Below are 72,089 nucleotides of genomic sequence, written 5' to 3'. Positions count from 1 at the left end.
ACTAAACGCCAGCTGAAACTTGTTTTACGCAAAGCGATTATTTATGTGCGCACGGCAAACTGGAAGCGATTTCGATGCGCACCGAGTAACGAACACACATTCCACCCGGACTCGCCGCCACCGTACGCATGTGAATGTGTAACAAATTCCTAAACCTTTTTGTAGGAACATTGCATTCAGTTGGCACAATAACTCATCACCTTCGTTTTCAGGATGTAATTTGACTCCGGTGTCTGGTGAGCTGATCGGACCGGAAAAATGGGTTATTAACTTTTGGTTTCGGTGTTTGGAATAACGAGGCTCAGTGAAGTCATGAATCACACACACACACACACACACATAGGTGAAAACAAAGTCGAGCAAAATTGTATTTGAGTCTTTTTTTTTTGCTTCTGCTTTCCGTTCGTTTTTTCATTTTCATTTGTGGCAATGGTTAATTGGTTCAAAACTTTCAGAATAAAACCGCTTACCGGCTCAGTAAATGCGATGGGTCGTGCTTTTTCGGATGTAGGTATTGTAATGAAATCGAAATTAAATCATTAAGACTTTGAGTTATGTATTTCTATTCTATAAAACTATGCACCCAACGACCAAATTCAAGAAGATTTCACAGTTGTCATACATCCCATAAAGAGGTTTAACGATTATAATCATTCTCATTATTTCCATTTTGATGTAAATAATATTATAAAGTTCTATAATAATAAAAGGAATGTTGTTACGTGTTGGGATTTTTCTCAACGGTTTTATAAATTGCACGTGTTGCCTGGTGAGATTACAAAAAGATTTCAGCTGTGCAGATTACTTACGTATTTTTAAATTATTCTTTATATCCAACCGGTCTTATCCGAAGTTTTCCGATTCTGATGGTAATGGGTCGGTTTTTACGAGTAACGTTATCACTTTAAACTAGTATAACGTTTATGTTATTATTACGTTATATTAAGAAATACGTTAGCTGTACGGTTCGATAAAATTTTTAATTGATTAAACTAGCTTTTAATTCTTTGTTTTTATTTTGGCTTGAGGCGGCATTCATTTAGTTATTAGTTATTCAATTTATTTATTTATTTGTTTACTTATTCATTTATATATTTAATTATTTACCTATATGCACACTTCCTTGATTTTTCCTTCATGATGACGGCATCAAACGTAAATTTTCAACCTAGTTACAATACAATTCATTTATCTTGTATGCTGTACGAAAATATTAAAAGTTGAAGATAATGAACATTTGAGAAATCGGAATTTTTAATTCTCAGGACTAAGTACTACTTTTAATATGTACAAAAACCTAAGTGTTGCAAATTTTTAATAGATTTTTAAATTTTGTTTAAATTTTGTCTCACACATCTAACAAAAAACTATATATTTTAATGTGATGTATTGTAACATAAGCCTTATGCGCCTTGCAAGTAATAATGTATAAAATTAATGTAGTAAGAATAATAATAAAAACACGCTCTTTGCTAACGATCTCAATCATAAAAAAGATCGTCCTGTTATCGTTAGCCACATCTAACGCAGAGGAGCTATCAAACGTTCAGCCGATAGCTCAATCAAGCAAATATTCATATTAATTGCAATTCTTCTCAGCCCTGCAAATTATAAGCATAATAAAATCCACCATTTTATCCATCCCACCGATGCAATGCCCACCAAGAATCCTCGACTTTTTTTTTGCTTTAACCCAACGCTCCGCTGGGCTCAAAACCGTTTCCAAACTACCAATGCAATTTCGTTCCCAATCAACGAATCGCCGCCATTTATCAGTCAATCGAAAATCTTTACGACATCATTCATCTTTTGCATCGCAATTGGTTTGGCCATCGGCCAGTTTTTCGAAAAGAAAGCTACAAAAGCACGATCCACCCCGGCGTACCACGGCGAACGACCGCGAGCCGACCGCGGCAAACTTCCTGCAATCAGTTGTAACGAATCGGGCGGGCACACACATGCCCGGTTGGTGGTATTTCGGTAGCTGGCTGAGAGGTTGCGCTGCGGTTTTGATGCGCCGGTGCGGATAACGAGGGGATCAGTCGCCGGTTTTTCTTCTGCTTATCCGACAAACGGCCTGGTGCTACCGGGTTGTCCGGGCTGCGCGCTTCCCCGAGATCGATCGATCGATGCCTGCCTGATTACGCATCAGCATAAGCCCTTTCCGCCGATGCTACCCCGCGCCGGCCCTTCGCACCCCCAAGCCGGTACGGAATTCGGTTGTGGTGACATGGAAGCCAAAAACATTCATCCAACTACATCCACCGACCGGCTACCGGAACGCTGTCGAGCGTCGGCTCAGGGTCGGCCAGTACGGTGGCACACATCGGATGATACGAACGTGGCGCAGGCAACCGGTCCGGGGGGAAAATTGATTTCATCTCGTTGTTTTTGTACGCTCCGGCTACCGGTGAGTGTGATTATCGATCTTTGTTCTTTCAGTGTTGTTTCGTGCATTTAAAGATTATGATTAATGTTACATTTAAAAGAAATGACTTCTGTGGATTTGCTTTAAATTGACGGTATAAGCCCGTGTTATTTTCGTCATTATCAGGGAGAGAAAAAAAAGGAACGGAGACATACGCAAGCTGAAGCTGAAGAATGCAGTTATGAAACTTTATTTTATGTTTTTCTTTTGTCACGTTGATTGAGCAGTCAGCTTCCAGCTCCGGTTTCCCCTCGTGCCAGCTGATTAATACCGACGGATGTAAAGCATTTCCGGTTCTTCCACCAAAACTCGGTCCGGCTCTTTGTTTCACTGTACGCGATTCATCTTCTTTGATCGGCATGTTTTCTCAACCGTACGGTCCTCTTGTACTTACTCCGTAACAACTTTATTGCTTCTGTGCGTATCAGAAAATGCCAATCGATTGTGCCGTAATGATTCATTTTATGTTTAATTGATTGCAATACTTCGCATTCTGAAGGTGTCGGCATTATGAGATGATTGATCGTAAGCGGATTACGCTTTATAATAAGGGTCACGTTTGGATCGCCTTATCCATGCGGGTTTTTGGTAAAAAAAAATGAAGCAAAAAGTGCAGAGACAAATGCGTGGAACTATTAATTGGTTAAATTAACACGTTTTTCGCAAAATTAATTAACCCTACAGATTTGTATTGTCAATTTGTATTGTAACTATCTTGACTTGAAATTTTAACACAATTTCTTTAATTCAGACTGTATCACAGCTAGATTGCTCATATAACTTGCTAAATTAAATTCAACTCACTACCTGCATGTCTTAAAAAACAGAAAAGCTTACCCAAAAACGTTCTCGCTATCTGAAAAAAGGAACCCCTTAGCGACTGCTATTCGGAGTTCCTCGCTACAGTGGGGCAATTAAGAGCAGCTAAATATCTTGTTTATAACTCATGGACGATTTAAAAACGACCACTTTAACGATTGCTGATGATGGCTCTAAATTAAAGCATCTAAATCAAGGAAGGGATCATAAAACTACGGCAACACGGACACGGTGGCACCCGTAAACGTTCAAACCGTGCGATATCTCGCACCAATTTACATAAGCAGGTGTGCACGGATAATCAAGCCGCGCAAAACTATGCCGATTTTTTTTTTTTTTGCTCCTTAAACTTCCCCTCGTGCAAGATCGGTCGAATGGGTCGAACGGAGGACAGACAGACACATAAAACCCGGCGGTAGGAGCCGCCAAATAACGAAAGGACACTGCAGCATAATTTTCTAATATTATCGCCAGTTTTATGGATCGCCCTCCATGGTCCCGCATTGCAGGACCATCGTTTACGTATGGGGACGTAAATTTTACGATTAGACTCGATCGATCCGATGCCGTCCATCGTTTCTGCAAGCAATTTGTCTGGTCACCAGTTTGCCCGGTTCGGGAACTGTTGCCATGATTGTAACCCCCCCCGGGGGTACTTTGGCTCAGAGATGATGTTGCTGCTGCTGATGATGATGATCCCGTTCGGAAGCTGGAGAATTATTTTAATGGCTTCGATGAGACCGAAACGAGCCTAGACAGAGTCGCGTCGCATTTTACGACACAACGGTAGCGCAATCGTACCGCGCTGGTTCGAACGATATCGACGACAGACAGCGGCAACGGGCTATAGCCCGCGGCTACCGGTGTGAGCTGCTGGACATGATCGATCGTTCTGCCACCGCCGGGGCGCTGGTGTGAAAAAGGACGGTCCGAGTTTCGTCCGAGTAGGACCAAATTGACAGGATGTGGTAACTAATTTTCAAACATTAGCTCGAACTGTGCCGTCTGCTTCTGCTCCACTTTAGATGGTGGTGTGCTGTCGTACGTTGCCTTCCTTCGGTTTGATAAATGGAACAATTTAAAAATAAAAGAGGCAGAATCTAAACTTTATTGCCATACGAAATCGAAAACCGTCCCGCATTAATAGCTTGCCGCGCGCGCGTGTTTTTTTTCCTCCGCTTCGTTTTATTTCATTTTTCGTCGCTCTTTGCTCTGAACCGTGCCGCAGGACATTTCGTTTTGGCTGGGACATTCCACAGCGTTGGAGCCTTCGCACCGGCACTACTCGCGCCGAAACGTGGCATCCCTTTTAAGGGCCATTGAGGATACAGTGAGCCGGTACACGCCCGGGCCAGGGATAATTTAATTCGGTCCGCCACCATCAGACACCATCCGGCAGATTCGGGATCAGGGAGGGCAATACCTGCACCACGCCGACAAAAAAAAAGTGTGAGAAAAAGGCTTTTGAAAATCGTGTGTGCAAAAGCAACAACAACAAAATAACCGACATGCACAACAAAGTGAATGCGATTCGCGAACAAATGAAAGCGAACCAACCGGCCCCAAAAAGGGCACATTGGGGGCACACGGGTTCGAAAGGATTTCGGAGACAGACAGTCGAAGCGCAAGCCGCAGGTGCAATTTCCGTTTACGGATCGGGGTCCGGTCGGGCCTCCGTTTACGGATCACAGCCGAAACCCAATGCCCCGTGTATCCCGATACTGCATCCCGATATCATTGCGCGGGCCTTCTACGGGCAACACCATTAATGCTCCCAAAAAAGCAGCGCCAAGGTAGATCGCGGATTCCCGAAATTTTGTATTCAGTACAAGCCCGTTTGCCCGTTTTGTATCCCATTTTATTTATTTATCTTCACATCCCACTCCGCCTTTGTTTCACCCTCGCGAACGTACCCTCGGTACAGACAGATATGCGACAAAAAGGTTTCACCGGTGTAGAAAACCCTTGACAAACAGTGCGCCGTATTGTTCGGTTCGCGCAAAGGGATGCATCTCTCCGACGCATTAATGCTTCGATGCAATGCGTCGCGGTGAAGGTGCATAATCGTTTACAGCTCGCCCAGTATATGTCACAATCGATGGGCCACTACGTTAATAGGCCGCTCTCGACCGTATCCGAACATGGTCACTAGTGCCGGTGACGTTTGCCGTATTAGGAATGGTCGTAGGGCAGATGTTTTTTCCGGGCTGGCCTCATTGACCCGAACTCGATGTACCATGGTGACTTAGTGGTTTGTGACACTCGGGACAAAATGATTGAAGTACTTTGGGCAGACGATTGTGTTACTTCAACCTGACCGTATCATGTAATGTCAGTAATGTTATACAGTACTAAAAATAAATATTTACAAGGCATATATACTCTTCATTTAAATGATAATTTCAGACGAAACGATATATAATCAATTAAGGAATTGATCTGTAGAAGGATTCAAGATTTATACTTTCTTGGTCTTCGTGGATAATATTTCTTGATGGAATATTTTTTGAAGTGCTATCAATTGAAATTGGAGAAATGGAAGGAGTGGAATTGATCTCCTATTAAACTGTACGTTCTGTCGAATTCTGAACACCTCATAGCTCCTCCGGTTTTATCATATTCAGCACTGGAAAAGAATAGAATAGATTTTTGATATATCATTCAATTATTATTTACATTAGTCATTAAATCCAAATTTGATAGCCGATTTTTTTCTATTTGAGACCAAGATCAAGCATTAGATATTTTTCTAAAATTGTTCATACATTCTTGGGCTTTTTAGTAAAATTTCGCAATAAAAATGAAAGCAAAGTTAAGATAACCATACTAAAAACGATCAACCATAATGTCCCAGTATGAAAGGCTCACTCAGGTTATCTAGTAGACGGTAGTTAAAAAGTGATCGTATATCGGTAAAATTGGATTTTATTAAATCCTTCTTTAATTTTTTTTTATTTGAGTATAACAGCCTTTGGCTGTTCACATAGAAGAATTCACAAGCATTCCTTCTTGTTTTAAGCCTTATGCCAAGCGTGCATAATTGCTTTTACGATTAACTGCTTGTAAAAATGATAAAGAGACCTTTTCATATCTCATTGGATTGGCACATCCTGTTTGATGGCAACCTCAAGTTTCTGGTCGGTGTTTTCCTTTGAGTCTTCTTTATACATCCCTTGAACTAATATTTCCCATACATAACATTATTTTTAGATATTTAAGTCTGATATCAATACCAGTTTATTTACCATGATAATAACGCTTCCGTTTATGTAAAGTCCGCAATATGAACCCACAATATGATCCAAAAATCATCTGCAATCATAACCTGGTTGGCCACATCATTGGGCATAAATAAGCTGGATAAAGTTTATACTAATACTAAATTCGAAAAAAATATAAACATAAATACCATAAAATACTATCCCAATAATAAATATTAATATAATACTACTAATACTTCTATTAATTTAAGAGGTTTATGAAGATGGCCATCCGCAGGCGACAGCACAGAAGCTAAAAGTAACCATCAGAAAGGATTTACTTTTCTCTTAAATCAAACTGTAATTATCAAATTATCATAAAATACCTGCAAACTTTTTTTGAAGCATCAAACCATAAAGGAAGACTTACTGTTGATTAAATAATAGTGTTTTCATCGACTCTGTATCTGTTGACAAGTAAATTTATTTAACCAAGTGACTTTTTTATCTAACTGATATTCCTGTTTTAAGTACAATAGAGAAGCAAAAAAGTTTTAACCTCCGCACTTTCAAAAGTATTGTTACATTGATTACAACCATTATCCTCCAATACCAACATCAACACTGCTAACATTACCTTGAACCGTCACCGCTCGCTGATGAGAATTCGATCGACTATGCGTAACCGTTCGCTTGCGTGCCACAGTTTCGCGAAATCCATCCCGTTAGCCCATGGAAAAAGTAATGACCCGCCGAAAGCGTTTTAAGTCACTCGGAACCATTTCGATCACCTGTCAAAACTCGTGGGTACCGCGGGCAATGTTTCGCTATGTTCCCCCTTATCTCGCTTATACCACCGACGCAACTAACGGGGTCGCACCGTAACGTTACGATCACCGGTGGACAGCTCCATTCATACTGCGATGGGTCGGGTGTGGATCGCAGCGGTAGCGGCTGCCGTTGGAGATGAAATGGGGGGAAAAAACCACCAATCGAAATCATAAAAATCGGCCAACGTAGCACGCGCGGATCGCGCACGTACTCACGCTACTGCGATGGTAATTAAATCGAGTGGCGCGACTCGCCGGCGACCATGACCGTCACCGTCGGGTGCGTTTTGGCGGTGGAAGCCCACCACCGCCTCCCGGTCAAACGCTTCGCTGTTTCGCTAGATGCAAACCGGAGATGGCACGGTTCCAAATCAGTGGTTGGAAATAATTCACCTGTCGTCTGCCGGGCGCGACATCACGCAACCGTTCGCCGGATGGAAATTGAACGCCGACGTAATCGGTAATTACGCGCCCGCGCCAGAACACTGAGTGTGCGGAAAGAATTAATGCCGAATCTTGATTGAAGCTTCCGATGTTGGTTCGAGCCGTTTTTGTGTTATTTTTCTCGTTACACGGAGCTCTTTTGCAAAGTTCCACGGAGCTAAAGTGTTATGAATTATTTTACAAATATTACAAATGATACATTGCTTAATATAAATTCCGTTTTACTACAACTCGCAATTGGATTAAATAGCGTCTCGCATTTAAATGATTTAGAAAACATTCGACGAATTTCCTTCGTAGTGTCTAAACGTATCTTCTGCCACCTACAACTCATTACTTCACGTGACCTCCACTGGCCGGCCATTTATCACGGAAGCGAAGGTGCTTTATTGACAAATAGGCGACACTAAAGGTGGAACGATGCGGAAGGAAACTTTACTGGTGGATCGTCATTCAAAAGCATCCTGCCGCGGGTAACGGTGACACATATTTGGTCAGTCTTTAACAGGGCGGTAAAGGATCAAAGTAAATGTGTGGCAAATAAAAATGAGGTCAATCGAAAATCGAACACTGGCTCATTCTCGAATCGATTATATTTCTAGGTTGTTTGCTACCGGCAACGTTTGCTGAAGCAGTACCGCATTTGAGGAAGAAATAAAACGACACAATCGAAAATATTGCTTCAACCTTGATCGATAGTCATCTTTTAATTGCATAACTATTGTACCGGTAACTTAACCATAAAAAAAAAGCATATTTTTAAGTAATCGTGCTGAACTAAACAAATCCCTACAAAAACCCTACCTTAGTCCCTTCCTTAGACACCGAAATTCCACAGATGGTGCCATCAAAACAGACACCGGTCGCACGCTACAAACAAGTTCGTTGTCAACAAACGAACAGACAAACCTTCGTTCTGCGGAACAAAACCACCAATGCTGGCGCGTTACGAATTACGCGCCCGTTAGTGCCTTCATTAGCAGCTTGATTTATTCAACACACAAGCCGCCACAAGTCAAACCGTATCGAATCAACGTCTACGGTAGTGAGTCGTCTATTTCCCGGCTAATGTGTAACCATTTGCTTGTGGAAACTTTCCGGTTTTCTCGCCGGCCTGCAAGGGGCCAGAGGGAATTTAAAATATCACTATCGATCCATCAGCCACCGAGCCTGCCGGCTCGAATGGGTTCGTCGCTTGATTTGCCACGCATTGAAGTCTTTCGTTGGATGGCAGGGCGGAATGTTCGTGTGACAACTTGTGGCAAGTCATTTATACAAACCATTTTATCCATCACTATCAGCTAACGTTAATCGCTCCTCCGCCGTGTGTTTGTATGAGCGAATGTGTTTGCTATCAGACTACCATCTGTCTAGCCACGTTGTGCGGTGGATGCACGAAGGAAGGGCTAACACCAGAAATGGAGTCGTGCCACCAGTTTGGTTTATCATTTAGCCAGCGGTTCGTAGATTTCAGAGTCATAGATTCTAGTGTCTTCTCTCGCAATATCATGTCTTTCGATTTACACACACACACACACACACTGAAACAAACCGCCGAACGTCGAAATCGTCGATCAACCTTCATCAATTCATTCCTTGATCGCTTCCACACTACGACAGATCGCCCTATCCCCTCTTCCCACATCGAACACGATACTTGTGTAAAACCTTCTCAACAGAACACGTGCTACCCCAAATCGTCCTCCCGCAGCAGCGTGTTAACTGAGCAAACCAAAACTAGAGGCTAAATATATCGTTTATTTATTTAAATGAACCCACCCTCGATCGGGACCCGGGGCCGTGCCTCACAGCGGCCCCGATGCTTCTTCTACCGTTAATTTTATTTCGGTGGAGCGTGTGAAAACCGAAGGAAATCGATGCGATTTGCATAATTAATTTCAGCTTCAGTCACACGCGCTTCTCGCGTCGTCGTTGTTGTTTATTCGACTGTTTCTTTCCGTGGGGAAAGTTTGGTTGAGACGGTTCCAAGCGATTGCTGGGGAAGGAAGGGAATGCTGATGTCAGGGTATGGTATCAACAGATTCGGCTATAATAATGGTACATTTTGCCTACTGACGTATATAGACCCGGATTTTAATGAGGAGTTAAAATCCCCATTATGTCTATTAGGATTTCTTAGAACAACCTCCGTACGGCTTGTGCATAAAAAATCGGTTAAATCAAACTCCTGCACATCTCTATTCAGTGAAATATTTCTAGAAATTTTCATGCTTATTAAACTTACCAAAATCATTAACAAATTTCATTCCAGAGGATTGATATCTTAGTCCAAATAGCAGGAAACTTTGTAATACTACTAAAAATGGTATAAAACGAGGGGCTAGGACAGTATTTTCGTTCAGCCTTTTTTTATTTTATTTCTCGTTAAATTTAAAGCAAAAACATATACGCATGCAGGTATATTGTCATTTATCATTTATTTAATTATAAAAGCTTTTTTAAAATGCGCATGACATCATTACCAAATTTAGTAACTCATTTAAAATAGTGTATTAAACATTTCAATTTAATTCTATTTTCTTTTGAAGGAAATTAAGAAAAATATAGACCTTCTGCGTGGATCATTACGAAGAATACATAAGGCTTTGATTGCCCTTGAACTTCGCCTTGATCCACAAACAAAACGAAGAGGTTCCAGCATTTTTCCACAAAAACAGATACAACGTACAGCATCCTGCGTCGTGATAGCTTAAATTGAATTCCATTCGCTCGCGGCGTCCGTACAGCTGCACCAACGGTCACTATCGCGTGGATCACATGCGCTGAACGTGCAGTTTGAAGTGCATCCACCACCCACACGCAAGACGGTCTCAGCAGCAGATCGAGCAACGCCAACGCAAACCCCGAATAACGACGCTCACGACAAAATGCAGATGCAGGCAGGTGCAGTGCCGTTTTCAATCGAACGAAATTTCATTCCGCTTCCTTCCCTTTTCGAATGGTGCTTTGTTTAATCTCATAATTCATTTTTTATGTTCTGTCCATGTACATTCGAACCATTTGGCGGGTGAGTGTATGTTTGTTAAGGCTCAAGGATTGCATCTCAATTGGCGCTGGCATGCCGTGGAACGGAATGATGGACCAACGGTACGAAACAAAAGCAAACAAGTGTTGAAGAGAATGCCACAAGGCTCCCCATATTCCCGTGGTGCTGGCGTTCGTGACCGATGGTCGTTCGCGTTCCGAAAAATTGCACTCCCGCTGGATCCCGTGGAACAGTCGTGTGACCGACAAGGCCAAATGCTTTCCTTTTCTTGCTTCGCCTGACACCGGCACCATGGCTGGAAGCCAAGTGGCAGGACTGGCAGGAGTGTAAACATTAAAAACGACTTAAAAACAATCAATTCCCCCGGCACGAGAACGATACGCTGAACGGGGTAACGAAAGGCTGCATTCACAGGCGATGCATTTTTAAGCCAGTTCCCTTACACACACAGCGCACACCTACGCAATCAATTTAAACTCACGAATTCTTGATTGGATGTGAAATAAAAGCAAACCCGGAGCGCAAACTTGGCGAAAGAGACTCTTTCGAACGAGTTCGCATTTTGGTTCCCTTGGTGTGCTGTCCTACAAACTGGCCAGGTGCATCGCTTTCGCTACGCTTTATGATACTCTGATACAAGTAATATCAAAACAAGCATCAAGCAGCAAGAGGAAAACATATCTTTCCTATGGGATTCTTCGAACAATGTAAGAAATTGTAAATTGGCCCCACAAAACTAAACCAAATCTTGGCGTAATCAGCGCAAAAAGCAAAACAACTCCGAACCGAACCGGGTTTTAATCTCGAACCAATTTAATCGAAACTGTGTAACTTTTGCGCTGCATACCATGCATTGCTTGGTCGAAGTTTATCTGCACAGATGCACTGTTGTTTTGGGTTACGGGTACGTTTAATGAAGCACTAAAGCGAATGGGGGAAAGCTTACGGCGAGCATGATAAGAAATATGCATTGGCATTTAATGATTAGCTCGTTTATTGATTTCGGCAATTGCTTTCGCGTATGTTTGATTGTGTTTTCTTCAGTTTTTGAGCATACACAAACACCATTACCCTGACAACATTCATTACAAACTCATAAAAAAATGTTTATTTGCCTCGTTTTTGGGGGTGAATTTGTGTAAAGTTTTAATGTCCTTGCGGAAATTAATAAAAAAATATTTAAAATAGCATTGTCTGTTGATTTAAGTCATAAATAGTAATAATAGCCTTCACAGCTATTTTTACCTTATTGAGATTGAGCGTATTTTATGACTTTATATAGCGAAAAAATTTTACAAAAACCTAAATAAAGGAGTTTTTGAAATGCTGTGAACGATTTATCGTAAACAAAAATACACAAATCACGCTACATTAATGTACAAAGGATAATCCTAGATACGTCGGTCACTTGGCGAATATAATGACCTGTTTTTGTAATTGCCTGCTATGCTGCCCGGGCAACCGTGCATCCTTCGTATCGTGCGATCCTTGAAACGATCTTCTCCCCGCTGCTTATCGTTAATCCATCACAAATAAATCTTGCAATTCTGATCCAGCCCGGGGCCCCGGGATCGCGACGGATTCCTGTCGCCGAAGGAAACACCATAAATCTCCCTCATTAGCATCATATTTACGATGACAGCTTTGGGGCCCACGAGGCGGTGGGTGCAGACAACGCACAATAAATCTCTGCCAGCACGATCTCACCCGACAGCGGTCGTCGATGCGCGAACGCGATACGCGAACAATTGAACAACGTGTTCCCTTTGTCGGGCTGCATAGTGGCCTCGCCTCCCTCTCCGTGAAAGGACACGACCATGGCCACCGTGTGTGGAGTGTGCAGAAGGAGAAAATCCGTAAACGGAAACAGACCGCACGGCAGGTTCGAACGAACTAGGCCAACACAGTTTCGGTCCTCGACGTACGAAAATACCCGACATGCCGTTGCCGTTTGCCGATATACGATGAGCATAAATTAATTAAGCATCAGCGCAAAATTCGTGTGCTTTAATTAACGACGGTCTTACTGGAGAGCATGGAGCTGAACTGTCACTGTCAATCCTGTGCCTTTCTTTCCCGCAAAGCGCATGGAAAGTATATTTTAATCGATGTCAACAAACCTGAAGGCCCTTCCCACGGAACACTCACCAGGCCGAACGCGGACCAGCTGGCCAGAAAGGACAATGAAGTTGCCGGTCGCCTTGCTGGCATCACAATCCACCGACGAACGGATGCCTCCGCGAAAGCGTGCCCATGTCGAAGCGATTCTGATCCGTTAAGCCAAAACCCATAAACAGGTAAACAAACAAGCCAATAAAATCAACTCCAAAATTGTGATCCACCACTGGAAAAGGCAAAAAACCACCGAAACAAAACCTGTCATCCGGCGCACCATATTCTCCCGGCGCAGGCAAACGTAGCAGCAGGTGCTATCACTCGGTAACGGACATTCCGCGGATTTCGACGCGGTTTAATGAACTGTAAGCTCACGTGCCATCATTTATCGTCGTCAACGGTGTCGGGTGGGTTTTGTGCAACAGCATTCACGGCCGCTTTCCTCGCTCGATGTGTCCTCCGCGGGTCCAGGTTTATTGCTCCGAACGGTTACAGCCCGAATGCGTTGAGTCGCACGTAAATTCATTCCCACTTTCACGCCCATTCCCGGGATTAATTTTCCGCAAGAATGAACAGAACGCGTTGGCAGTGGGCGGATAAGGTTCGGCACAACATACTTCCTGCCTTTTGAGGTTTGGATTTGATGATTTAATTGGTAGTTTTCGATGCGCTGACATGACACTGAATTAAGTTATGGTCGGAGCTTAGAACAAAATTGAAAGAAGGCTTACTTTGAGCTTTATTCAAATGCCCTCGGCTATTGAAATATCAAACAGGATTAAAGAATTGTAATGTAATGATACGTTTTTTTTTTAAGAAGATAAGAGTTTATAAGAAAACTGTAATGAGTTCTGAATTGGGAATAAAGAGTTGTAATAAAATGATACAGATTTTTTTTAAAGTAGATAAGGGTTTATAAGAAATCTGTTATGAGTTCTGAATTGGGTTGCATGTTAGTAGTTATAAGGCGATCTATATCTATACTTGTCCCGTCAGTAAGAAAAAAACCAGGTCTTAAGAGATATTTTATGAGTTCTGAGCTGAATTGTATGCTAGCATAAGGCGATCCATGTCAATTCGATCCATTTCAATATCCTCTTACTGATAAGCGATATTTCTGATAATTTGAGAAGATTGTTGGTGCTGTACCTAACCTGCAGGTTGAGAAATATTTAAAAGAACTTATTATGCACTCTTTAAACAATGAGCATATTTCCCTAGATACAGCGATCATTACGACCTTTTGTTAGGAACGAATGTGTTCTCTAATGTTAGTCCACCATTTCTTTTAATTTGAAAAATAAAAATACACCAGCGTTCATAAGTCTTCGATGTTATGTTTAAAACAGAATTTTCGATCTATCACTACGCTAAAGTATCGAACATGTGAGTACCATGTGATCGCATGGCCTTGCAGTTTAATGAACCTGACCTGCTGCTGCTGGTGGATAGCAACATATATTTTCGATAAGATAATACAATTGCATGCGTTTTTGCACAGTTTAAAACTATTTTACAGTAATGAGGTAGCTTACTTTTTAACAAAAAACGTTCTTTGATGTATTGTGCAGACACTACAGACTCATTCAGTGCACAGTGCTCATACTGCACTGTACAGACATATCATACTTTTGCGCTGATGTAAGACAACATAAAAAGAGAACTAAGTATTATTATCTAGTGAAGGAACAACCGTTGTATAGCAGTTGTTCGAGAGTGTTCCTATGATGCTGCCTTTTGGAGTGGATGTGCGTGGTTCACAGTGTTTCGAACCATGGAATAACGCTGAAGATGTTAAAGACACTCCAAGTTTGATTTAAATCTTGTTTTTTGTTTAAAAATTTTCATTTAAGTTAGACTGCCGATACACATTCCCATATAGGTCGTTGAAGATCAACAAAATTTATGCAAAATTTCGAAATATAAAAACAGGTTCTAACATGGGCTTGTCCACAATGTTATTCGCAATATGCCAATTGGTGGTACTAGAATTAAATGATATTTCTACCAACCAAGATTCATACGGAATCAACCAGAATGAATTCCTACCTATCTGCAACAAAATGTATTTCAAATGTTCTCATTTACATACGTTATTCCACTTATCCTGATTGTCCCTTGTTCAACAATAACTACCACCTTATTAACAATAGCCCTACCAGCCACAGGTGATTATAAAACCATGCAATGTCACACGTTTCTCGTGCCACCGCCTGGAGCCACCAGAACCGAAGCCAGATGTGATAATATTTTCACCTCAAGAAAAAAAAGGGCAGCAACAACAGCAGCGACATCCCCATGTCAATATTTTTGACGCGCGTTAAATCGAGATCAGAAAAACAAAACTTACCACCTTACGGTGTTGCACCCGGCGAAGGTGGCCACAAAGCCACCATCCAACCGGAAACCTCACAACTGGCCGCGATTGACGTCAATCGGCGATGGTGTTGCTGTTTGTCTAGCGCACACCAGCGCCGCCTGTCGGGACGGACAGCGCAAATTGTCAGTGTCAATATTTGGTTCCAAACCGACCTCGGCCCATCTCCATTCGGTGGGTATGCCCATACCGTTCGCGCTCGGTTTCGAAAAACGACGGAACTCTTTGTGCGTCCATGTACCACACCACTATCAGTGCTGTAACCAAACCGCTCACACTGCCTATTTGTAATCGGTCCCAATCTCGCCAGGCGAGCCGGACGAGCGGAAATTTTCCATCCACACGACAGCGACCGGTGGCGACCGCCCCGACCGCGATCGACAGCCATTCGGTAATTATATTTACACCTCGCACATATTTGCTACCCAATCTGAAAACAACCCAGCGGCCCGAGAGAACGTACCCTCGTGACGCCAGCGCCGATCGATTCGATGTCTGCTCCGCTGAACGCAACGAATGCCACACGCGTACGGACAGGTCCTTACGCGGGTGCCGAATTTGCCCAACATGTTAACGATCTTATTTAGCAGTCGTGGCAGTCGCACCTCTTTTTCACGGTTGGGCAAGACGCGAAATAGGATAATTTTCTCGAAAGGTGGGTTTTTCTACAGTTTTTTTTTCGGCTCGGCCTCATGATATTTGTTCTACCCCTTTCTAGCCATCGTTTAACACTCGGCACACTTAAGGCGTGTACATCTGTACCATGCGATCGTGTTACATGAATTATCGTAGCATATTTGTTTTATTTGCACAGATTTGGTTGTGCGTCACTGGTGGATTATTTCGGGGCAATCCTCAAAATCGACTATTTACCGACACGAAGTGAAGAATAATTTGAAAGTGTGGAACTCTAATCTAAGTATCACAAAGCTCACTAAAGTTCTGCACGTTAAAGTTACTACAAATTATACTTCATTTGATACTGGTTAAGTTTTATAAAATAGTGCTATCTAATACCAATTCTAGAGCTTCTTTTAAATCAATAATTATAAATTTTTAATATTCCAACATAGTGCTTGTGTAATTATTTTTATAATAAGTAAAACTACAACATTCACAAATATTTGAATATTCCAATATCAATGACAGAAAACCTCTTTAGTAAATGCATGTATCAAAGAATACTTAACGTAGACTAACAATTGCCACAAACTTCTAACAATGAAACGTTGGTTTAAATCTTAGTTCCCTCAAGTACTGAGCACTGAGATATTCAATTTCCAACTCAGTAACAGGTGGCTTCCAACTCCCTCCAACTCCCCAACTTCCCTCGTGTAATTACAAGTGTTCTCCCGAATACCATTGATTGGGAAACGGCTTACAACGCTTCGTGACACGCTATTTCATGGCCATGGTCAGGATCACAGACAACAATGTGATGTCTATGCATAAGAACGGAAAACTCTCAATACGGCTGTGGTTGATCGCGTACAATCATCAAAGCATCAATACCGCAGTGACCTTCATACAGATCTGCCCTGCCGACTGCACGGAGAGTTGGCTTCCGTTATGGAAACATAATTTACCACCGCTAGAAAAACAAGTTCTATTTAATGAAGTTCAAGGTTAAAAGAAATATAATAAATAAATATTTTTTTATTGCAATCAGTAATTAACTGCTAATAAAAACGCATATGTTACTAGCTAAAGACTCTAGCCGTTGTCAAGCGCCATGACTTTTTAGTAAGAACTGACGCAATGCTTGGTGATGTATGACCATAAACTTAATAATTACTATCAATTTAGGATCGATTGATGTCGAGTTGCTGTAAGATTTAAAGGCTTGAAATTTTCTTTCGTAATGTTTCCTAACTTCTTAGCTCTACGCCAAGCTTACTAAACCATTGGAGCTCTGAGTCCACCGCCGTCCGTTGCTTTAGGCTGTCCATTATGATTTTTTTTTTTCATTTCGAAGGCATTTATTATCTTTATCAGTTCGATTGTTGTTAATCAACACAGTTTAATTTGCTTGTACCTGCTTGACATAGGCCGTAAAATAAAAAAACATTTCGCGCAGCCAAAAAAAAAACAGAAACACAACAACCCAACACGCATAGTTCATAGATTCATATCGTTACCAGCAAAAAAAAACATTGAACCGGTTCCAGTGACAACACTGTTTGCATCGATAAAAGATTGTTTTCTTTTTTTGCTTTCAAATTTCAACACCCCATTATGCACTCACGCACGAGTTTTCGGGGCCAGTAGCAGCAGTAATTAAACTGTGCTTTTTATGACACTATCTGGCAAAACTTGAAAGCCTAATTTGCAACATAGTTCTCCACACCCTACGGGAGCACACACAACAACCGCTGTACGAGACCTTCAAATCGTCACCTTTCCGTCCTCCATACGAGCCGTCAACAGGATCGTTTGTTGTGCTCCTTTCACCACCACCAATGTTGCCACCAAAGCTACATGCAAACCGATGCATTCGCCAATTGGTCCTCCGTTTTCGATAAAGCGTCCGGTGGGACGGTAAATTATCGCGATAATCAAGCGGCAACGTGATAAATAATATTTTACGGCGTATGACAAGCGTTCGATAACTCGCCCATCGCAGGATAACGCAGCGTACGATGTGAAAGACAACAGGCAAAAGCGAGCCAGGAAGCAAAAGGATACCCACGCAAAAGGGAACGGGTCACGAGTACGGAGCACTGGAGTACATTCAAGTTCAGTAGCAACATCGGGCAACCAATTGGACATGCATTAGCTCGGTGCTGCCCGGACGACAACGGCAAAACCGAAGGTGCCTTAATTGTACGCACTTTTGTACGCAAACGTACGGATAAATTATGACCCTTCTGGATACGATCGACCCGCTAACGCGATTGAGACGCCTGTACACAGCGGGCTGCACACCCGGTTCCAGGATCATCAAAAGGAAAAACCCAGGCGAAAGTGTTACGCAATAAAGAGTAAAATTTATGAGACCCCCTATTAAATACTAATTTAATCTCACTTTTCTCATCACGCGGCACGGAAAAACTTGTGCCATGTGCCCATCCCTTTCGGGAGCTAGGGATGATGGTTAATGTTTTGATTTTGTATCACATTTTTTTTTTTCGTTGTTGCCGCCATTGCATTGCACGTTAGCAGGAAAAGCATGTCTCGCAAAATCGACATCAAGCACAAAGTGCCGGCAAAAAGTGTGATCTTTGCCTGATCTGTATCGTGTCGAGTGGTTTTTTTTGTTTTGCTCCATCTCGTTCCACGCAGGTCCTTCCGTTTTTTTTTTTTTTATAACCATTCCCCAAAGGCACCAATCACAAACATACGCACACGCGGGTCAGCTAATTATCATCATTACCGTCGCCGAATGTGATAAGAACGATGTAAAATAATCGACGAGCGCTTCGAAATCAAAGACGCGATTGCGCAGGTGGACTGCTACTTTCTTGTCCAAAATCGCCCGCCGGCGATCGTCGGATCGTCAGATCCGATCAACCTTTCCGCAAAATCCATGCAACCGCTTTTTAATGATTCTTCCTTTGGCATTTTTTTTTGTGTGTGCGCGTGTTATTGTCGGCTTCAACCAACACACGCAACAAGCGACGGTGAGGATGCGCTTGATAAGTGCATGATTTCGTTCTCCGCACTCGACGACGAGTGCCATCCGGATCGGGATACAGTGCGGTTTCGGTCAGTTCTGTTTTATTTTTATTTCATTTCAATTATGTTTCTGCTGCATTATTTTTTTTTGCCTTACCACCGGCTCGTTTTTATGAACGCATCGGGCGTTAAAGTGGGCGTTTGAGATATTCCCCAAAATGAGCCGACCGTCCATGGCGATGGCTTATGGTAATTAGCACAACCGTTCGTTTAATGCGATCTTGCTGCCAAACCGGTCATCCTGAAGCCATGCAAGTGGTGATACAACAGCAAAACAGCACAAACTATCCGGCACTGGGTGCCCATTCGCTTACGAGCAATGGTTGTTTTAATTAATTTTTAATTAAACTGCATAAACTTTGTGCTAAAAACACCACCGAACACACTCGCCAGCACGAACGGTTCCGATTTCGGATTCAGTGATCATGATGATTGTTCTTATCCCATCGATGGGATGTTCTTGTCACATTAAAAACCACCATCGGCAGATGGGGCTGGGATGGGTTCGGGGATCGGAAATGGGTGCGTGAGACGAATCAATTTTATGCACGAGCTAATTAAAAATCAGTGACAATGTTGCGGCTTCAATCGCTCGTTATGGTGAATCATAATTTTGTAGCAGCTTTCGAGCACGTTGCCACACGGACTGTCACATTGAAGGTGGAATAATTAATTTATCTGTATTAATATAATTATTTGAAACATACACATGCTACTTTACGGAGCTTCCATTTACTGCTTATCGTAAAATTATTTATCACGTTAATCTTTCAATTGCGCTCCGTAACTACTGAAGTCTTTAAAGTTTTATCACCTTTGGCGCCACTCCGGTTATTACTTAAATATGTCTTCGCGCAAGTGTGTCTCACAAATATCACAGTTTTCCACATTTTTACAATCACCATCGTTAACTTATCGGTAAAAATTGTACATTTTAGTTCGGTTTGTGCTAATAAGGCAATGTACGTTAACTGCCTGCAATTTATGGCCGCACACAGCCCGTTAATTATCAATTTGCAGCTCCTAACAAACACAAAACGGTGTTTTGCTAACTAGAATGTCAAAGTTAATTGAAATCCACTGGGCGAAATGTACTCAGTTGTACTCAGTGCAATGCTTAAACCGCTTCCACGTTGCCACGTCAAACGTCACCTTGAGTGTCAATTCCCTACTGGCACGCACCGCACCGAGGCAACTGCTACGCCACACCGAGATGCGCTAGTTTGTGCGTGGAAAGTGTAAAAATTAATTATTGAAACTCACGCAGCATGTGAGCCAGCCACTGTTCTCACCACAACAACCAGACGAAACATGGCTCGTAAATCTTGACACACATAATTACTACCGCATCGTTCGGTGAAATTGGCTTATCCCAAATTAGCATATTTGCCACCGTTACGCTCGTTCGCTGTAGCAGCTTCTCCGACTGCAGATCTTTTATTTTTATTATTATTATTTTGAATATTACATTCTATCCACATTCGAAACGGAAAAAGGGCCAAAGAAAGCTTGCGCACCTTCCCTGCACACGGTGCCATTACATCGGCCACACGTGGCATTCGGTCGGCGATGACCCATTGCACATGGTGGAACCGGTGGAAATAAACCATTTTCAACACTTCATTTCAAAAGCCGCGACCCTCAATTATCGATTTGCACGGCTGGTGCGTTTGGTGGCGCAAGGTGGTAAGCATAAGGAGACGAGCGAAACATTTACATATCGCAAGAACTGCTCGTATAGAGTACATAACATTCTTTTTGTAAGAATGTTTATGCACACGAATGCATTGGAAATCGATACATGCTGAGGTCGAGATGCTGTGAAATGCTATTTTGAAATTGCATTTTATGCAGAATAATTGCATGCTTGCAGCATTGATTCGGAAGCATTATGCAAAGTGTGGACAACATATTCAAAAAAAAGTAAGAAAGAAAAATGTTTAAAACATGTTAATACGCACACTAATATGTTGCTTGTCGATGTGTACCGTGTGGTTTGCACCACAAATTGATCGAACACAACTGAAAGCTTGAAGCTCGGATTTGAATTATGATTTTTTCCATTCATATTATTGCTTTTAAATATAAATTCGATGCTATAGCCTCAAGCAAGGGTCGAAATTTGAGACAGAGTATTTATTCCAGATAAATATTACTGCGTTGGATCACTCTCCCAATTGCTCAGATTTAAATCCAATCAAAGTCCCAAAGAATTTGATAAAAATAAATGTGGAGAAAAAAGGAAAAATAAAAAAAAAACTTTAGAAGCATAAAAAAGTCGATACATAAGATAGAAGCTGTAAGGAATCCTTATTTTCCAGAAACAATTCTAAATTTGGTCGAATCTATACGAGTTGCTTTGAATATTAGAGGCGAATGAAGCTACTCAGCTCAAAGTTTCTATAAAAATAAAGAAACAACGTTTGGAGGATGTTATGAAGCTCAAATAAAAATATAAACTTAACTAAAAATGTAAAAGCAAATAATTATTAACTAAATAAAATCTCTTCATATTATCCAACCATTTTCGCACCTTAAATATTCACATATTCAATGCATTGTATTTTTGTTTTTTAAAAAATTATTATAATGTTTTTTTTTTCTAAATTCTTATACAAAACAATCAAAATTAACTATGAAACTGTTGGCAATTTCTTAATTTAAATCCTAATTTACTAAAACCAAATAATTAAAAACTAATTATATTTATCAGATATAACTAAAGCAATGTCAAATAACTGACATAATCATATGTTATAAGCCTTCCAAAAAGCAATTTAATTTGAAAAGCAAGCAAAACACATATCTTATATCACGGTACACCCCATTTGCCCAGGAACACTTTCCAGTTTAGTATGGGTAGCCGAACATTTTCCTTCTTTTCTTACGCAAAACCTCCGCAATTCACCAAAATCTCCTCCACATCGTACCACGATCGTGCTGATCATGCGTCAATAAAATATCAAATAATTTCTCCCCAGCCCCGGTAATGATCAATAAAAAGATTACGGTAAGCTCCAGCGCCAGATGGAGCGGTTCGGCGTGGTTCGGATCCTTTCCGAAGCGAGCGATACGTCCTACTGGAAAGTAACGATGCGTGGTATCATCATGCACACAGCCGTACCGTACGAGAACGGTTAGGTAAACATTAAGACGTCATAAATTAATGACACTTAATTGATACCATTTGGGGCCGCGACCGGCGTTCTGTATTGTTTTTCTGCGCTGATTATCAAGCGCCCAAGACCAACAAACGCTTATGGCGATGGCGATTATTTGCACAAGTTCGTTTTTTTTCGGACCCGCTCAGCATCACAACTGAAAAGGATGGATCCTGCGGGTCGCATTTATCGACCAAGTCCAATATCAGCCCAAATTGGGTTCATAATTTGTTCCCTCCCTGTGATAGCGTTCTCTTCCGAAGATCCCGAACGTTCGGAAAGGATTCACAGTGATCCACCGGATCTGTATGAACATAAAATCGATTTTTTTTGCCTTCTTTCACATTTCAGAAGCATTCTCTTTTACGATCAGAGTAATCTCAAATCGTTCTTTTTCTTTCGCAAAAAAAATACACTTTTTCCTTTCCCAAAAGTATGGCCTCTTATTGGCTTTCACGTAACGATCGAAACAAAAGAGCATTATTAATCAAAATTAATAATAATAAATTGTTTGCACAAGTTAAACACACTTTCCAAAGCACCGCGATCAACCGAAGGGCTACCGATAGGGAGAGAAAGGATACGATTGTTAGTTAATTTGAAACATTCGCATCCTCTGCTCGACAAGGGCTCTGTGGGAAGTCGGAAGGGCTTAGTGTTTGGCATGATAAAACAGCCTTTGATAATTGAGAACAATTTCGTAACAATTACGTTTGATGAAATCAAATTAAAAATCTACAGCTAATATCCGTCTTTAGATCAGTCATTACACTCTTCCACTCTGCTCATGCAAACTTCCCTTCAAACGTAAACACGATCTCCACATACTGCATCTCTTCTGCTTGCCCGGTTTCTTATCACTGCCGATCATGTATGACGTTCCGAGGCGTGTAATTTAATATGCGAAACACCTAACATCTGTACACGTCACGCCACACCAAACCGACCCAAACTATCGTCGATCGATCTAGAACCGAGGGCGAAATAGCAGCAGTTGCTAACTTTACGGTGTGGTTGGGAATGATCGCCCTTTTTGTACAATCTAGAGCACGGAGCCCGATGAGGATGTTGCGTTCTGTGCCGTTGCTTGGCACCGATGGCTTCCACTGATACGCCTGTCGGACTGATGCTGCTTGAGGGTTTTTCGCTCAAGATATTCCAGGATGCATCCAAAAAGCTAGTAGCACCCCGTTTACGTACGCAATGCATCTTAATCTTAGCATCTTTCACTCGCTTTCGCTGTCTCGTCACACACTCTCCTACATCTTTCACGTACGATAGCCCCCCCGGGGAATGATACAGCAGCAGCAGCAGCAGCCTTACACCAATCATTATCTGATAGGGTTTAAGATATTACGCCACGCAGCACGATTTCCCATCCCTGCATAACACCAAAAACAGATCCTATCGGGACGATCCCCGAACCGGGCCAGGACGAGCTGCAGGACAGCTCCGATTTGATCTCCCGAGTACCAGGAACAAAAAAAAACAGACAAGTGATAAATCAGTCCCAAAGTCCAGTTAGCATGCAAACGCTCCAAGATTGCTGCATTATCCTTCGGCACACTTCGGTTCGGTCCGGCTTTGCATACCACTTTTTTTTTTTGTTGCGTGCCTTATCATTATACGCACACTTCACATCAGCTTCATTATGGTAACATCCTGCGGGGGACCCAACGCAGCAGGGCACACGCAACAACAGCGCTTATCTTCGCATCCAGTTTTTTTGCAAATTCACCCGCTGGTTGGCAACGTCCAAAACGCTGCACCAATTTTCGACAGATAAATAAACATACCGCACGATCACGCGTACGTGACAGCACGATCGGTGTGAATGTTGTATCCGTTCGTATTTGAAACGTTACGATAGATCGGTGTTGTTGTTGCTCGTTTTCCTTCTTCCTCGTCCAAAGCTCCAGAGGGAGAAGTGTTTTGGGCAAAATAACAAGAGATCTCCACTCACGCAGGACTCCACTGAAATACATACTCTTCAAGGCAACAGGCGAGTAATGGCAGGGTTTCGGTAAGGCTATCAGCTGCATGCAATCAAAGCGGGAGCACCAATCGCATCAACCCCGGACCGTACCACCTTTCAGCGAAGCAGAACGATAAATCACAATCGCACCATCACGACGCTGGGTTCCCGGTCGCCGAGGACAGTTTGCCGAGGACATTGGTCTCCCGGTCGGAACGTGCAACCGGTCTCGGTTTTCGCGCTGTCGCGGTTTGGTGATTTGCCGAAAACTGTCGAATGATCACGTTTTCACGAGCGTAGATTGAAATTGATCCACGACGCGGATTTTGCTTGCCCGTCCCGGGAAGCGAACGTAATGATTGATCCAATCAGTAAGATCGCTGGATATGATACGCTGAAGGTCAGGTGTGATGAAGTCTTTTTTTTTCTTCTGGTACAAATTTTGCACATTTTTGCTCAATACACTATTATCTTCTACCATTTGACATCTCTTGTTTCCTACAGTTTTTCCTTTTTACATTCTATAGTAATGTTTAAAAAATAGTTTAAAAAACTTTTAACAAATGGAACCTCATCCTCGTCGTTAGAAGAACACAAGACTGCTTAACCAATACCATGACGTACTCGTGCAGTGGTAACGACAACATTTTGGAATAATCATCCGACTACATCACAATCCACTTATCGCACTGAAGATCCCGGTGAAACACGCAATTCCAAAACCCATCACTACCGGAGCGACGAGCCGGATTTAATGCACTACTACGCCAACATCACACCGACAACCGGCATCTGTCCGTTCGATTTTCGGCGGCAATAAATTATCCGCCAGAGGTTCTGCTTATCGGTTAGGATCAAAGCATTGGCTGAGAATGCTACACAGCCCCCGTGAGCCATAGTTTCGGTGTTATCCCAAGAGTGCTGGTGAAAGGATCACTTGTCCGATTGCACCACCCATCATCGTCGAGCGGTAGCACTAAAAGCAATACGAACAGCAATCATGTCCTGCAGCGTTGCCCGGCAGTAGAAATCTGCCAGGATTTAATTGATGTAGAAAGTCTCCATCAATCGCCCGTGGTGGAAGAACGAAGGACCCGGGTGGAAGGTGTAATAAATCGTACTCATTACCAGCGGTGTCCATTTAAACTCCGGAATCGTTCGGCCACGGCCGATTGACCAGCAGATTTTGCTCACCCCAGTTTCGTAGAATGCCAAAAACGCTCCATTTCAGCTGTCTCTTGTGCCGTGGAATGCCGTGCCGAACTTGCCGTGCCTGGAAGTGCCGTGCCACCTCGCTCCCAGCCGTACAAAGTGGGCACAGCCAAACGCAAAGTGTCCTTTCTTTATGCTTGCTCCACCACTGTATCGGGACACCTCGTTGCGTGAAGGCATGGTTGCATTTTTCTGTGACACAAATTTTTATTACTGCACCGTAGTTGGGGGTTTCGGTTTTCGCCGAACTCATCACCATTAAGCAGCGAACGAAATGCGGATGCGCGTACGCACGCGGCTGAGAAACAAAAGAATTCAATCAGCGATATGGCGACGAACCCCTTGTTATCCCGCGGTGTGGATATGGGACGGTGCGATTGGGCGCAGGTTTGGGAGAGGACGCGTTGTTACCCGTTATGTGACGTTGTTATTGAGTAAATTAACTAAATTACCTCCCATTCGATGACGGTGATACTGAAGTGCGTGTAATGATACGGTAATGGGAAGAGAATGAATCCCTTGTCAAATAAGGATACGAAGAGGTGAGCAAAGCGAAGGAATCGATTTGTGACCGTTTACTAAAATGCTACCATTATATTGTTAGAACAATCGGAAGCAATTTTATCACATATTGTAGTGGATCAACACAATCAACGGGGAGAGAATTTGAATTGATCAAAAATAAAATATCGTTAATTGTTTCAACAGACTTTAAAAAAACCTTTTCTCAACATCTTCCTAAGGACAAATTAAATATTTGTAAGGAGTTATATGTTATATAACAGTTGTTATAAAAGAGTTTCAAACTCCTGATCTCTTAAATAAAGTACTTTATACGTACGTATCAACATTCCACGTAACACTGAGCAAAATACGATTAATAATTTACTTGTACGACAGACTTTAAAAGTAGTACCTTCATATTTGTACTGATTAATTTGTTACTGCAACAATAAATTGTAATATAATTAATATAAAAATAACATAAAAAATGAACAACATTTTTTTGTTATTTGAAACTAAGAAAAAATCCTATTTCATATTTCACCTTTAGACAAGCTTTTCAAATGCATTACATGCATTTGTTTAAAAAGGATTTAAAATTTTTAAAACGAGAATAAATTATTGGAAACCATTTCCCAAACACCAAAACCACCAAATCATTCAAAATCATCAAAATGATTCGTAAAGCGCTGTTTCACGACACTATCATCTGCCAATCAATGCCAAAGTAATCATTGCCGATTGGAATTCACCGCTGTGTCCGAGAGGACCATCCTCGTTCACGCGGTGTCTCTTTTTTGATTCCGCTTAACTGTTGCTTTGCTACGGCCAGGAAAGCAAAAACGGTATTTCGAACAACAAGCGACCGTTGCACAGGCTGATCGCACCTTTTGGTCGCACAAAAAACCGACTTTGTAGCAAAATTTACGGGCGTAAATGTACTTCACTGAAGCTGGAAAATACAATGCCTCTCCTCCCGTCTCATAAAAGGTGCCGCCCAAAAACGAATCGGTGGCGAGGTATAAACCTTCCACTCCGTAGAAAGCACTACCACGCAACTGCCGGTGAAATAAAGCTCACCGATACGCACCGGGCGCAAGATAAACGGGTAAGTTGACAGCTGAGAGGAGACAACAACGCAGCCAACCGCGAGCAATTTCAATCAGCAGCTCGCCGTAAGGGTTTCCTTTCGAAATAAATTCACACACCAAAAGAAGCAAAAAAAACAACCCATCCTTTTGAACAGGTTCGAAACGTCATTCGACCTACGTAAAGATCTTGCCAAACACTCACAGCACTTGCATCGCTAAAGGTGACCGATCTTTCACCTACGGTGTCGCGACCTGGGCGCGTGCCTTCCTCTCTCTCTCCATCTTTGCTGCCACAGATGAAATCCGATCGCCTATCGGGGCGCTATTGCGACAGCTCAAATCAACGCAGTCGCACGCAACCGCAGATTGATCAGATGCAGTGACAGGTTCGAAAATCCGATCGATTTGAACTGTTGATTGAGTCAAAACAATCACATAGCGAGAAGGGAGAGAAAAACCGCCAAACGTGTTGTTAATTATATAGGAAGGTTTGTGGGTTTGTACGATATCATCTCGTTGGCAGATGGTCTGGGATCTCTTTCCCTCCCATTGCCTATCCGGGTCACGGACGAACACATTAGGGTGTCATTCATCAATCGTCTCGCCTAAGACGGGTCATCTTCGGTGCGATGAGCTGCTAAGAAGCAGCGCTGAGAAAAAACGTCCACGCGCCCGCCTGGGTGGACAGTTTGGACGGCATCGGACAATCGGCAAGGGTCAACACGGAATGCACTTTACGACAAAACCCCATTCGCTGGCAAACACATCAAGGACGCTGCTTCGTTTGAGAGGTTTTAAGTTCACTCCACCACGCGCAGCCGATAATTCCATGGAAATCATTATCGGATTTGGCGATGCGCAAGGGTGAACGGATGGATGGATTTACTGTATCAAAGACGAGAAAAAAAAATAGTGAAACATTCCCTTACTACTGGACCACCAGCACATGTGTGTCCCAGTCTCCCGGGCGCACATGGTCACTATAAAAGCACGCCAATGTTGGCCCTGGCCGACCATTTGGTCCCCAAGCGGTAGATCGAGCGATCGTGCACAATGAAAGCGACAGTGATCGTAAGTTCCCTCCGCACGGAATGTGCCAACCCTGTTGCTATCGTTATCTTTCAAACCAAAAAAACAAAACAAAACAAAAACCCGTTCCCACAGACGCTGCTGCTGGTTATGGTTGCGTTCGGCACGTGCCGGATGGCACCGTTCAAGGGTACGCGCACTTACAACCTCGAAACGGACGCCGATCGGTACGGACGCTACGAGCGAGTGCTGCTCGGTATCAAAACATCCGAAGGACTGCGACTGGATCCGAGCCTGCTGGAAGAGATACGCCAGGTGCTGCTGGAGGAGGAGCGGCAGCATGCAGCATCCGGTCCGGAAGGCACACCGGTCAACGTGCATCTCTACAAACCACTGCAATCGCATCATATCGCGCAATTGCTTTACCGGGCGCGACACAACACATCACCGACATACCGGCGGACACGATAGCACGCAGCAACGTTGCATCAGTATGCACCGGGAATCGGAAAACGTCAACCGGTTAGAGTGCTTATTTGGAGCACCGTGCCTGGAATGATTTAAAATGAGCCAACTGGTGCTAAAGGTAGACAAAGTACAAAATAAATATTTTAGATCCTAAAGTGACAACAGAAAGGAAAACATATAATAACAATAGGTGAACAATGTTGTTCAACTAATCAGTAACGTTTAAATCTTTGTGAAATAAAATATTAGATTTAAAATTAAATTCATGTTTAGCAATGATTTATTTCACATGACCAACAGCATAAAAAACCCTGTAAATGTCTGAAGAACCCTGTTTAATGTATTCCTCCGCTCTTGCACTGACTAAATATTTTAAATAAAGGAACCACGACGAACCTCTTTAACCGTCATATATTCCCACCGAACACAAAAATAAAAAACAAACTTTTCGAAGCTGTCGCCCGAAGTCGCAGTCGAAAGCGCTGCAATCTGCGTCCGCGAAATCCCCGACCCAGTCGCTGCCACTCTTGCCACCGAAACGGGCAGTCTGAAATATGTCGATTGGAATGAAAATTTGCCGCTCCCTGATATCGGTTCTCGGGGGGTGGAGGTTTTCGGACGCGATGCCGATTGTTGCGCGTAATTTAATGATTACAATTACAAATAAATAACGGCAGCTGCTGCTACCCGCGAACGCTGCGAGTCCGTATCTGTGGCTGCTGCACGTGTGCTACCTTCTTTACATTTTATTCCACTGCTGCTGCTACATTTTGTTAGCTTTTATTGTATATCCTCGAGGGAGAGACACTGCGGCATGCCGGACGGTTAGGATGGTGCTGTCTTGCCATGGCAGTGCACCGCCACAGTTTGGCCACGGGCAGGCAGCACGCTATCGGAAACGCGAATTGAAGATCGGCCCCGTGGAAAGATATTGTGCGCATCGTTTATTTCACCCCGATACGCGCATTCTATTCACCAGCCTCCGTTTGGCTGCACTTGTATTTTATCGGTTCGGCGCGCTTTGTAATGGGTTGGCCGACTGCATCCGTACCGGGATAGGATTTCTGCTGGCAGTGGGCCGTTGGCTTCCGTCCTGCGCCCTGCCAGCGATAAAGGAAGCAGTGCGCGCGCATCAGAGAAAACAAATTTGTTGATCATTAATCAGATTCAAACAAGAGTTATTATCAAGACTGCTGTGGAGACGAAATGTGGTGTGTGTGTTTGTTTCGTGCAAATCGAATGCATAAAGTGATCATATGCAAATGTTGGGTTGATATCCTAACTGTGGTCTCGCAGGTTCTGGTAGGTGGGATCTGCGCACAATATCTGAGGCACTTGCAGAAATTTCAACATGAGAAGAAATTACAAAACTTTACTAATTTTGTTGAAAAACTATCAACTACGATAAATTTGTAACAAACCTTAAAATATTTATCCAAATATTTATCATCTATTTAAAATCATAAAATAACCTCAATATTCTTCAATTCACATATCCTAAATATTTAAATCAAATTTTAATTGTAAAGCATACTTCTTTATGTGATTTATTTTTTGTTCTAATAGTTTAATTTTTTTATCCAACGTTTATAATTATTTTTATCCAACGATTATTATTTGAGTACGGCCCTTGGCCGTCATAATGGAAATAAATAAATTTTTAAAAAATATATTATTATTTGAGTACTGCCATAAGCTTACACTTAGTTACGAGGAATATTATTTTATAAAAAGTTTTTAAATTTTCTAAGCTCAATTCCAAGTACAGTCCCAAGAAAAAAATTTATAGTGGACCGCTGTAATCCGCGGAAGATCTCAAATCTTTGCGTTTGTCAAATCCTTTACATGTCATACTTTATACTCAATTACATCATTTATACATAATAGTTTCAATGTGAGCTACCTGATTTTCTCGTAATATATTATGCAATCAGACTACTTTTTCGAAAAAGACATTTAAAAAACCTTAGAAGAAATAATTGCATCGATTTCGATGGCAAATACTTTGATATTTTTGCTTGACTTTTGAACTCAATTCATCCAAATCCACGTATAACATGTGCCATGTATCTCGGGGACTACCTATACTTAAGTTTCTTACACCTTTGTTTTATAATATTACTTGATCAACTCAAAACTCTTTAACACGGACTTGTACAATTTTTTACAATCACCAATACCTTGAGCTAATCATAAAGAGTCATGTCCTGCCGAAAAAAAAGATCTGACTTAAAAAATTCAATTGATTGAATCGATGCCGAAACAAGATGCCACATGTTCCGCCATTGTTCCGGCCCGATCGCTGCTCCTTCAAAAATTTGGTATTGTTATCGGAAGGTACCTCAAAAACCGTACGACGTACTTGCATCAATCGTAGTCCAAAAGGCAAATGGCTCATTTATCATAGCACTATGCATATGCTCCGTCAAACAAGCCCGACTGATGGTACCCCTGCGGTATCAGCCCCAACATCGGCAAGGGGTTTGCGTTCGACAAGTGGTAATGAATCACGCGCGATCTGTCAATTGTCCTGTCAGTGATCGATATCGGCCGGGCGGCCTGGTCTACAGGGAAATAAAAATCGTTGCGAGGATTAAGACTTACTTGTTGGCCAAGTATGGCTCACAAAAAAAAAGACCCCAAATTCGAGGCAGCAGGAAGAAATCGCTCCCGCAGTCCTTGGATTGAGTGTGCTGCGGGTGAAAAGTGCACGCTCGTGCGTTCGATCAAACATGACAATGCAGCAACAACGACGCTGCACCGATCGACATCCTCCCACAGCGGCCACAGTGGGGTGCAGTGAATAATGAGCTTGCTGCCGGATTCAGCCCGGGAATATTGCGGTGACCTGCTTTTTTTTTCGCTGCTGCCAAAGATGAAGTCTTTGCTGCAATCTGGAGGGAGCGATCATTATTTACGCAAGCAAACCCCGTGCAAAGGTGTATGACTGATGACGACCCGAACAGGACATTAATGGGGTGATGCGGGAGTGGAGTGGGGGGGAATGTTCGTCGACGTACGACTCAATTTAGCACACATACCTATATAGAAAAATACAACAAGTAACACTTCGGCTGGTCTTCTGCAGACACTGTTGAATATGCATTTATTTGTTCGACGAAACAAACCAAATTCGACTGTTTGATTCTGCATTTATTTCGGGGTCAGTCTGGCGGTGCAACTGAGCTGGTCAGCTTGGTTGCCAAGCTGTTAACTAGAAGGGAAAGTTAATCACGTTGAGGTCGCCGCACGCTTTGAAACAGATGTTGGACAGCGAATTGAATGCAATCGTTCCGACGCTGAACGCTGACAGTGTTGTCCTATTTCCCGCATTCTTCGTACGCCGGAACAAGTTTACTTTGTCACTTACACGCGAAAATCAGTTTTTATTCCTATTGTTTGGTGGAGGTTGAGCAGTTTTATTTTTTTGCTGTTGCGTTTTTCCATACCCAAACAGGTCATTCGCTACAACTGGATGTTCGATCTGATTGCCCTGAAGGGACATGACGTACAAGGAGACTTGCTTTTCAATGTTGTCTCTTCAATGAATTCCGATTTTTTTTAAACCCATTTGTCATGTCGTTATATATTCAATAAGTTCAATGTTTGTTACATATCAGCATATGAGTTTGATATAATTTCGGGTCTCATTTAGACGCTTGTTTTATTAAACACTTAGGCAATACATAAAATACATAATTTGCAAATTTTCTAAATAAAAGCTTGAACTGCAAAGAGGTATTTTTTCATCATCTGTTGAGATTGCTGTGAAGTACCAAGGGAATTTAAACAGCTCCAATTTAATTATAAGCAAATATATCTTCACAATGCAATAAAAATCCAACCGTGGTCGAAACCCAAAAAACAGATCACGATTTAATGAATGAAAAATATGAACATCGATTTAAATGGACCGATTTGTGTATCGATGGTGTTACAAGTGCATGCAATCAAATAATCTTGCACCTGTATCCCTGTTCCTTTACAAACCTTTTTGATCCAATCAATGGTTTATGTTGGCGATCGAATTTAAACACACTCCAATATGCTTACTTTCAGCCCTTTTTCGTCCGCTTTGCACACGGGAAACCGTTTTGCTTCCACAGTTTAGACGCTGCACAATCAAAGATGTCCGAATCAGCACTCGAATCGCTGGGGCGTGGTTCGGGAGCTGCGAAAAAATCGATTTCCTTTGGGAAAATATATCCGATCTTCACACTTTGCCGGACCGGTGAGCAGCGCAAGAGTGGAATGCTGCCCGAAAGATGCGCATTCTTCAGCAAAACGCCGATCAACCGACAGCGATTAGATGCTACCCGGTTGGGGTAGTGCAGTGCACGCTGATTGCGTTCGGAAGCCGACCGACAACGGGCACTCCGAAACTCCGAAATGGTCATCAACTCCCCCTCGGGCTGATATCATTTATCAATACCCCCCTCTTACCCTGAGGAACTCCCCGACGATGGGGAACGTTTTACCAGCAGCGATCCGATCGTATCGTCCCTGGGCCGGAAATGATCCCGAAGAAGAGTATTTCCTCACAAAAGCACACCGATAAAGGAAAAAGGCAACAGTTGCGCGAACAAGGCGGACAATCACATAATTTATTCCGTTTTAATTGCAACCTGTAAAACTGGCAATGCCCACTGGATAGCAGTGCTAGTGAATGATGTACTCGCAATTAAGTTCTTAACTTGGCTTGCATGCATTTTTGGCGGTTGAGAATTGTGGTCTCCTTTTTAATTCACAACAATGCATCCTGCACAATGTTTGCTTCCATTGCTAACGATGTCACTCTTTGCAGTGGCACAGTTGAGCATCAGAACAGGTCTTCCCTTGGCCAGCTGGCAGGGTACTGCAGGTTGATGCTGTCGAAAAAAGTGCATGATTTGCGATGATTCAGCACAGCCCAGGAGAAATCGCACTAATATGACTTCGGACCCCGAAGGAAAAGGGAACCACCAAATGACGATCACATAAAAACGGAACGATTAACGAGAGGGTGAAGAAAAAGAAATGTTGCTTAGCTCTCTGTTCACCGTACGCCCAACTCTAGCGCTTAATGGTCAGGATATGGCATCAGTTTGCGAGCAGTTCACAAGCATTTCGTCACGAAATAGACCCCGCCAGCACCGGTAGTGTGAATAATGACATGATTAATCGCCACAAATTGCGCCATCCCGGGTACCGCAAACGAGCAGCGAGAAGTAGCCGTTCGTGCGATCCGTGCAGTAGCTGCACCGATTGCCACCGGGATCTCAGCGACGAGATAGCCTCTACCCTCTTAATGGAGTGTGCCGGTGGCAGCTTCGTGATTAGCCTTCCATTCTGGGATACGTCCCGCGGCGATGGTCAAGCTCATAATTTACCGCTAAATAGTAGCGAACGGTTAGAAGCGATTCCAAGCACAGATTTACGTTCGTTTGGTAGTGCTTGATCATTAAAACCCTAAACCAGCACTAATTAACTACTTAGTTTTTATTCATCCAATGCATAAAAATACTGAAAACTTCGTTTTTCATTATTTAAAACTCCATCATTTCGCACCACGTGCGTTATAACAACGTAAAGTTATGAACCAAGCGGCATAAACGCGTGCAGCTTCAAAGTGACAACGACGCGCGCTTGAAGCAACAAGCTGTCACTCGGTGGTGCTTGAGAGCAGCTGTATAAGCGGTGCCGTGTTTGTTTATTGTGAAGAATATTGTATTACGCGCTTTATTTCGAATGGAAAATGCTGTAAAAACACTTCCAAATCAAAACCAATCCATTGTGCATTGAAACCGGTAAGTAAAACAGTAAAAATTAGTGTAAATATAGCGTTTGAGGGTGATAGCGCACAAAGAGAGCAATGACGCTTGGACGCTGCCGTAAACACCGGGCGTTGTGAATATTGGGTTTGCGGCAATAAGTAAAGATCTTTTAAAGCTTTGAAACGATTATAACATCCTTTATTTTACACGACAATAGCGAAATCATTGTTTCTTTCGAGCGATTGTACAGTTTCGTAACGTTTAGCTGCGTCGCTGTTTAAGTGGTACATATCTGTGCATTGCTTTGTTTTTGTTTGCTTCGGAACTGTAGTTCCGGAGCGTGATGCGTTGCATCGGAAACGGGCGGGATTTTTGTTTTAATTGTGTCTTGAAAACATATTCTTCAAACAATGTTAACGTACCAAATATAGAACTGATATCAATCATGAAGTCAAATAGGAAAACTTTTGAGTTACTATGCGTAGCTTTATTTTTCAGATTTTGTTATCAATTCAGAGGTCGTAGTTGCGCGCTGAATAAATGTCTCATTTGAAGCGTCCACTACTTGAATTTGGTTTGGTATGGTTAGTTTAGAATTCTTGCAGGGTGTATAATAAGGTGTATAATTGTATTTATTTGAAGGGATGTCTGCCCTATTTCTACACCCCTCATGTTCTTCGCGATCATATGCGGTAAATTTATTAAACATGCTTCGATTAACATGTATCAAGATCCTTACAGGGACCTGAAACCTGAAATGAATTCGGGTACCTGAGTTATCATGTGAAACTTCAAATAACAAATTACCGAGCTGCTACTAGACAACATTTTGTTTATCTTGTTTTTAAATTATTTATACATTACAAGTAAATCTGGCAATATTTGCATAATTAAGCGTTAATCCGTTTTTTAATTATTTCCTACTAGTTGAGTTCAATCAATACTGCACCCCTACATAAATAGAAATACTTTTGTTTCTTTTGCAGCCTAATTCACATTCAATATTACGAGACGATATCTGAAAGATTGAAATACTTTTCTCAATCACCACTGTGTGGCTGTCCTCAAAATGCCATTTGCAATTATAGAAGCCCGCGAAGAAGATGGAAGCAAGGAACTATGTGTGGTTCCCGAGGGATGGATTTTGGATACCCGTCATAGGGAAACGATCCTCCTGTGGCCCAAGTGTGTCGGGCCAAAAATGTACAAACTGCTAAACGACAGCGACAGTGTCGGCAACACAACATGGCTGAAAATAGATTGTGTTGTGAAAAAGATTAACATTCTTAAACCTTCAGTTGCACACGAACTTATATCGAAAGTGAAAGGAGAATCCACCGTGTCACCGAACATCGCAAGTCCACGATTTCAATTTTCTAAATCACCCAGTCCTCTAGGGGGTGATTTTACTGATTCATTTGTTGAAAATGACACCAGCAGCAAAAGGAATATAAAAGGTAATTCAAATTAGTACAGGCAGTCCCCGAGATACGCTATTATAGCGGATCGTCATAACCAGGGAAAAATCGCGTATCTCTTATTTCCTCCTAAGGCGAATCCTGGTGCAATTTAATTCATACTTTAAAGTTACAGAGTCGATTTCCTGTTCTCTGAACTTTATTTATACAGCAAATCAGGCTACTTTTTGAAAGAATACGTTAACATTAAATAAAAAACAAATGTTTTATGTGACGAAGGAACGTATTTTTCGAAAAAACTGTTCACTTTTTTCCTTAGATTTTGTGCAATAAAATAACTCAGTTGACAAATTTCCAAAAACACGCTTTACTCGGGGACTGCCAGTACTGAACAATGATTTTAAATTTTTCTTTTACATTCGATTGCACACATTTTTCCTTTGTACAGCATCGCCAGTTCCTGCAACATCACTAACAAAGAGAGAATTTAGTACAACTTCACAAACAGGACAAATATCCGAGTTAGCCTTGTTGAACTTTGTCAAAAAGCTTGAAGCAAAAATGGCGGGGTTGGAAGATTTTGTTCGCAAATTGGTTGATAAGCTTCTACGCATCGAAACTATTGCGCAAGTATTACTGCACCGATATGGTATCAAATGCGTTGCATCAACCCCAATGCTTACCGATGTAAATTTCGAACAAATTGCAAGCTTGGAGAGCATGGAAGCTCTCAACGAAAACCTACTCAACGCTGGGTTCCAGGAGCAGATTTACCACTGGCTGGCAAGCAACGTTACGGAGTCGCAGAGCGAAAATCGCATGACGGAGGCAATGGATTTGCTGTTTGACAAAAAGTTTATGACAAAGTGCAGCTGGACGGGTGTCGGCAGAGGTGCCGAAAAGATCCCGATGATGAGAATGGTCAACATCACCAAGCTGTTTCGACGCATCGGCACTAACAATGGGGTGATCGTAAACCAACGGATGGTGATGCTGTTTTTCATGAAAAAGCTGAGGAACGCCGTTAGGAGAAGTGAAATGAAACATTTACGCAGAAGTACGACGCACCATTTCAAGTCCACTAAAGTGAAGAATGAGAACTAAAGCTAAGATGTGTTTTGAGCTGTTTGTTTTGGCTTTGACGATATTCGGTATTATTTTAATATCTTTAAATACTGCACGTAAGCCATGAGAGAGCAAGTCAGCAAAGATTACTAAACGGTGTGCGACAGCAACGACTATTATCTTCCGTTAGTCCAATGTAATGGAACCCGAGCGCGTTTGTAACGATAATTATGATTACAAAAGACAAAAACAAATGTTTTATCCGCTTTACGACATAACGAGAGAGAAAGAAAAGAGATCCGCTTTAGCCATAAACAGTTGCACCTATTAAGGTGGCACTCTGCGAACAAGCCATGCAAGCTTGTAAACGATCAACCATCAGCCACGCAAACGTACACGGGAGATGATGGTCGGTTAGTCCATTTAATAGATGATTTGATTTATAAACGCCCAGCCATTTATTATCGCGCTTGCCGACTGCGACGCTGCGCGGAGCGCACACTGCTAGAAAGGCGGCTGATCAATCTTTGCGACCAGCGGCAAGAACCAACGTCCACGAAGACACTTGACGCGGGCCAACCGTCCGCATCGGCGCGTAATCATGCTGTGGCAGGGAAGGGAAGCAAATAAAATCATAACTCTTTACGCGCGGCCAAGCGTAGAGACAAGGAAAAGGTATAAATTTTCTTTATTAATGCGCTTAATGAGCGACGTGAGGATTATGCCGCCGATTCATGGCGTGGCGTGTGAGAATGAACGTTCGCCGGAGAGCGGGGAAAAAAGGCTTACACTTCGTGTCGCACCCAAACCGCAAGAGGTGCAAAAGACCAGAAGGTAACGAATGGGCGCCTGCAGCGCCAGCTTAGAGAAAGTGTAGGGATTAGTAAATGTGATCAAACTTTAATGTATGGTGCAGTGCGAAGACATTCCCTGCACGTAAATGATCGTTTTAATCGGTCATTACACGTTTGATGATAGCGATTCCGTTTAATAGTAGAGCATTATACTTAGTGCATGATGATTGTCGGGTAAGGTCGTGAAAAGATTCTGACGGCTAATAAATGAAGCAGTAAGTTCCAATAGGTCACATTCAAACATTGCCGACCCAAAAGCATTCCAAAATGTCACGTAAACACTTGACTTTAGGACTAACTTAACCTTGAAGGAACGCTTAAAGCTGGAACTAGACGATAAAGCTTCTCACCCGACGACCCTCCGGATATTCCGATTCGTTCAGTTATTTTCCCATATCCGCTTACACGGCGTCCGCTTATCAATCACTGCGTTTGCTTATTAGTGAGTCGTTAAAACTTACATCATACCACACATAGCCCAGCCTGCAGGAAAGTTCCTCCAGCGATCCACCGAAACGATCGTCAATCATCGCTGGCAACAAAGTAGGGCGGTTAGCAAAATGGTCACGTTCGATCCGTCCGTCCGCTGGAACGGTGTGCCCTGGTAGTCGTCGACAGCGCCTGCTGACGCCGTCTCGCTAATGCGGCTCATTTGTTTGACGATGCATTAATTGGCGATTGCCGGGCGCTCAAGCGACTGATGATGATGATGATGATGATGATGATGCACTTCAACCGTAGATCCTATTATCATCCATCGATCCGGTCGGGTGTTTCTAGCCGTGTTTTTTACCCCCACCCTGAGACAAACGGTACAAACTATCGATAGTTACCGAGGGCCCGGATATTGGCAAGCCTTCGCCGAACACCACCGCCACTTGACGTCGCGAGCACGCGCGCCACCCATTTTATGGCCGCCGTGATGGATGCTGGGTGTGAAAGGGGGTATATGGTGTTGCAAAAAAAAAAGCGGCCCGGGCGACGTCACACTTGTGCAAAGTTTATTGGACCTGAGCGCCGCCACTCGACCGGGAGGGGATTTTGAGTGCTCGGGAGTGTACAGTTCATCGCGAAAACTACACGCCCGACACGGTTGCCCGGCAGTAGTTACCAACCACCACTTCACCGTACGGTTTTTATCTGAAGGGTGCCGCCGTTCCGCGGCTCTTGGGTGGCTTTATACAATGTCAGCAGGGTGGTGGACTCGTTGCCTCTGTGTCAATATTTACCCGGCTGGGTTGGTGACTAGATAAAGCGGTTATTGGCATACGCTTGAAAGTGCCGTACCGCCATGTCCGACAGTGTTAATAGACGAGGCTCAAGTGGTGTTTCGGGATGGATGGCTTTTGGATGGAGTGATGTAATCTACCGTACACCTGCCCTACGGTAGTAAGTGGTCAATAATTGATAAGTTTAAAGGTGTTACTAGTTAATAACTTCAAAATAGTAATCAGCGATTTAGACACCACCATGTTCCAGGAATATTCCATGTGATTGTTTGTGGATCTTCAAACGTTTTGTGTTAAATCGATGTCATTTCAATGACATGTCCAACCTGCTACATGGCTGCGTATTTTATCGTATTGGAATAAAAGTCATGTTAGGAGTTCATCTTTTAAACTTGCATGTGGCCTGTACAGATACAGGTGTATGATTGATCTTGCTGCTGGATGATTGTCTACGAGCTACTTCAATTATTTATCGTATTTTGCCGTGCATAACGACCCCCCGTGTATAACGACTCCCTAGATTAATTATCCAAGAATTTTGGAAAAATGATTTAATTTCTTTTTTTAAAACAATGCGAACAATTTTATTGTTACATTGAATTTCGAACATTACAATTCATAATACTCTTTCATATCGTCCCCGTCATCACTATCTTCATAAATTGCATGATCCTCAGTCCCATCACGATTGTTACTGATTTCGCATTTTTGAAAGGATTTGACGACATTCGCTTCGCTGACTCCTGACTATGCAGTCCAGGTCCTGATTATGACCCATTTTCAGATCGCTAGAATGGAGGATTTTTTATTCTTCCTGAAGGAGACGAATTCGAATCAGCCCCTTTTATCCACTTACTCCATTCTTTGCGTATCAAACCCTTAAACGGTAGTGGTTGCAGCAAACTGGTTAGACCTCCAGGAATGACTTGCAGAAGCGTTTTGCTTGAGCAACAATTTGTTTAACTTCTCTTGGTAGATGACCTCTGAATGTATTCAGTACAAGCATTGCTGATTTTTCATAAGAGCTCCAGGTCCCTTGTTCCTAACATTTTTAAACCACAGATTCATCCTTGTTTTATTCATCCATCCTTTTATTTCAACAAAACGACCTTTAATCCATAAAGCTAGAACGGGAAAGTTACTACCCTTGTATAACAACCCCCTTAATTAGACTTTGGTCACTTTTGACCTAAAAGGGAATCGTTATACACGCTAAAATATGGTACTTTATGTGAGCAAATTGAGAAGCATTTTGATCTTGTGAAGATTTCCAAAGCGTAATCTTTGTTTAGATCTCCGTCTGATAAGCCCTCCGTAGACTTCAACGTGTCAGTTCCATTTCATAATGGTACACATATAAATTAAAGTTATTATAGTAGCCCACTTCACTCCTTCTTTATTTATTTCCATTGAATTTTCTTTATGATCATAAACCTCCAAGCAAAGCTGTGCCAGAACTGCTATAAATGTTTGTAATAAACAACCACACGCGTAACCATCATCATCAATTTTCCCGCACACCAAACGTTCCCAGGCATTCGAACCAACCCGAAAATCACGTCCATCGCGACAAAACACATCACACTAATTGCTCATTGCAAACCGATCACCACAAACACAGCCCGGTGCACGTTTTTTGGTAGAAAACGAAGAAGCTTCACATAAATTGCGCCCTATCCAGACGAACCGATACGGCCGTTGACTGTGCCGAAAAAGATCGTGTTCAAATTTACGCTATCAATTTGTATGATAATTAATTAGCACTTCGACCAGCCCGGCGATCGGGTCCCGTGTCCTAGCGCAAGGGCTCGCTCGGGGCGGGGGTAAGGCTTTTATTGCGCGCGAGAAGAAACCGTGTGGCGGTTGCCGTAGCTGAAAGGCGACACTGGTCAACACGATGCCCGACGCTAAATGGTGTGGGAATGCTAATTCAATTTATCACCTTCATTTTCATTAACGAGCGAGTGTACGCCGGCTTGTGGTGAGAGTGGTTGGAAATTGATTTTTTATCGCCCCCTGTTCGGGTGCAACGCCAAGGATGGTAAACGGTAACACTACGATCTCCATTAGAAAGCTTTACCGTGCGAGTTTCGAGGATCGATCGGGAGCCGACTGCACTGCGACGGCATACTTGAAGAATTTTCAGCAACAATGTAACCTTGATGCTATCCAAAATGCAGCTGCCAGCGTTTGTGTCCATCGCTGTTGGACTGGTGCAGAAAAGGAAATAATTTCACCTTAATGCGCATTCCACCAGTGGCAAAATACCCCAACAAAAAAAAAAAACACCGTTCCCATGCACAAACTTTCAGCAGCTTTCAATCGTACGCAAACTGGTACTGATTTGCGTTCCAGGCATTTCCTTTGGGAATCTGGGATGGATCATAAAATAATGATAATGTGTTTTTCATTTCACGCCTTCCGTGTGTGAGACGAGTGCATCGCCTGGATGGCCGAAATTATGCACATTAACGGTGTCATTAATGTGCCGCCAATGGATGCAGTCAATGGATCTTCTGTGTTTTGCCGGCAATAAACCCATGGACGTTAAATTGGGTGTATGTGTTAATAAAAATGCAAAATAAAAATAATCAAATGGAGGTAATGATGCCAGACTGGTCATCTCCGGAGTGAATACGGCCGTTGGATACATTCACTATATTACCCTGACGTTTTCTGACGCAAAATTGGACATCTGAGGCCGTTGAGGAGTACCTCACTTAAGGATGTAGTAGATTAAAGATTATAGCAAATCGAAATAGAAGAAATGTTGAGAACAGAATAAATAAGCGAAGCGTATTTTATATAATCTTTGAAACTTACGTTTCGTGCTTAAATATTGGTCCTCCTACTACCATTCTTTCAAACTTCTTTCAATTTGTTATTGTATTTTTTGTTACAATATCTGGAGTCCAATAAACAAAATTTTATTAGCGGAAAGGTTTGAAATTTAACACGCTATCGATTTTACTTTCGGAGAAAAAAAACATCTTAACTTTCCGATGCTTAACGTAGTCACGTCAATTATAGCATCACTTTCAATTTTATGGCGCTTTCCAGCGGTCAAATTATAATTTCCCTCACGATCAATCGCTCTTCCGATATGAACGTGTAGAACTCTAGCATTTTGTAGCGCTTCAAAATATGTAAAACATCAACCAAAAACTAAAACATGAAACAAAACGGGAAAAAAGCCGCAGTGGAGCAGTTGATCGGGAGGGCAGGGGCAGCCATCGATCATTAATCAATTACATAATTTATCACTGCATCGCATGGTGGAAGGTGTGGTTCGGGCCGAAAGGGTTTTTTTTTTATCGGCAGGATCGTTCACCCTGCAACTGGTGCACTTCTGAGGTGCACCTTCGGGATGGAGACCAAAAGCGAAGATGATAAGGAAGCGGGACAACACAGACTCGAGGCTCGAAAATGGGGCGGAATAAAACGTGTGGGTCGCGGCTCTTACCGATGATAGCAAACATTGAACGGAATGGACCACGCGGTGAATGTCAGCTCCGTTGTTAAGTGCATTCGCGCCGCGTACGATGCAACGCTGCAATAGCGATCATTAGCGACTTAACACCTGTATACGAGTTTCGTTGCAGCAGCGAAAATGATCGCTGATGATGGGAACCGAGCCAACATGTAACGTTTGTGCATGAGATCATCATTTGCATACGGAACGGTTTTGGGAAGGTAAAGAAAGCATTTGCGTCTATAAAATCATCATATCCCGATGGTGAATCGTTTTATTGACGGAAGGAAAAGTTTGTTACTGTCTTCGTTCTTGTCCCTCTGCAAAAGGAGAATTTATCGTAGTAATGTGATAGCTATGTGCGTATTTTATAGCACCGAGGTGAAATGAATTTTAGAGTGCACCTAACTAAAAACAGGAAATTATTAATAAGGATTTAATTTTTAAATAATCCGCATGTAAATGTATATTTACCATTTTACTTTACTGTGCATGTCGCATGTTGAATTTAATGAAGAAGCACTTAAACTGAAACTAGAAGAGTGAGTTAATGATTCTGATGTCACCAACTAAATTAAAACTGTAATCTAGTTATTGAATCGATTTTTCAGTAAGGAGTCATTCAAATCAGGCATCGACACCCAAAAGATTATCGGGCGTAATGAATCCTCGTGTATGCATAAATGTCTCCGGAAACATAATTTTAAGATTATTTATTATATTATTATACTATACTTAATTATACTTAATTATTATTATACTTAATTTTGCTTCTGAAATAAGATTTTTTACAGAATCTTTGAAGATTCATGAATCTTTGCAGTGAGGAATCAGATTCATTAATTCATTTAAATGATTCACCCAACATTACAAAATAAATAACACTATGAAGTATTTTAAACAAATCTAGCATTGCATTCAAAGATGTGTCATGGCAGAAGAAGGGACTTGTCATCATCACCATAAGCATCTCGATGGTTCAAGCAGCAGTTTCAAGAGGTGTAAATTATTACACATCATTTAAAATAAAACCGACCAGTCATTTCTTATCAACGCCACGGTAAAGCTTCCAATAGTCCTACTTTAATATTAATGACCATTTCTCGTACAATAAACGTTTTATTGTACAGTTACAACAGATTAATTGCAAAAGTAGTAGAAGTTGACAGGCGCTATCTTGGTTACAGTGCAAGCTTTCACCAAGAGCAGCCACTCCTCAAAACCGTTTTCCTCCCCAAAAACCGTGTGCAGCATAATCGTTTCGGAACAACCTAAACACGAACCGCACAACAGCTTAACGACTCACAAAAACAAAACGGCTACCCATGTAGTGGTCGTGTCCCCGGGCCGAAAGTGTTCGCACCCGCTCGGAAAGCTTTAGCGCACGATTAATCCGGAATAAATCTTCCCAGCGAATGGACTTAGCCTTCGCACTGCGCAGCACTACTAGCGCGGTAGTTGCCGAAAAACCAAGAGGCTTGTGACGATTTATGCGCCGAGCCTACCCGGCCCGAACGCGACAGGGGTACGTTCTAAACCATGATCATAAACTACACGCGCGCTTGCCTTAAAATGGCATCTCATTTACCCCGGACGATCAAAAAGGGGTGAGTCTCAGCAGCGATCAGGCTTAGAAATCCTTGCCCATAAAGTCGCTTCGCTTTTCTTTGTTCGGTTCGCTAACAAAACTCACCAAATCATGCCCAATGTGCGTTGTGTTTCTTGCCTGTATTTTTGTGTTGTCTTATAATATCTCCCACAATCCCATGAACGTAAACTAATCAGCGCACAAAGTGACACACTGGCGGTTCGAATGAATTAAACGCTCTTCACACCCTCGCACAGTTCGCGGCCGCCTCTAAAGTTCACCGTTGGTGTGCGGACCCAAACTGTCGCCTATTTTGCGTTATCTATCGTAACGATCCGGTGCGGTCTGCCCCCGGGGCCAATCCTGTCAATAAAACGCCATAACGGATGAGCCTTCCATCAGCAGATCCTCGCGAAGTAGCGCATTACAATAATTCACCCTTCCCTGGAAAACAGAAAAGACGCTACAAATGTAAAGCGTAGTACGACTTCACGATGCTTTCCCACCGGCCAGCCGACAAAACAACGGAGCCCGCGTAAAATGTCACCTGGGTCAACCGGTGAAACAAATTATCGACCCGTAAGTTATGGTGCCCATTATCGCACACCAAAGTGCGGCAAAAGTGCACCCTCAATGGCACGGTAGGAATCGGGATCTTCCCGCTTGAAGTTTTGAGATCTTTCTCCTCCATCCAATGGGGGTCGGCCCCAACGGCGCCTTACACCCACTACACAACCCGATCGATGTTATTTTCATCGACCGACTGGTACCGTTTGATTTGTTAAGATCGCTTCACTGCCCGGTTTTGCTTTACCCTCTTGATTCCTTTTTTTTCCTTTTTAACTGCTTTGTCTACACCCCGACAGCGTTAGCATCATTAGAATAATAATCTCGGCGGGCTAATAAAATGGGGTGACGTACGCTACGGCCCATTGGCGGTCTCGTGAGACGTGTGGCATAAATGAGTGTTCCCAGATAAGCCCGACAAGGCCCGACTACCGATAAAACACCGCAGCACGTTTTCCGCTCGGCCGCATGGGGCTTCTTTCGATTCTCTCCGTAAGAAAGATCAAACATGCAATCGTTCTAGGGGTTGAGATCGCGGTCGTTGCATGATCGCAAGAAAAACGATTTGTCCGATCACTTGTTACATTTAATACGTGTTTCTTTTTATTGAAAGGAAATAATTAATAATATTGATAATGACGAAAGAGAAAACCTACAAGTATTCATTTAAAATTTATGCATTTAGTGCTAAAGTATTTAGTAATGATACTACCCTGGGAAAAATTCAACTGCTTTCTCGCGCTGCCAATCTGTCAGTGCATCACATCTCATCAATATTGCATTAGATATACAATATAATTTTAAAACATTTACACTTATATACTGGAAACATTTTTTAACAAAAATCTCCCAGAATCTCCAATTATTATTATAATTTTATCGGGGTTATAGGTTCACGTACTGGAATTTAAGCCATTTATGGTTTCTTTACAGACTAACTGAAAAATATTAATGCAGATTTTGAAATTCATCTAATTTTCCGTTTCATGTTACATGTGAAACTGATCCAGCATAAAGCTTACGCTACTGATCTCTATTGTTCGGTTATACAACAGTGTTTTACAGGAGTGTCATTAAGAAAGCTTTGCAAAATGTAAAACGTAAAAAGATTTTAAATCTACCTTCACCTACTTCAGTTTAACTTGCAAAGGACCTAGAAATGGCTGCAGCTTTACCATTAACACTCGGAACCCCTGAATTTCATCTTAATTGTCCACCTTCACCCTTTTTACGGCGAGAGTTGAGTGACCTCCAAAAGCTTCACGTTGAAGATAAAAATTCTCATCACCACCAACCTTTTTCTCCCGCCGGCAAATTTACACCATCGACATCTGATGACGGATTGGGAATCAGTACCAACAGCATCGTTGATCGTTGCAGCAAAATTTTCACTCACCCCCGTTTGCACTTCCACCCTTTGACCGTGTGGCGACCCGGCAAATTGTGGCAATAAAAGCTACTGATGTAATTACAGCGCCACGTTGCCGGCGTATGCGTGCAGATCAAAGCAAGGCAGCAACCGGGTGACGCCTGGACAAACCGCTGCATAGGGATTCGTTACACCAGACGTGACGGAACGCATACCAGCTGCATCGCAAAACTGCGGCCCGGTCAAAGAGCGGCAGCTAAAATCCGTTGCGCTTTTCGGCGAATATTTCCACGTCAGGGGTGCGTTTTGTTTTGTGGTTTAATTTGGTAACGTTCTGTGCATGATGATTACGACCGATGGTGCGTTGTGTCGTCGTGTGTGCGCAGAATTTTGCAGAGTGTGGGAAAATAGCACGGCCATTTCGTTATATATTGCTATAAAAGCTTAATGGTCGCAACATTCCTTTCGAAAGGTGCAAACAGTCTAAATATTACTGAAACATTCACTAAAGCCTATTAGTAAAATTTTATCTTCATCTTCTGAGGCATATTGTTCCGTTAGTCATCGATTTTACCAAAAAAAAAAAGTCCCACAACTTTCCCATGCATATTAATTGTCCAACCACATTCATCTACATGCCCACCGTTATTGGTTCGATATTATTACTACACACCAAACTGTCTCACTGCTACTCCTCAGATTACAGGTGTTTAAGTACCAGTTCACTAATCATAGGAAAGAAAAATGCCTCCGATAAACTAACAACACCCCCGGTTCACTTCGTCAAACACTTATTTTTCATCGGGCTTTCAACCCCAACCCCGCCAAACCGGAGCCCAATCTTAAATGCCATCTTTTCAATTGCCTCACTCTCGAAATGCTCGCTATCTTCCATGCGGCCAGGGATGGAACGTGAAAACTCAACCGTACTGCCTAATCTAATCCGTCCACTTCCCCCGAGGATCGCGCACGGTTATTCCCAAGCCTTCGAAAATGACGATTCCACTTTCGGTCGCACGATGGGCGCCGTTTGTCACATAATCTGTTTGCCAACATAAACTCCCCCAAAAGGCCCTGAGGCCTTCTAAACACATCACCATCACCATCATCATCATCATCACCAGTTACTTCGATTGGGCCGGTTAGCAGCGTTTTCCCATTACCGCACGAGCTTATCGCAATGGGTCGGTGGGGAGCAATAATGTGTAGAACTCCATTTCGTCGCACAAGTGGCTCCAACAGTCCATTTTTCCCACACTCGCAAAGTCACGGCCACATTAGACCACCGCCACCCATGCTCCCTACATAATCCCATCCACTGGACGGGGTGGTGGTTATTGTTAGATTTCGTTTGAAGTCTGGCGAACGCCAGCAAGGAAAAACCGGTCGAAACTTATCACAAATCGTCCATATTCCGTGCCGAAATGGCGGTGGCAAAGTGGCACGATTTCCATTCCAAGCTACACCTCGCTTACATTGCGCCCGGCATTTTCGGGAGTTGATCAGCGCATCGGTAGGGAACTGTAAGAGGGAAAAATATTTAGATAAATTATTGATAAAATATAAATTCCGCTAAGAGGATTAACTTTGCTTGGGTTTGGATACCGAATCACGATATGTTTGTGTGTGCTAGAGTTGTGTATGTGTGCGTATTAGTTGAAAGTTCTCAAGCATTGGGGTTAATTTAAAGTGCAGGGATGCATTTTTTCAAGTGGAAGGTGCTAGACTTTTATTGAAATACATTTCTCCCAGACAGTCCCAGCAGCGATAACAAATAAATAAATTAATTAAATAAAACTAATATCTTAAATTAATATCTTGATAGAACAATTGAGCTAACATTCGAAGTAAATGATGAATAACCGTTTTTGATTTATTAAAAAACAAATAAATAATGATTTCCGGTGACCTGGACTTCGTTTCTTGCAGAAAATATTTTTAAAACATTCCCTTAACAACAACAAAACGTTAATATATGGAAAAATTCTTTGTTAAAAGGATATTAAAATGTACTTCTACAAAACAAATAAATAACTATTTATATTCGCAATTATTTATTTATTTAAAAATATACTATTAAATCTCCATAGTTCCATTCATTCACATAAACCTGCATCAAAATGATTGCAGCAAATGTATAGATACAATTCACACTAAAACATTAAGCCATCGGGCACGAAAAAACAGGAGCAAGCGGCATTAGTCTTCATTCGTATCCAGAGCAGTGTGCGCTAATTTTCTAACCCCGATCACGATCTTTCTTATTTGGGGAGTCAATTTGCTAAATTACTAAATTAGACCCCAACCTTCATCGAGTTAGGCATTGTAGCCAGCAGATGGCATTTATATTTTAATTAGCAAATTCTCCATCGTTTGCCACCAGCAAGCGGTTGACCAATCGCAGGATGAGGGTCTGGGATGCCGTTTGCCGAAAATTAATGCCACATCCTGTCACATTGACAACATCAAATTCATTAAGATTTCTGTGTGCATGCTTTTGTTCGCACTGCTTCGCCTTTTTTCGGCAAATCTGCCGACTGCCAGCGGAGAAACGGTAAAAAGTGCGCCATTGAGCGCACCTCGCGATCGAGCTTGATCGAGCGCCTGTCGTAACAGTGTCACCGGCAGTGTTTATAATCCCCGGTACGCGCTCCAGCATCACCTACCGGCGGGTACACACCGTGGCGATATCTTTTCAATGGGTTTGACTTCGATGCTTTGACACAAATCCTGCACGATCCTGGAATATGCCGTATGCCATGCACCGTAGATAATCGGTCCTTTCGGCATGCCGACCGTTAAACCGATTTCCCATGCCTTTCAACGACAGTTTGTAGGTAACAGGAATCGCCACCACCGAATCGGATTCTGGTGGTGGATTGGGTAAAGGTACTTTTTAATGCATGTCAACATAACCTCCGAAGCGGTAGCTTTTAACGCCCCGTCGCATGGTTGGCTTGCGCCGGTCAAGTGGTCGATTATTGCTGTTAATCTGGGTAGGACTCGATCGCGAAATGAACGACAAACAATCCCCATCACACACTCACATACACCCGGTGCCGAAGGAATCCAGGAATAAGAGCTGCTTTCGGACGAGTTCAAACCGACAAAATGAGCGCGGATCCGCACGAGCAACTGGACTTGCGCGGATTGATAAACGGCCGTTAACTACCACCTGCTGGTTGCACAAAGTTTTGCCACTCAAAATGTCACCCAAAATCCTATTTCCCTCTGCACCGACCAATGATGGGTGCAATTTTACTTACCTTAAATTTACGCATTAGTGTTATCATCAATAAAGCTTTACCGCACCGTACCGCGAGCGATTTTTTAGCGTTCGAGAGACATTTCACATTGTGATTTCGCTGCCTTTTTAACTGTTTCTTCGATGTTTTGAGTTTGGTGACATGTTCGCAATTTTTCAGGTGACACTAGTGAGAGATAATGGTGAAAACCATGTGCCGTTCATGTATCTGTTACTTTCTGAAATTAAATGCAAGGCGAGATTTTATGAGAAAAAAAAGATGATTTTTGGGATATTTTGTGGAGGTAACAAAAAACCATGAAAAAAACCCTTCAAAATATCACATTTATTGTCTAAAATTCTGCCGCCTCAAACAAATTTTTTCTTAATTCAGAAGATAGAACAGACTTAATTGAAATCATATATCTGATTTTTTTTTATAAAACCAATACAAAAAACCATACAGTAAAAGATTATTTAATGCAATTCAATGACGTTCACCAGATTGGACTGAGCCCCAGACCGCATCAGTGTCAAAAGTGTGAAGAAAGGCCAACAAACAAACAAAAAGCTACCTTCATGACCCCATTTATGGAATCTGACAAACCCCTGCAAGGCTGGATCATGATTTGTCATGTCGGGCACGCGGCTGGCAACGGATGTGAAAGCAATATCATCCACCCAACATGACTTCTTCACCAAATGAGTGCGTCTTTTTTACATCAGACGACCAGACGACCAGACATGAAGTCGGGTGTTACTTCGAACCGTCAATATTGATTCCTTTGCTTACAATCGTTCCAATAACGTCACCAAACAAAGACAATCCCACTCGAGAAACTGACGCTTTGTATAACTCTTCTTCCTATCCAATAAGCAGTGATGATGTTACGTCTCCCTTACAATCGATTTCCAACTCGGTATATGAGACTAGAGGGATAGAAATATTTTTTATTGATGATGCAACACCCAACCTGTATTGACATATTAGTACTGATCTTTCCGCATAAGATAGAATTAACCAATAAAGACGATCCTAGAAATCAATAAATGATCAATACTACAACGTGCACAACAATCAAAATGTAGAAAACACCATAGTATATTGTCCGAGAATAAAATTATTCAAAAATAAAACATTAAACCTGCCCCTATCAATTTTCTAATGTTTCCAAATCTTTCAAACGCTCAACAAGCTCGCGAATTTCGTTTAGCAACCTCATTCGTGTTTGTCGCTTGCATGTCATGAACTGTTCCGTATGAAGTACTTGCAAATTTTGCTCTCTGTGCGTTAGCTGACTTCGATCGCCATCTGGATGCAGACTTTTGGAGGTAGCTTGCGCACATAGGACTGAATCTATCGTTGCTTCTGGTGGAACTGCTTCACACGGTGCATCCTTAGCCGCATTCGAGTTTTGTACCCATTCAAGTTCGATTTTCTGTATCGATACATCAATCAACCGGGTCACTTCTTCCTTGAGCTCCGCAAGCACTTTTGCTGCACTGCTTGACACTACCGGATTAATCGGGTTCGTCGCTTGAGGCGAACGATTTAGATTTTCGTTAGACGAATTCGAATCACTTATTTCACTATACGTATCGTAAAGGGTTCGATCAACTCCTTCACTCGTACCATAATAAAGGTCGTGCTTGGATCCGCACTGCTCGTGTTTTTCAGGGCCTTGGGATTCTTGTCGCTTTTCGATCGACTTGGATGGTTGTCTCTGTAATGAAGAATTAAAAGAACATATAACAACTCAACAATACCGAATAATAAACTAGCTAGAAAACTCTCACATCCGATCGGGACACTTGCAGAAAGTCTTGCTCCGGGATGGAAAAGACCCGTCCTTCGTACTCCACAATTACCTTTTTCCCAACACTTCTGATAAGGTTCATTGCAGGCGCCATGACGTTGAACTCCGTTAAACTTGAAAAAAATACTGCATACAAATGATCCGTATCGAACAAGACCGAAGCAACGAATGATTGAATCGACGTTGTGTACTTTGATGAAGCAAGGAAATTTGAATCGTTTGGGAATGCAAATTCAGAACAGCTTTCTTGGATTCCATAAGCTTAAACATACAAAACGTGTACGTAAAAAAATTGCTAATGCAACGAAATTCAATTTAGTAATGCATCATATGGCCCAACGCTATCGAGCAGAGTGGCGCAGTGGAAGCGTGCTGGGCCCATAACCCAGAGGTCCGTAGATCGAAACTACGCTCTGCTAAATCAAAGAAAAACGTCTTCTTTTTTATATAAGGGAAAAAGTTATGCTTTACATAATACATAAAGAACATAACTATTGTTAAAAATGATTTTATTAAATTAGTTTGGAAAAATTAGGAAAAACAGAACTTACTACTTGTAATTATTTTATCGCGTTTTTATCGTAGTTAATTGATAATTATTTGAGCCTCAATTACACATATTAAAATGAGTGGGGTTCGTAATATGTGTTAAGTATATTTTGCTTATAATTATTGAACTCTAGTATAATTTTAATTGTGTATATTAATTATAATAGTGAATAAATGTTGAATGTAGCCTGTAGACTTCCCCCGACTAAATCACCCGCTGTAGTACAATCACAATGAATTGTTAAACACAAACAATGCGTTAAGCTACGCTAGTGACAGATCGCACGTATTTGCATTGTAAAAGTGAGAATCTGCTACAAAAGTAACGGGCAGTCACCAAACTGGAAGCTCACCACAGAACAATCACTGAAGGCAAATTGCAAATATACCTCCCGAAAACTCACGGTGCGGTAGGATCAGCCACCGAAGATACGAAGCCACCTTTACCGCGAAACAGCATCCGCCGAAAATAAAGGTAAAATCAGCAAAAGCAAAACAAAACACAACTAGCGTCTTGTTCATAGTCACCGCCGTCTTCGTCATAGCAATCGTTACCAGCGAAAAGGAAGAAAATTAACAAAGGAAACGGTTGCGGACGAACAACGGTTGCAAAAAACTACAAACCTCAGCGAGTAGGATAAAAACCAGACTAAAACTAAAAAAAAACATCTTTCAAAAACTCCAACTCAAAAAAGGACGAAGCACACGCTTCAAGACCCGAGCGGAGAAAATGGGTCCACGACCAAACGACGACGAACAAAAAAAACTGTTGCGAATAAAGCATCCCCCTTTATCCTTCCACCCCTCTTTCCCATTCTTTCCATCGGGAGCGAAGAAATCGCAGCCTCCTTAATGACAACAAGAGTAGAAAGATGTAAGCTGGCAGGCGAGCGACGGTTGCGCAGGTTGCGAGCAAGCAAGGGTGGTGTGTGTGAGTGGACACACGAAAAGCCACCGCGAAATATCATCAGCAGCCGCAGAATACAAAGCAGCAGCACCACCAACAACAAAATTCAATTCCGTACCGCTCCCGTTCCTCGCTCACAGCTCACCGTTGATCCGGCTCCAACTGCTGCAACGTCTCGAGTGATATCGGCGCGCTTCCGCGGCGGATCATTCGCGGCGGGTTCGTCTGGAACGGGTGGACGGAGCGAACGAGCCTGCACAGCAACGAGCGAGCAAGCAACAGCGGGCGAGTCATCTTAAAGGCCGTGAGAACGTTTTGCGATCGCGAGTTCCCAGACTCGTGCGCTCTTTCGTAAATTGCACGCGTCCCGGGCTCCCTTTTGCTCCCACAGCTGACCGACCACTCCCCGATGCGAACTTTGATCTGCACTGTCCGGCCCGGGACGGGATGGTGCGAAGGGTGGGACGAATAAAGTAGGTGGCGTGCGGTTAGAGAGTGATCGTTGGCGGTGATCGAAAAGGGAATCCGTTCCCCCACCCGGATTCCACATCCCCACATCTCCACCCCATCGCGTTCCCTCAACACACATTCGCCACTCGTGAGGCACATTCCGTCTGCGAGCGCGTGTTCACTGGAACAACAATGGCACACGGTGGCTTTAGGTCCGGATGGTTGGCTGCCCGGCGTGTGTCTGCAATGTGCCACCCCTTTAAACTCCTTTCTTTCCATCCGCCATTTTCCCCCCGTAACATGTCACCCTCTTTCGACTCCTTTTGCACCTTTCTCTTCTCGATCAATTCATCCGTGCAATGAACGGTTTTTATTAAGCCAGGGGGGATGGGCAGGGGAAATCGTTGTGCGCCACGGGTACCACTGTCTCTGACCATCTCCACCCGCACTGTCTTCCTCCCTTCCCCCTCCCCATGCACCCACCATTCCTACCCGCATAACAACAAATCCAACGGATGGTAATTCAATGGGAAAGGATCAGAGGGTCTCCGTCGCGGTCGAGTACGAAGCGTGCGCGCACGCTTCCATTTCGAATGCACACAGCCTCAGCGGAAAGCAACCAGCAGCGCCACGATGGCACGATCCGGGCGCAAGCCATATCGTCTCAGGGAGCCGTCGGGCGCAACCAGTACGTGACTTAGTGTGTCCGTTGTGATTTCGAGCATGGGAAATGAATCACTCCGAAAGAGACTACTGACCGCGAGACATGACCGATTGAAGTTGTTGAAGCCCAGCAAATGGATACAGTGTTTGCAAGAAACATTTGCTACAAGATAAGTAATATCTAATTAATTGAGCCTGACTATTTTTTCCTTACGACATTCACCCGAAAGCTTTTCAAAACACTTTTTTTGTTCAAACTCTAAACCAAATAATAAACATTTGCCAAATTTCGTTCGACACATAACACTAGAAAGACCTGGATTAGGAACGTGACCGGACTGGTCCAAATGGCTTCTTAATTTTAAGATCGATTATTTAAAACTCCAATGTACCAACCGTTTTATATTTGATTCTTGGTATAGTTGAGTATTTTTAACATACAAAATTTCTTTAAGTTCATAATGATTTTCCATACAAAAAATACAGCACGTAGTATAACTTTATGGACATTCTTTTCTAATTTCTTGAAGATTATCTTGAGGAGGTGGTCATAAAATACATTTTAAGCCCTTACTTATTTTTTTTGTAAATCATTATGGAATGACCCCATAACATTAATTTTCATATACCAACACCATTTTACCTTCAGAAAATTTGTCAGTTTTAAACCAGCCAAAATGGCTTACTGGTTTTTCTAGTGTTAATGCATTGTAATTCCGCACTAAACATGAGATTATTAAATAGACGATTGTTTATATAAATTTCCAAAAAATACGTATACATAATTTGTATAATTTTTAATAGAAAAATCAGTCAACAGCCATGACAAATCAAATTGTTTCTCACATGTATCAACTCAACTCATATATCAGTAATATTTACATCTATTTAGTTTTAATTTGTGCAAGCATAAAGAAAATTGTCGTTATTCAACTATCCCATAGTATTATAAATAATCATTAATTGCATCAAACATGAGCTGTTCTTGTATACAAAGTTATACGAAATTTACTTTAAGTATGTCATCAGTTTTAGTTACTAATAATAGTACTTAAAAGTAGCATAATTAGGATTTTATTTAAATTAACTAGAAACACTACCTTTTAAACGAATGAGTTTTCTTTTCATCAACACGTGATCGAGATTATTTAGCTGACTCAAATAAAGCACGTAATCCACTGTACTTCCACAGTGCTTTTTCGCGCATACATGCCAAAACTAAGATACCAATGTCATAGCAAACAGCCATTGCGCAGGATGAAGTGATTACCGGCAGTCGGTATTTGCAGGTCAGGGAACTAGCCATGTCGGCCACAGCCACTTACGGCAGCAAGTTCAAATTACCGCCGGCCATCACTCCACTCAACCAGCTTCTCTCAATCAACCATAATCTAGGATCGACCACGCGAATATGTTTGCGTCTCGGCACACACCTCTTCGATGCTAGGCAAAAAAAAGGGGCACGCGCTAGCTTCGCAAGATGATCGCGCTTGAACGGTTCGTAGCGTAGCGCAATTCACTTGATCTGCTGGCAGGACTGAGCAGACCGGTGGGGCAACTGGCGAAGCGGCAAGTAGCGGTATCTTCGTTCCCAGGCTTTTGCAAGCTGCGGAATGGCGCACGCCCGCCCTCGGTTACGATGCCGTGAGACCACTTCACAGTGCCGGTGGTGCAGTATGCGGGGTGTGTGTGCACGATTTATTCACCGCTCCAACCGCCACGGACTTCTTCGGCAGCCGGCGGATGACTTTCCGCATGGTGCCGCGTGCGCGAATGCGGTTTGCGTGGTCTCCGGTCGGCAGACGGAATGTGGTGACCCCGGGAGAGATTATTAGGAAAGGCTGAACGAGTCGCCCGGGCACTCGTGTATTTTGCTTCGTTTATGCCCACCGCTTGCGTTTCCGGGCCGGGGCAAGCGGCCGTATAAAGTTATTCATATTATTATCTAATTTATATACATTGGAAATTGGTGCGCACGATTTGTGCATGGGGCGCCTCGCGATGTAGGTCGCATTGTTCGTGAAAGAAAAAAATTCTAACTAAAGGACAGTGTACAATACTGGTCCAGATGGGTTAGAGTTGGCAGATGATTTAAGAACGTGCTGCAAAAATAACCAACACTTTGCATGTAGCCTCGATAGCGCAGTCGGTAGCGCGTAAGTCTCATAATCTTAAGGTCGTGAGTTCGATCCTCACTCGGGGCAGAAATGCTTCCTTTTGGTTTTTCGTGGCAACCAGGTCCATTATAATATAAAAAACCTAAAATTAATTATTCTACTTTGGATCGACGGTGTTCCAATTTCTAAACGGAGAAATATTTCATTTGAATTATGTTAATCTTGTAATACTTTATTTTTATCGAATATTTGTTTCTATGTCATCAGAAAGTTATCACATAATTAATCAAACTAATTCTTACATGCTGGTCGCAACCTTTCCTTGCAAAACACCCATTCTTCATTACCACTAAATTCAAATCGCAACTTCGCAATCAAGATAACTTGACCTTCATTCGAAACGAAAAGATACGGACAAAACAGTACTTGGGCGGTGATATTGCCCTTTTGCGATCTTACATACATGACAGCATCGCGATGTCCGACGCGACATATATGAAGAGTCCGCCAAAAATTTCACCCCTGTCTTCATTGAAGCAGCATTCCAACGTCCCGATCGGACAAAATCTAACCTCACAACCGGCATGCTCCATATGCAACAAAAACGACGACGAGGCGGGAAAGGAAACGCTCTTATCTCGCGACCGCCGACGACAGACAAGCTCTCCGGCGAGTTTTCGCCAGTCAGATTACGATAACGGCCACGTCGGCCACGAGCGGGAACCCCTAATGGACAAACTCTGTTCATGGGTGAAATCCACCACGGACCGTCAAGTTCATCTGCCCGCATCTGCCAAATGCCAATGGGATCTCCTTCGCTTCTCACCATTCCCACCGCTGCTCATACACCGGAGCCGCGGGTAGTGGGCGTTACTGGGACAGGGCAGCGAACACATTGCCTACCATGCGGCATCCAGCGTACGAAATATTTGGCACATCCCAAAAGGACGCATTCTGGAGGCTTGTCCAGACAACTGAAAGAGCTGTCAGTGCGTAAGTGCTCAAAATATCCCTTCACCGGGGGGAAGGGGGCCTTCTTTACAGACTCCCGAAAAAAGGAGTGACCTTTATCTCTGTGCATGCATCCAACCAGGGCTATCTTAATCAGATTGGCGCGTGTAATTTAATGCGCTTTTTGGCACTTTGTGGCAACACGCGTCGTCTGCCCGCTGATAAAAAGAGCATCGCAATCGCACTGTTGTGGCTGATGTTTTCGGCACGGGTTTGCTCTATTTTGAGTAAAACAAAAATGCGTGTGCGCTCTTCCGATCGGCACAGATAATGGGGCATGCGCACACCGGTTCGCCGGTGGGGCTATAAATAAAGCTTCATGAAAGATAGCAGTATCATCGTCACGAAGCAGAGTGGCGCAGTGGAAGCGTGCTGGGCCCATAACCCAGAGGTCCGTAGATCGAAACTACGCTCTGCTATATACGGAATTTTCCAGCGTGTTTGGGGTAAAATTATTTTAAAAAGAGGATACTTATATTATTTTCCGGAAAATAGGTGTTCAATAGGTGTAAATAAATGATTTTATTAACCACATAATTAAATACAAAAATTGTTGGTTTTTGTTAAAATGAAAATTAAAAGAAAATCACATAAACATTCAAAAAAAATCTTGTTGACTACATTTCCCAGCTCCTTCAGTAGAATATTTGAGCATCAATTTTCTATTTCTATTTTATCTTGCTTATTACATTTTTATATTGTTTGCAGTTCATCAGGTAGATTATTAAAATATTTTAACAATAATTAGACATATTAAATATTCCTTAAATATATCAACAAATAGTTAATCGTGACTCATGTTGCACATCACACTCGCATCACACTCCTTACGCTGATCCGTTCCAGCTCAGTGTGTGCTTTGCTATGTTTGCTGCTTAATCCGCTCGTCACGAATGTCTCCCATTGGGCTTAGCATTGCGCAACTGGACGCTATTGCTGCAAACATTATCGTAAGCCATGATAAACCATGCCAACAAAGGCACATTGCACCACGGATCCTGCCAGCCAGCAGGAACGATTAATGCCGAAACGTATGCCGCAATGAACGATGTTTCAATTACAGAAAACATCCCGTTTTCCGAAATGCCGGACGCAAAAATCGTTGCAAATTCATTTATTGTGAGCAAAGGCAACGATCAAAAGCGTATCGCTGCAACCACCGCTCATAATTTATGACAGGTTCCGAAAGTAAATCGGCAACCGTGCGCAAAGCGCCGGTCCGCTTTGAAGTTTGGCAGCACGCGGCAGCATTTCACCCAACGTAACCAACGGCCAGGTTTTTGCACGGTACATCCATTTTTTCGTACTTTAAGCGTACCGCCGTTTATAGAAGGGCATATTTACGATACGGACTGTTACCGAACGTCGATCCATAATTTATGCCTTCCATGAGCTTTGAAGCTTTGGAGGCTGAAGATGAAGTTTTGTAGGTTCAAATGGTATTTGATGTATCCCTCTAAAATGAACATCATTCAAAGAATCATTTTTTGTCTAAATTTTATAAAAAATATAATACCATTTTTCAATACTTCCATTGATATCCATTGCTAATCCCTCGCACATCACCTACAAGATCTGTTCCAAAAGCAAAGGGCTCCACAATCAAAACAAAAAAAATCAATAAAAGGCAACTAAGCGGGCACAATATAAACAAGTTTGAAGATTCAATTAGATTCCTGCATCGAGTGGTACTTGTAAAGTTTATGTCTTTCCAGTTTTCATGAATTAAATATTTTATACGGAGAAAAAATATATTTCATCTCTTGGTTTATGCACTCCCTGCAATTGCAGCGTCGGATACACTTGTCGCTTTGATGTTTTGCCGAGGGTAACCCAACATTTGTTGATCACGAAGTTTATCCTACATCGAAAAAACAACACACCTGATTGAAAATTTAAAAGTAAAAGCTTCGAAAAAGGCTCGATTTTTTTAACTACGAACGTGTACGAAAAACAATCATAAATGGAATAATATTCGTGTTTTATGGCAATCTCACGCTTTAGAGAGTCGCTCCGGACCGGAACTGTTGTTTCATGAGCTGTTAAAACATGATGCCCATAAGCGAAATGTACAACAACCATTGCTTTAAATTGCGTTTCCTCCCCCTCCGAAACGGTGGCCTCCCAAAATGGTGTTTGTATTCGCACCTGATTGCAATACGGCACGAAACCCCCGGCGCACATATTACACCAGGCCCCCAGATCCACTTTCTCTCGGGGAGAAAGAAGAACCAAAAAAAAAACCTGCGTAAAAAACCGTTCAAGTAGAAGGATTTCAAGAAATCAATTATTCGTCCGCAATTAGCGTTCGCACGAAGGATTAAATTGTTATGAGTAAAAGGCAATGAGTTATACGACCTCCATGATACACGTATCATGATGAGGAAGAAAAACTCATTTTAATTACTTACGCTGAATCGTAAACATTATATTGCAATATTCATAATAATAATAATAACTCGAAACCGGTTTAAAATGCGGGAGTTCATTTATTGGAAAGCGTGATACTGCAATACAATTTAAACTATTTTACTTTCCATTCACACTTTATGTAACGATTAATTTGAATTTAATTTTCATGCACTAAAATTTCATGTGGAAAAATATCTTCTCATACCAACAAATGTAGCTCCAATGCCATCCGTTGTGTCGCGTCGAATAAAATATATTGATTGCCACAATCACTCAACGCTTTTCACAATAAATGAACTGCAACATTGCACCTACACGTGTCCTTCAGCTGGTGCGACAACAGCATTAACTATATGAAATTGAAACATTTCACGCTCTTGCTTTGAAGCACGCTTCGGTCGTACTACCTAATCGATAGAACGCTGTTCACTATTGCAATGTACAAATTAATCACAATTTGCCTGCAATTATAAACCCAGCGTGACGTGCGGCACTCATAACGCAACCCCCAACGATCGAATGCTGCAGCTGCACCAATGCAACTCGCTCCTGCAAAACACACACATTCGACGGGCTCCATTCCAACCGACCGTGCGAACTGTGCGCGGTTCGTTTCGTGACTTTCCAGAGCGATCCGTTGAGATGAAAACGAAAAAAAAGGTAACCCCAGACGGCAGGATGCCGCCCACACGGATGCTTGCAAGCTGCATGCTCTTTCGCTTTTCTTCTGGCAGAAAAAAAAGAAAGAAAACTTCATCCAAAAATCGTGCCCTTCGGAATGCGATCGCGAGCGGAACGTCGTATCGGCGATCTGGTAGCGGACGAAGAGCGAGTGCCGCATGCAACATGCAACCTACACACGCGTTCGTAGGCAGCGTACCTTTTCGGTGGTAACACCGCATAATAACCTTTTAATTTTCACCTAACTGCCAACAGTGATATTCTAAATCACACTCTATCTGCAATCATTAGGCGTCGTTAGCGAGGTGATTTATTACGATGTCGCGCTCGATCGTGGCGTGTAAGCTTTGATGAGTGTGTGTGTGTGTGGTTATATGAGTGTGTGTAGGGATGCCAAACAGGATAGATAAATCTGTCCACCGTAACGCGGGCAGAAAGCAATCCACAACCGACAGTACCACCGACAATCGACGGGTGGCCGAAACGCGAACCACACATTTGCAAGACACCAGACATCGACGCGCCATCTTGCTTTCGATCTCGCGAACTGGCCACACACACACACCCACACACAGACACCCCCCCTTTTGGGCACTATCTGCCCCGTTTCGCGGAATAAATTACTATCGAATCGTTTAATCTATTAGCCGCGTGTTGCCGCCTGCCTAATGATGGAACACGCTGCTCCGGCCCGGCGTCTGGGGACTCGACTCGAGACGTGCTGCTATGTGCACCGGTCCGGGCATCGTGATCGTGAACCGACTGACGTACGTCCGTTGGTTGGTTTGTTTTTTGTACCTTTCTTTTGGTACAGGCGGAGGCCACTGATCGGAGCGGTTTGTAGTGTGCTCCCGGTGGGTTTCATTCACTTGGTGCAGGTTAAGATCTATGCTAATAAAGTGATCTATTTATTTCTTCCTGAATGAATTTTCGGTCGCAACGTGACTTAATTCGGGTCATTTGACGTTGACTTCCAATGAAACAGACACTTTTTGCCTCGATACTTACACTGAAGCACTTTTCTTTGAAGGTTTTATATCCGATTTAATTCAACACTTTTATAATTCGAGGTTTTTGTAATAAAAATCATAATTACTATGTAGTTTTATCATTAATAACTCATTCGGGGTGTTCAATGTGTTGGGTTTTTTTTTCATTTGTTTATTTTTAATCCCCTTTCTGCTGCAAGCCATCCACAACATCGACCCCTCCCTGAACCCTTCTTTCCAATCCCTCCGCTTACCTGTACTAATGAATATTAGTAAAAGTAAGCGGATCCTAATCCTTCGTTTGTTTGCTAACTATATCATCCACATTGTTGGAAACAACAATGCTGTGATTGATATAGAAGTCCTTAAATGTTCATTGTAACCTAGTTTCTTGTTTCCTCCATTTTTTTTTTGTTTGTTCTCCTTGTTTAAATTTTAAGTTAGTATTTAAATATTCGTTTCTTTTTTTCTTAATAAATAAATTTAAAAAAAAAAAAAAAAAAATCCCTTTAAATTATCGCTTCAAATTTATTTGTTCATTTTGATCTTTGTACAACTTCACTTCACTGGTCGTATTATTCACTTTTATTGTTATTATCTATATTATTTTTATTATCCATTTGTTATTTACCTGTTACCTGTTTGTTGAAATAATTATTTAATTTATTAGTTAATTTATTTGTATTATTTATATATTTATTGGTTGATTATTATAAAATCTCATACATTATTTATGTTATAAAAAAATAATCCGACTCTATAACCTTCCTTCCAAGTCCCATATCGATCTTTGACTCAAGATATTTGAGCTGCTCCGAAGTCCACATTAACAGTGTATCTCTCGTACTACCCGAAAATTAAGCTGGAATCACGATTTACAAAACCAGCAGCTGCAGATTTAACAACATAGCCGTCTATTTCATTACGCGAATTCGAAAACAAACCATCCAATCGTCCAGCTTCTGTACCGGGATGTGTCTCCCCAACCAAAACAAAAAACAAAACCATCCAACCATCTTCATCCCCAAAATCCCCCGGTGGAATGATGCTGCTCCGTTCGTGTCTCGACCATATCCGCAACAACCATAATGGCCATCGCAATAAACCACGAAAACGGATGTTGGAACGCAACGAAACAACCCGGCATGAAGCATGGAAGGAGGGTCAAAATTTTAAACTTCTCCGAAATCCCATGTCCGTGGCATACTGTCGTGTCTCGCGGTGGTGGCATGTTTAGCTAAAATAAACAATTTTCGTGACCGCCCGAAGGCTACGGACATGACGTGAGCGCAAAGGGGAAATAAACAAAGCCTCCGAAAGCGAGAACGCTTTTCGGAGGTTCTTGCTGGAGCTGGAGAGATTTGGAAACTCGCGCTAAAGCTCATCATCGGTTCCCAGCCGCATGAGGGACCCTGGCGGCGACATGCCACCACGCGGACAGCTGAACCGTGTCCGAATTCCTCCGACATCCCGGGCACGGTCCCGGCGAGCGCGTGAACATGCACCCGAATGCATTGCCAGCGCTTGCCGTGCCGATGGCTAATCTGTCTACGCGGATGTGTGTACACCGTTTTGCTCGTGGGTAAATGCTTCGAAATATTCGTAGTCAGTGTGCCCGTTCCAGGCGCTGTCCCTTTCGGAGCACAACTATTAAAGTAGATTATATTTTAATTAATATTATAATTCATCATCAAACTCTCCTGCTGGGCAAAGTTTCCCAAACATCCTTGACGTGTTTTGGTGATCCCGCTCTGCGAGGACCTGCCTCTGCGAGGGTAAGAGAGTAGAGATGTGGTGCACAAATTGATTTATCCCTCACGAGCTTGCGGGGTTTGAAAATTCAATTTCGCTTCTTCCACAGCTTCCTTTCAAAAACCCCAAATTTCGGCAAACAAGAATTTACAAAACTGCTTCACAAACATTCCTTCCGCCACGGAACAATTTGGAATCTTCGTCTCTTCGCAGGGGTTGAATTGAAAATTCTCAACAACCGTGCGCAAATGTTAAATCCTACGCAGAAGGATGGCGAAAGATGTAGTAGTGGTGTGTGTGTGTGTATTAGTTAATCTACTGTCGGCCGCCGTTGGACCGTTTTCATAAATTGAATAAAAATCTATAAATCTTGCAACAGGGATCTAATTTGCCTTTTGTTATTTACTTTTTGCCACAGTCCTTCGTCCTTCGGTGGTTTTTTTTTCTTCTGTCAGATAGGTTTATAAAAAGCTTATAATAACAGGATCACGATCAACATGCGTCTGCGTCGTTTTAATTCCACTAATGCTGTGGGTTCGTGTGGGGTGTTGCGATGTTCGCAAGTTCGCAGTTTGGGACGGATGATCCGAAGCGATCAAATTTATGCATTTTTTTTTACCCAACCCTTCCACACGTCCAAGGGCTCCAGGTTCACGATCGTTTGATCACGAGACAACGCGCTTCGGTTACGTTATGTAAACATAATCGCGCTCCCTTCCGTGCCCATTCCACGTTTAACCACCCCGTCCCATACACAGTATCGGTACGGATCGGCGGATGTGGGATCGGTGGAAAATTGAATTTAATTTTCAATATGTTGCCCGATAAATCTTCGATCGATATCGGTGGAAACGGATGCGTCTCGCGTACGCGTCAGAACCGGTTCCCATGGCCCCCACACACTGGTGAGATGTTGTTGATCGACTGCAAATTTGTTACACCGCCGGTGCAATACCGCGCCATTCCAGCAGAGTCCATGGTTTTCTGTACGCGAAAGAGAGGCTTTTTTCTGTGTGCTGTTAAATCCTCAAACAACCATTATCGATCTCGGGCTGGTAATAGTTTGAGGCTTGTTAGGCCTGACCGATCGGCTGGTGTGATGATGTGGTAGATGCAGGTGTTGAGTTTAATCGTGATTGCAGATAATCTGTACGGCGTTGAACAGTCCGCATCCAATCTTAACAGAGGGTCATAAATTTGAAGCTAATTTACGGGTGTTCAATGCAACGGGCGGCTTTTGTGTTATACTCAAAAGAAAGCTTGCTGTACATCAACTATATGGATAAACGCCATAGAACCAATAATAACTCGGAAAGAAAATAACATATATTTGCTGCAAAAATGTGTTCAAAATAATGTTTTCCAATTTTACATTACAAATTTGTTCGTTATCTGATTTAAGAAAATTTAAAATGAATAAAGCTGATTAAACAAGAAAGACTTTTAAAAATATTTTAATAACATAAATTCGTTATTAGGTACTTAACCTTAAGAATTTTGAAACATTAAAGCACATATTATAAACAAATTAGAAACAACTAGATAATGCAAAAAAACACAAATAATTAAAAAACCACAAACAACAGCAATGCATTTCTTACAAAATACCACAAAGAAGATATTTGATAATAGGTAATTAACGTTAAGAATTTTGAAATATTAATGGAAATATAAAAAAAATTAATAAACAACAAGATAATGTAATAAAAAAGAAAAGAACACAAACATTAAAATAATCACAAACAAAAGCAATGCAATTATTACAAAATACCACAAAGTAGATATGAAAAAGCACCACAATAAAATTCAACAAACACAACGAAACCAGCTTGAAACGCGGAATCCACCAAACAAATTAAAGCGCAAAAAAAAAACACTCACTTTGCATTGTTCTTTCGCGATCATGAACGTTAAAGGAAGCAGCTACAACAACCACACAAACAAAAAACCACGAACATCACAAGTGAAAGATAATCGCTTCTAGTGACAGCTCAAAAGTGAGGTTAGTCGAGAAGCCAAGTCATGGCCCATTATTCGCGAGCATCACGTCCGGCTACCGCAGGCGTGTCAGCGGTGATGCGATGACGTGCCGTGACTGGGTGGGTCGGAGGTGCAAAACGACGACGACGACGACGACGGTGTAGATTTCCACCGATTTTCTCATGCTTCTATTCATTTGCTCCCGAGCCGAGCGTACGTCCCGCAGCACGTAAACAGGGGCTGACACTGATCAAATCGCCAGTTGCCCATGTTCCCATTCGCACCGACCCGCCATACTGACGGGAAGCTGGTGAAGCGAGAATTTGCTCTCAAACTCGCGGAAGATACAACTTCAGTCGCGGTTCCATTCCGCGCACTGCGCGGCTCCATCGCGTCCGGTGCGTGCGAGTGTGTGAACCTGGCACACATCCTGGGCGGCGCACACACGACCCTTACTGATCGATCGATATTTATGGGAATGTGTAATGGTCCTGGCTGGTCGATCGATCGATCGTTTGAACAATGGCCGCCATGTCAACCGGAAGCTGCAAAACGTTGACAGCTCGGGTTTGAAGAAGCGAGCTAAAAAAAAGCGCGTAGATTGCTTCTGTTGGCGGTGTGGCTGGTGTGAACGGATCGAAGGGCTGATCTTATCGGTGTGCGCTGTCGTTCGTGTGATCGATACCTGCCGCGATGGGAAAACTGGTCACCTTCCAAATGACGAGAACAGCACAAGATCACTGAAGCTCAGTTTCCGGACACTATTAAATTCCAAACAAACGATAGTTAGCATGATGCATTAGCTTTTGGTATAATCTAAAGCTTTTTATTTCTAAACTATAAAAACTTAAACGTTGAAAAGGAATTCTTCAATGTGCTATTTGAACACCTGTAAATTGAACATTCCAAGTAGCCATTGTTGAAATTTTCAACGAAATTCTTTGCACAGCGCACTTGACTTAGAACTTCTCATATAATTTTGCCTTTCGTAAATTAATGGAAGGCATTTTTGAGGGGTTTTTACATCCAACCTACCTTGAACCCGTCAAGTTTTTTTGCCTGCAAAAGATCCACCTTTTTGCAACAAATTTTAGTTCACCTTTCAGGCACCTAAACACAAGAGGCACCTTCACGATCGACCCAACCTCCATATCTTTCAACGAAGCCAAATCGAACATTACAGCTGCCGTAAAACAGCTACACCTTGCCGTACACCAGCGGGATACTGACAGCTCCGACGGTGCAGGGCAGAACCTAACCACCCCCTCCAACAGACCGTATGCCACCCTGCACGTCCGGCCCCCTGCACGCCTCATTATTATTTATAGTTCGCCAAAGTGCTTTGGACAGCAGGAACATTTACGTGTGTAAAGATACAACTATTTGCTCAGCGATGCAATGTTGACCCGAATGACTGATGTATGCCGGACAACCTGACGCCACCAGGTGCTTCATACCGTAATTCCTCCCCGCACCGGAGATCAGGCCCTTTTTGCGAGAGACTGCCTGACGACGCACCGGTCGGTCGTGTCCGAGTCGAAGGTCCGGAAAGTTCGTGACTTCATTCCGGCTTTGGCGGGCGAGCACGCCAACCGTCCGGCCACCGCAAGTAGTCATTTTGAATGCATTTATAAATTACGTGATTTCATTCGTACCGTCTTCGTCCGGACTAAGGATCTACGCTATAAATATGACTGGAACATTCCGCATGTAATGCACCTTTGCTAGGGTGCAACGGTGAGGAGTAGTGTAATTTTATAAGTTACCCCAGCGTACCGTGCATATACTAATCGAGATCACCGACAATCCATTAGGAAAGCGATTCGGACATGCCGCTCCCGAGTGATTTCTCCACGCGAATTTAAACAGGGCGGTACATCCTGTACGGTGCGCGGTGAGATTGATTTATGGAAAGTGCACGAATTGGAAGCAGCAGCGAGTGATCTACACGCGCGCTACGGTGGTGGATTAATTTATTTTGCAGTTCTGCTGTCGTACGTGACACGCTGTTTGCAAGCATTTCGCACGAGATCGTTCGGACTAATGCGAGTGCCGGAGTGGTTCGGGCTGTGGAGTGTGGAATAAATTATTGACTGCCAATAATTCATGTTTGCATGCTAGTTCTAACAGGATTTCGAAGGATTTGCTTCACACACAGAATGGACAAATGCAAACTGGAGGAAAGAGGATGTAGTTTCGAAGGGAAGATGAGATATTTAACAGAGAAGGGTGTTCCAAATCATATTGTGTCACAAAAAAAGGTCGTTGAAAATTACCCTTTCGCTTTTCGTGTAAAAGTGGGTAAAAGTAGTTTTCAGTTTACAATGTATTTTAATCGCTACCAGTATTTCAAAAATTATGAAATTGAGTTCCTCTAAATGCAACTTCGTGACCCTACAAAATCGTTGCTGTACCAGTTGCTGGTCCTCATTGTCTTATCCTGGATGCTAGGACTTCCATCAATTATTTATCTTTAGTATTTTTTCCGTCAGAGCTTCCTTCAGACTTCAATTCTTCACCGCCATTCACAAGTTTGATGTTCCGGAGCAAGTAAGAAAGTAGAAATTTTCAAATGCAATTACCTCAAGAAGTGTCTACAAAGATGTCTGATTTATCTGTTGAAACAGCAGGAAGATCCAAGTATCTTCCAGCCGAATCTAGAAATCCAACCCCCAACGTCCAATTGAAAAATACTATGCTATCACGAATCAAGTACCACGGAAGCATCTCTCGGAGGTCAGATATTAGGTAGACAAGAAGAAGCAACAGCCAGAAGATGTACAGAAACTAATGAAAGGAGTACAGGGTAAGAGTCTATCGGATCGTATGCTTATGGTATTGAAGTTAAATGAGATAAATGTGCCACAAGCTTACTGATGAGATATAGTTTATTGCATGAAAATTTGGAAATGGTAGGTAGCTCTACGTTTCTAGTTTTCCCTATGATGCAATTTAATTTGGAACATCTCTTATGTTTTGTTGAACTTCTATTTCTTATAAACTAATTGATTTTGCCCAAGTTTCAGAAACTAATTGATCAAAGCATTGAAGACATTTGCAGAAAGCATTCTCTTGAGATCTCAAATCTCCATATGTATTCTGAGTTGTATAATAATGCCTTTAAGTTCTACTCTGCTTAATGAAAAAAAAAACATTCAAACCGGAAAACAACTTTCAAACAATCCTTTTCAGTATCATCTTCGCGGTGATCTTCTCTGCAAATGCTCCAAAAATCAATTTCAAGAAAACTATGCATAGCGTCAATTAGCCAAAAGACAGCTGCACCTCATAAATACCGTGGCTAAGCGCAGGCTGCTGATTAGATACCTTCGTCGTCGAATGCAGCGAACTCGCCAATCTTCTAAACGGAACAGGATCGAACAGGTTCGCCCAACACATTCCCCTAAAACGAACTCCACAACTGGACTGGCCATCGTCCAAAATAATAACGCGCTCTCGTCGAATGGCTTCTCGCAAGCAACTGCGTCTTCTCGGAATGCATCGTGCCGATTCGTTGCCCATTTGTGGGTTAATACGTTTTTAAGCGTCCGTTCATTTAACTCGTTTATGTTGCTTTTGTTCCCGCTACCGCTCCATGCTGAGGGACTCAAAACAATCCGATCACTTCGTAAAGCGCTCAGATTTTGGATCTCGCGCAGGAAACGTTCAGACCTTCGCGAACGAAAACAAAACAGCTCTGCCGTGACACACGTTCCTAGAGCAGACCGAGGGTAATAATAATAATCATCTCAGGTCCGGATATTCCCGAACGAGACCTCCCACCTCTAGCCCCTTTGAAAGGCAAATAGCACCTGAGATAAGGCCCCAGTTCCAGTCCCACGCTCCGGGTGCCATCCATCCAGTGGGTTTTGCAGGTGTCGATGGACGAGTCTCCTTTTCGGTACACAAATCTGACCGCGAGCGTTTTTGGTTCGCTCGCTTCCTTTCCGGCGGCTCGCTGGGTGGATCTCATTTTAACTATGTCCAGTAGGAACAGTTCCGTGAGGTTTCGGGGGACCTTGGAACGTAATGAGATACAGACAGAATTGCAGGAAGAAAAAAAAACCGAAATCCGCGCTTTCAATGTACTGATGCCGCAAGAAAAAGGCCACCAAGAAAAAAACCGTCCCGCGTATACGAATGCATGGGTGTTTTTTTCTTGCAAAAACCGTAAAATAAAAAAAAAACATAACCATGACTGGACCACTAGGCCATCGCGATTTGCGATGCATCTTTCGGTGGGTCTGCGGGACACTAACAACAACAGCCAAAACCCATCCCTTCCCAAATGAAAACGATCGTCAACCGGGGCGCACACTCATCCCGTGATGCATTTGTCGCCCCCGGGGGGAGTTTGGTTGGACCGATCGCCGACGGTCCCGAAACTGAAAACCGATCATTATCTTCGTCTGGGTCTTGGTGCGCTTGTTCGAAATCCCGCGCCTGCCACCGATCGCTAGAATGCAATTATCAAATTTACATACGCCCGACAGTCGACGTGAAGGTCGGTCATCCTTTTTTTTTTCCATTGGTGAGGGTACGATTTGATTAGAGACAGTCACTGCCACCAGCTGCCATCCGTGCGTCGCTTTTGGAACCGTCGTCCACTGCAATGGATGGAATTATCAAATTTACCCGCTTTCAAGAATATTGCGAGTGGGTGTTTCCTTCCGATCATTTCCGTCCAGCGAAAAAGGCAAAATGTTGCAGCAGAAGCGGTTCTCATCCCGGGTTTCCTTTTCGGGAAGGTAAATGGTTTATAAAGTCTAATGATCAGATTCCACCAGGGACCTGAACATCGTAAGCCTCCGGCGTTGAAGTTTGGCTTTCCGGGTCGAGTGTCGTTAAATTTGCTGGGCGTGTAAAAATGTGCAGCTGAAACAGCCCCAAAGGACATCGGAAAGATCGCAGTTGCTCGACACGTTTGGTACGACCACCGAGAATGACTTTATTAGCCCAACGTATGGTAAGACAGCGTTTTGGTCTAAAGCTGGTGGCGTAATGGAGATAATCTTCAAAGGGTTTTTCTTCACTGCATTATCTTCAAACACCCAATTTAATTTATTTCTTTATACAATTACCAAATGATTGTCAACATTGAAACTTTAATATTTCTGTTGAACAACTCGAAACGATTATTTTAAAACATAATTCTGTCGCATTATGAACGTCGCGTATCTTAAATACAACTTGATTTTAATCTCGAGCTCAGTTACAACAAACTGTCTTTTACGTAAGCTTTATTCTGTACCTTTTTGCAATAAGATCCTACAACTGCAGCTCAACGGCAATATTTTCAGATGCAAGTAGGTGATAGTTGCCAGCGCCATATTACCCGTGCTGCCGATGACCTTTGGCAGCAGCACAAAGTAGCAAGCTCGAACGATGCGCTCTTTCGCTTAATAACAGGCTCGGAGAAGCTAGCAAACGTTAGGTTCCGGTCGGGGTCCCAGGTGCCTCCCACAACGGCACAAAACGACCGCACGGGACTTCACCACGTATGATTTAATGCTCATTAGCATTTCGTTCCGTTGGGCCGTTTCCAAAGCCCCAACGGAACCGATGATGGGTTAAACCGGGCCTTGGACGACCCCATGCACACACCCCACATTAGCCGTCAAATTTGGAACCAAATCCGCAACACCCCAACAACCGTCGGCTTCTAATTGTTTGCGACTCGACCTCGCCGAGCGCCAAACCCTTTTTAAGCTCCGGTGCAAGCCGACGGGATGGCTTTGGCATACTTGGCACAGTACGGGTGGAAAGCTAATTTTCTCTCTCTCGCCCCTTGAACGAAACACTGGAGGATGCGTCTTAGCACGGTGCCCTCTAAATCATGCAAACCTATGATCATCGTGCACCAAGGAACGAGGAGGGACCGGCGAGTATTGGGAGCGTGGGGTGCCCATCGGTCAACCGGGTTTTATGATTTATGGGAAATTTTAATAGCCCAACTCTGGGGCGAATGAAGATCCGTCCCGGGAAAATTACCAACCGACCGAGCGACTCCACCACGCGAAAAAGGGTTTACGCGGAGGTCCAATTTGCTAAGCAAACAATATACCCGCAGCGAAATTGGAACCTACCGGGCTTCTTTTTTCTGCTTGCGGCACGTTTGCTTTTTTTCCGGTATTGGAACGGTCATAGCAGGCCATGACCATAAATCATGCATGATACCTACTGCGCCCCGTGTAGGTATGTCTCACCCGCTTCCACCACCGCGCGCGTGTGTGTGATTTGGCGCCGGAAGAGTAGGCCGTGATTTCCGGCGGTGACGGATGGGGACGGATCGAAATAAGCGATCGAAATCGGGCGCCTGATGATATCGGTAGCTCGATTTTTGGACTTTGCTTGGGTTATTAGTTTAATTGAAAAATGTTATACTCTCGTGCTTTGGGTGATCTTTTCCAATGCCGAAAAAATACCATTTCATTTCATTACCGCAAGCTCACTTTGATCAGCGAAAAGAAATTAATACACCAAACAAGAGGTGAGTAAAGCTTAACTTTTTAACATGTTTAAATAATTTTGAAATATGACAATTTATTAAATATCAGGGTTGCAATTGAATTTAATTTTAGTAGCAACAAATCGAAAGGCATTATTTGCCATTATCACTAAGCTTGAATGTTAAATTAACTGGAAACCAACCGTTCGAAAATTGTCAGATCAATCCTTCCTTCGATAGAAAAGGAAGTAAATCAAGTGAACAATATTATTAAAATGAAAATTTCATCACTTATGCATTTACTGCCACACATTCACTAAATTGCATTTCAATTACTTACCAAACGAATCTAATCCTGACCTCATACCAAATCAGGAGCTATAAACAAGCTCCTTCATTAAATTGTGATACCCTTCGTTAGCGGTATGATTGCATTTATTTCATTTTCCACCAGCCTCTTCAATGCAATCCCTCCGCGTGGCTGGGCGAGGCAATTTTGCGGTCATCAGAAGGTTGTGATTGCTCATCAGACTCGACCTACCGACACCCGGTGACTTCCAATCGAATCGAAATCGGACCGCCATAGCTTGGTCAAGTTCACAACATTCTCCAACGGAGAGAAGAAAAAAAAACACAGCAATAGCATCGATTATTACCCTTAAGGCAACGATTTGAAGCTGGAGAAGGAAAAAAAACATTCAATCCAAGATCAAGGTAAGGCCAACTAAATAATGTTTCGCCTTTCCGAGGGGGAGTGAGAGAAAAGCAGATTGCAATCATACCCTGTGTGTCTGCTTTCGGGACTGCCAGGGAAAGTGGTAAACTTTGGCATCACGGATCGCGCGTGCCTCCGAGATTGTGGGGCTGACGATTGGAAAAAAGCCCAGCACACTCTCGTCTCAAACTTCTGACTTGCGATTCGCGCAATCGATTAGAGGGCCCAGCCATCGCTGCAACCCAGCCATACACCGCCAATTGAATAGAAGCGGTAGACATACTGCAACTGGGATGGAAAACTACTATTAAAACAAGGCTTAAGCCGGATGTTGTTTATGGTCGAGTCGTACCAAGCTCTCGATCGTTCGTTGGTGAATGTTACGTCTAACAGGGATGAAACTTCCACTGCTTCTAGCACTATTGACGAACCATTTATCCGATGATCGGCTATGGATAAAGTTACGAGAATCTATCAGCTACTTTGCAATTCTCACTTAAAATTTAATTAGTTTATAGAATTCTTCCAGTTCTTCAAACGCGTTTGCTTTGCTTTCTTTAGATATTTGTAGTTATCCTCTTGCCGAATGTACCCACAATAATCCTTTGATGAAGCGTCCATTTAAATACTGCCTCATCGATAGACCTTAAGCCAATGCTAACGATGTCGTAAAACTGCAACTGCAGTTCGAGTTGTTCGCGCGG

At 42.7% G+C, this 72,089-nt stretch overlaps 3 protein-coding genes and 3 non-coding genes across 6 annotated transcripts; 5 read left to right on the top strand and 1 right to left on the bottom strand.

The window, feature by feature from the left end:
* Positions 1-27,891: 27,891 nt before the first annotated feature.
* LOC128305071 (uncharacterized) lies at positions 27,892-28,338 on the top strand. Its single transcript, XM_053042358.1, has 2 exons — positions 27,892-27,909; positions 28,003-28,338. Exons 1-2 carry the CDS (start codon positions 27,892-27,894, stop codon positions 28,336-28,338), a joined length of 354 nt encoding a protein of 117 aa, XP_052898318.1.
* A 6,741-nt stretch (positions 28,339-35,079) lies between these two features.
* On the top strand, positions 35,080-37,519 carry LOC128304001 (uncharacterized). The gene is made up of 2 exons (XM_053041114.1): positions 35,080-35,545; positions 35,955-37,519. The coding sequence occupies exons 1-2, from the start codon at positions 35,158-35,160 to the stop codon at positions 36,608-36,610; spliced, it is 1,044 nt and encodes a 347-aa protein (XP_052897074.1). The 5' UTR covers positions 35,080-35,157; the 3' UTR covers positions 36,611-37,519.
* Positions 37,520-50,048: 12,529 nt separating this feature from the next.
* LOC128302895 (uncharacterized) lies at positions 50,049-50,805 on the bottom strand. The gene is made up of 2 exons (XM_053039742.1): positions 50,686-50,805; positions 50,049-50,555 (listed from the first exon to the last, which is right to left on the bottom strand). The coding sequence occupies exons 1-2, from the start codon at positions 50,803-50,805 to the stop codon at positions 50,049-50,051; spliced, it is 627 nt and encodes a 208-aa protein (XP_052895702.1).
* A 253-nt stretch (positions 50,806-51,058) lies between these two features.
* Trnam-cau (transfer RNA methionine (anticodon CAU)) lies at positions 51,059-51,130 on the top strand. The gene has a single exon. It is a non-coding gene; the product is annotated as a tRNA-Met (tRNA).
* A 4,281-nt stretch (positions 51,131-55,411) lies between these two features.
* Trnam-cau (transfer RNA methionine (anticodon CAU)) lies at positions 55,412-55,484 on the top strand. Its single transcript has one exon. It is a non-coding gene; the product is annotated as a tRNA-Met (tRNA).
* A 1,271-nt stretch (positions 55,485-56,755) lies between these two features.
* Positions 56,756-56,827, top strand: Trnam-cau (transfer RNA methionine (anticodon CAU)). Its single transcript has one exon. It is a non-coding gene; the product is annotated as a tRNA-Met (tRNA).
* Positions 56,828-72,089: the final 15,262 nt, after the last annotated feature.

Source organism: Anopheles moucheti, chromosome 3 (assembly GCF_943734755.1).
Source record: "Anopheles moucheti chromosome 3, idAnoMoucSN_F20_07, whole genome shotgun sequence".
NCBI lineage: Eukaryota > Metazoa > Arthropoda > Insecta > Diptera > Culicidae > Anopheles > Anopheles moucheti.
Note: the sequence above shows the minus strand (reverse complement) of the source record. Positions and strands in the feature narration are given on the sequence as shown.

Excerpts from the sequence above, each read along its gene's own strand:
- LOC128302895 (XM_053039742.1), bottom strand. The coding sequence starts at position 50,805 with ATGGCGCCTGCAATGAACCTTATCAGAAGTGTTGGGAAAAAGGTAATT. Across the intron at positions 50,556-50,685 it reads TGTCCCGATCGGATGTGAGA|TGCGGATCCAAGCACGACCT; the intron begins GTTTTCTAGCTA and ends AAACACGAGCAG.
- LOC128304001 (XM_053041114.1), top strand. The coding sequence starts at position 35,158 with ATGCCATTTGCAATTATAGAAGCCCGCGAAGAAGATGGAAGCAAGGAA. Across the intron at positions 35,546-35,954 it reads CAGCAAAAGGAATATAAAAG|CATCGCCAGTTCCTGCAACA; the intron begins GTAATTCAAATT and ends TCCTTTGTACAG.